General features: G+C 37.0%; 5 protein-coding genes and 3 pseudogenes across 7 annotated transcripts; 2 read left to right on the top strand and 6 right to left on the bottom strand.

The window, feature by feature from the left end:
* Positions 1-16,746: 16,746 nt before the first annotated feature.
* On the bottom strand, positions 16,747-21,385 carry LOC143608724 (NAC domain-containing protein 78-like). Its single transcript, XM_077083682.1, has 4 exons — positions 21,213-21,385; positions 20,327-20,535; positions 19,883-20,213; positions 16,747-17,291 (listed from the first exon to the last, which is right to left on the bottom strand). Exons 1-4 carry the CDS (start codon positions 21,379-21,381, stop codon positions 17,065-17,067), a joined length of 936 nt encoding a protein of 311 aa, XP_076939797.1. The 5' UTR covers positions 21,382-21,385; the 3' UTR covers positions 16,747-17,064.
* A 4,099-nt stretch (positions 21,386-25,484) lies between these two features.
* Positions 25,485-26,397, top strand: LOC143609276 (NEDD8-conjugating enzyme Ubc12-like; annotated as a pseudogene). The gene is made up of 4 exons (XR_013149391.1): positions 25,485-25,585; positions 25,699-25,777; positions 25,866-25,982; positions 26,066-26,397. The product of XR_013149391.1 is annotated as an NEDD8-conjugating enzyme Ubc12-like (transcript).
* A 4,690-nt stretch (positions 26,398-31,087) lies between these two features.
* On the bottom strand, positions 31,088-33,999 carry LOC143609267 (uncharacterized; annotated as a pseudogene).
* A 2,725-nt stretch (positions 34,000-36,724) lies between these two features.
* On the top strand, positions 36,725-37,420 carry LOC143608719 (peroxisomal membrane protein 11A-like). Its single transcript, XM_077083676.1, has one exon. The coding sequence runs from the start codon at positions 36,740-36,742 to the stop codon at positions 37,418-37,420; it is 681 nt and encodes a 226-aa protein (XP_076939791.1). The 5' UTR covers positions 36,725-36,739.
* Positions 37,421-41,427: 4,007 nt separating this feature from the next.
* On the bottom strand, positions 41,428-43,760 carry LOC143608713 (cytochrome P450 CYP82D47-like). The gene is made up of 2 exons (XM_077083673.1): positions 42,634-43,760; positions 41,428-42,090 (listed from the first exon to the last, which is right to left on the bottom strand). The coding sequence occupies exons 1-2, from the start codon at positions 43,588-43,590 to the stop codon at positions 41,458-41,460; spliced, it is 1,590 nt and encodes a 529-aa protein (XP_076939788.1). The 5' UTR covers positions 43,591-43,760; the 3' UTR covers positions 41,428-41,457.
* Positions 43,761-46,156: 2,396 nt separating this feature from the next.
* Positions 46,157-50,417, bottom strand: LOC143609596 (cytochrome P450 CYP82D47-like). The gene is made up of 2 exons (XM_077084309.1): positions 49,410-50,417; positions 46,157-46,873 (listed from the first exon to the last, which is right to left on the bottom strand). The coding sequence occupies exons 1-2, from the start codon at positions 50,355-50,357 to the stop codon at positions 46,241-46,243; spliced, it is 1,581 nt and encodes a 526-aa protein (XP_076940424.1). The 5' UTR covers positions 50,358-50,417; the 3' UTR covers positions 46,157-46,240.
* A 6,248-nt stretch (positions 50,418-56,665) lies between these two features.
* On the bottom strand, positions 56,666-61,276 carry LOC143609256 (cytochrome P450 CYP82D47 pseudogene; annotated as a pseudogene). The gene is made up of 3 exons (XR_013149389.1): positions 61,009-61,276; positions 58,759-59,532; positions 56,666-57,330 (listed from the first exon to the last, which is right to left on the bottom strand). The product of XR_013149389.1 is annotated as a cytochrome P450 CYP82D47 pseudogene (transcript).
* Positions 61,277-66,311: 5,035 nt separating this feature from the next.
* Positions 66,312-68,880, bottom strand: LOC143608704 (U-box domain-containing protein 5-like). Its single transcript, XM_077083670.1, has 5 exons — positions 68,791-68,880; positions 68,237-68,422; positions 68,057-68,164; positions 67,170-67,960; positions 66,312-67,093 (listed from the first exon to the last, which is right to left on the bottom strand). Exons 1-5 carry the CDS (start codon positions 68,839-68,841, stop codon positions 66,334-66,336), a joined length of 1,896 nt encoding a protein of 631 aa, XP_076939785.1. The 5' UTR covers positions 68,842-68,880; the 3' UTR covers positions 66,312-66,333.
* Between the last annotated feature and the right edge of the window lie 3,209 nt (positions 68,881-72,089).

The following is a 72,089-nucleotide window of genomic DNA, read 5'->3' as shown; positions in this document are numbered from 1 at the left end:
GATAGAAATATAACAATGTAAACTAAATAATACTTAATGTTAGCTCGTATGTTCAATAGCATCTCCAAAGCACTTACATCAAAGAAAAGATCAAAACTAGATCGCACAAATCAAACAAAAACATCCTAGTCAGTATCACGGATTTGGTGCAACAACAGGCATTCGATACTGAAGAAACACTAACCGGACCCCGGACAGGTTACTGGTAACCTGGGGGTTGGAGAGATGTTTCCCACGAGGGGTTAGACCCTTGGAAGATGGTTCTTCTGATAACCTGCAAAACAGACACCGTGAGCTCGTCACTGAGAAGGGGGGGGGGGGGGTTCCTCCTTGTGACCACCCTCCGGCGTGAGAATCAGACTAGATTGCTCTTTAAATATAAAAGTATATTAAGAGATTGCTAGAGCAGATATCAGGTATATTATGATGATAATGTAGTAAGGTATGATAAGATGAGATGGTCATACCATTTGTGGTATTTATAGCCGAAGGTAGGTTTCCAAAGAGGTATGGCCGGCTGCAACAGTGTTCCTGTTCCACCAACAGTAGCCTACGCACGTGCCCTGCTGGTAGTTGGTGGGTAGGTAGCGGCTGATAGTGACCAGGCCTGCTGTATACTATTCCTGTTCCACCAACTGACGGCTATGCACGTGGTATGGCAGTAGTTGGTGAGTAGGCAGCGGCTAATAGTGATACAGCACAGGAGCATGCTGCTCGCCATACTGTATCAGTGAGCTGTCGTATCTCTGATCAGATCTTTCGCCCATACCTCGTCAGGTACAGTAAAAGATCCTTCAGTATACGGACTGGCTTATTTGGGCGGGAGTATTCCCCCTCCCGCCTCTGTGCGGGATTGCTCCCGGCTTTGCTCATTCCTTCAGGTGACACTGAATGATCGAGAGCTAAGTACCTTGTGCGTGTAGCCATGCTGCGCGGGTGGCCTTCCCTCATGGCTTGTATCCGAGGCTGCGGGAACAGGCGGAGTCCTTCACCATGGGAGGCATTTCCTGCTGGAACAGCTTGCGTACTGCGCGTAAGGACGTCACGTCTCTGAGCATGGTTGGTCCTGCGGATCCAGTTGGTCTCTGCGCAGACGTCCCTGTTTAAGGTGAGTCTTGCGGGTCCAACTGGGCTCTGCTGGGACCTACCTCTTCAAGTCCCCCCAGTCCAATGTTCTTCTCATGAGTGTTTAATAAAGTGAGGTGAACTTTTGGACTTGAGCAAAGGGTTTTGAAAAGGGTTTTGTAAGGTTTTCCATGGGGATTCTTTCCGCGGAAGTCCTTGTCACTTGCAGAAATTCCCGAGTTTCCTGCTTGGTCTTTGGGTATGATGCGGGTAGGTCTGTAACCTCCTCGCAAGTCAGGAGCATTGAGTCCCAGTTGTATGTATTTTTCATGAGGTTTTGGTAGTTTTGAACATAGTGATCAATTATGTTAAGACCACCAATTCCATCCTGGAGCTTCAAACAACGTAGTTCTCGACGTTCCCGCTATGCGGGGATGTTATTTCCGTTTCCGCAAGCATTGCCGAGAAGATCCTTCTTGGTTTCAATTCCCAGCGGAGCGTTAGGTATGTGAAGGGTTTTGCCTTAACACTGTACCTGCGCTCGTCTTACGGTTACTTTACTTCCAAGGTATTCCTGGCGTCAATTCCCTGCGGGTGCTAGGTATGTGAAGGGTTTTGCCTTTACACTGTACCCGCACCCGTCTTATAGTTACTTGGTTGCCGAGGTACTTGGCTTCAATTCCCTGCGGGTGCTAGGTATGTGAAGGGTTTTGCCTTAACACTGTACCCGCATCCGTCTTACGGTTACTTGTTCACCAAGGTTTTCTTGGCTTCAATTCCCTGCGGGTGCTAGGTATGTGAAGGGTTTTGCCTTAACACTGTACCCGCAGCCGTCTTACGGTTACTTGTTTGCCAAGGTTTATTTGGCTTCAATTCCCTGCGGGTGCTAGGTATGTGAAGGGTTTTGCCTTAACACTGTACCCGCATCCGTCTTACGGTTACTTGCTTGCCAAGGGGTAAGGGGTATTTTCCCGCTTACTTTTTAATATTTTCGAATTTTGAATTTTGAAATTCGAAGAGTTGGTGAAAAGATAAGTCCAAACCTCTGAAACGTCGTGCGACGGTTTCTTCTGACTGTGTCAGGACGTGCAGGAAGTTATGTTGACGTGACAGAACATGGTCATTCCAGACGCCTTTTCAGGCGCGTGGGCGTGATTTTTCGGGCGCGTGGCCGCGAAATTACTGGCACACGTCCTTTCTACAGCTGTTGCCAGCTTGCTTTTTGCCACCTGTCATAGTTTCATTGCACCGTCGATTTCTCTCTCCTCCGCATTAAATTCACCGCATTAATTGCGATTAGTATATAAAGGGGGAGAGGCCTCTTTGTAATCCACACTTTCACCTCTCTTCTTCTTCTTCTTAGTGATTTCCGGCAAATACTCCCCTTTTTCAGGCAAGCATTTTCCCGAAATCACTCTTCTTTCTGCAAAAATGTCTTCTCATGATGCTGAAGCTGTAGCCGACGATAGGAGTACTGCTGGCGAATGCCAGTGTGCTCTACCTGTCGATCAGTACCAGTACGTCGTCAGGAAGTTCATGCTCGAGTCTCTCGAGCCTGAGTTTCCTGAACCCCATCAGACTGTGTACGATGCCCCCAGAGGCAAGATCGGGGTATATGCTGCATTCTTTGTTTATGGGAATCTTAGGTTCCCATTGACAAAGTTTGTGTACCGTGTCCTGGAGAGGCACGGGGTGCACCTGACCGAGGTGCATCCGATGGCGATTGCCAAGGTCCGGCACTTCGAGTGGGTGTGTCGGATTCTGGGTATTGAGCCCTACGTGGACCGCCTGATGACCTTCTATACTTGGAGGTGCGTCCAGGGGTGGTACACCCTGACAACCCGTATCAAGGGTTTGAAGATCTGCGTGACCGAGCGCAGTCTCCGATCGTGGAAGCGGGAGTTCTTCTACATCTCTGCCCGCGCCATCCCCATTGCTATGAAGTTCAAGAAGGGTCAAGCGCTTCCGAGCCTTCACGCTTCCAGCTACCAGGAGGCGGAATGGTTCGCGAAGATATCCCGGGTCCAATCTCCGGTTTACCGGTTTGCGGAGTCCGGGATGGTGCTGCTGGGGATGAGCCGGGTATGGAAGGATGCGTCCCGGTTTCCCATCCTTCTTGAATACGGTTTGAACTCTATTCCTTATGGTATGTCTTGTCTTTCTTGCTGATATTAGTTAATTTTCTAACTGTTTCTTTTTCTTTCAGAGGGGAATAATTTGGAGTCGCTCCTGTTCCCGCGGGAAGCTGACAGTCCCGTGCGGGTGGGCACTCGTGCTCTGGACGACAATGAGTTGCCCATCCTGGAGCAAACGTCGGATAGGTTTGTGGAGGTCTATCCGCCAGGCCAAGAGATCCTGAGCCACCGGCGGCCAGGTAAGGAGATATTCTATCCTGAACCCCTCAATGCTGTACCCGTTGCTGGAAATCCTTACATCCTGTCTTCTTCTGAGGAATCCGCAGATGGTCCTCCCCTTGTGCGGAAGAAGAAGGCTGCTGCCGGCGTGAAGGGGAAGGAGAAGGCCTCCACAGCTGATCCAGTGGTTCTCTCTGACTCGTAGTCAGATAGTGAAGAGGTGGCGGGGAAGCCCGGTGGTGAGGAGACCACTGCTCCGGAGGCTACGACCGTTACCTCCGGAGATCCAACGAAGACGACGGTGACCGGTACCAAGAGGCCGGCTCCATCGGGTTCCTCCCCGCCCGTCCGTACGTTTAGGGTCAAGAAAACCCGTAAGTACAATCATAATGTCTTTGCAGATTTATCACTATAAATTCATCTAACACTTTCTTCTTTGTGCAGGGGTGGGTGTTGACGCATTCCGGGGTGAAGCGCAGGGGAGTATCCCCCCGCCAATGACGGTAGGCTCGGTCAGCCTTCCTGAGGCGTCGACCCAGGCGCCTGCGCCTGCATCCGCTGGTCCAGTTGCTCATTCCTTTGAGCCAACTGTTCCGGCAGAGATGACGTCACCGCCGGCTGTGAGTGCGATTTTTACAGCATCCTTCACAGAGCCGGCGGTTACTGCTGCTGCCTACGAGGCGGCGACCGCGGCGGCGACCACAACGGCGGCCTCGGCGGCTGCCACCATGCCCGCGCCACCGGCACCGATGGCCGGACCATCAGGTACGCGCAGGGCTTCCCGCCGATCTTTGCCACCTTCCCGTCTGCCTGACCTGTTGGATGGATTTCCTTTAGGTTCAGGTGATGGGTTTGGCGGCTATCGGCCTGTCATTGACCCTACAGGTGCGTAGGGTTCCTTTCTTTTCTCTTGTTTTTTATCATCTTTTCCTTACTGCCTTTGTTTCTTTTGCAGTGTCGGATTCCAATGAAGTGTATGTTCCGCGATGGAACATACGCCGAGGAACAACCCTTCGCACACCTGTGGAGTGCGTGGACTGGGCTCGCCACGCTGCTCCTCCGGGTGCGTTGGGGGAAGCCATGGTTAGCTACCAGGAGGGTAGGCTAACTAATGAGCTTCGGGTTCTCCAGGCCCGGATGCAGCCGCGCGTCGAGCTGCTTTGTCGTGAAAACGACAAGTTGAAAGCAGCTCGCGCCAAGGACATATCTGAGGCGCGTGCTCTTCGGGAGGAGAACCAACAGCTGGCGGCAGCTGCCGCCGACAAGGAGAAGGCCTTCAAGGCCCTCGAGGTTGAAGTTCAGGCGCGACTCGAGGCCCACTCCAAGGCTGCCCAAGCTGTGAATGAACAGCTTCGGCTGGCCAGGGAGACTGCGCGAAACGCAACCGAGAGGGCTGCCAAGGCTGAAGCCGTTGCTGAGCCTTTGCGTGTGGAGAATGAGGAGCTCAAGGCCAAATTAGAGGCTCTCCAACGCGCTCATGATGCCTTGGCAATGGAAGATGCCAAGAAACTCCAGGAAATCCTGGACCAGAGGGGGGTGCTTGACCACACCGAGCGGAAACTTAAGGGCGTCGAAGAGGCTGCCGCAAAGGAAGTTTTACTTGCCAACCTTAACAAGAGCGAAGCCGAACGCGCCCATAACGAAGCTCAAGCTGCCCTCCAATGGCTTCTTCGAGAAGCGTTGCCTCAGGTATGTTTAGTTTTATCTTCACGCTTTTCTTTTGTAAGAAAAGGTTCTAATACTTGTATTTTTTCTTTGTAGGTTGTGCGTCGGGTCTTTTCAGAGACCTCTTACGATGATGCTATGACCGCAGCCCTCAACGCTTCTCATGAGGATGGGGAAAAGGCCGGCTTCTTGCTTGGTCTAGGGTTTGTTGAGAAAGGCGTCCCGCCTTCCAACTTCCCTTTGTTCAATGTGGATACCGAAGCCATTTATGACCAAGCATTGAACCAATACGCCGCCTTCCCGCATCCAGTGGTGGAGAAGGTGGACGAAGTGGCTGCTGCTGATGATGGGTTAACTGTCCTCAAAGCGTTCCTCGAACCACCCCGTTCTTCTGACGGAGCGGGTCCAAGTGGAAGCGGCCCTGAAGCTTGATCCTGAAGATCCCTTCCCATTGCTAAGATAGACTTGTATAGTTTTTTTTCTTTTAGGCGGGTAGTTACCCGGCCATTCTTGTAATATATTCTTGAAATATTAATCTTTTTGCGTATAAGATTGTTATTTCCTTCTTTGGGTTCCTTGCTTTATAAACTTATGACTTGCATACTTAGTTTAAATTAGCAATTTTCCAAGTGTTTAGAATAAGAACCTTTGAACGTGGTTGATAGTGGGTTAAAGTTTCGCTTCCTCCTTCGTGATTGTGCGGGTAGAACCGTCACTTGCACTTGGTAGGATGGCTAAACTTTAACTTATATCTGACCTGCTTGTAGGTTTTCCTTTTCGAAATTTCTAAGGCATTAAGATAAGTTGACCTTTGAACGTGGTTGATAACAGGAAGTCTTGCTTCCTCTTTCGTGATTGTGCGGGTAGAACCGTCACTTGCACTTAGTAGGATGGCAAAACTTTACCCTTATCTGACCTGCGTGTAGGTTTTTCTTACCTTTTGAGGATAAGTTAACCTTTGAACGTGGTTGATAATAGGTGTGAAGTTTTGCTTCCCCTTTCGTGATTGTGCGGGTAGAACCGTCACTTGCACTTAGTAGGATGGCAAAACTTTACCCTTATCTGACCTGCGTGTAGGTTTTTCTTATCCTTTTTAAGAATTTTGTTTTGAACCGTTCGACGCGCGGTTGTCGATAGGTTAGTGTTCATTTTCCTTTCATGATTCTTGCGGATAGACCGGCACTTTCATTTAATGGGATAATTGAACTCTTCTCCTTCAACTGACTCTGCGTGAAGGTTTGCCACGTTATTGGGTTCGTGCGGGTAAGACCGCCTTCCCACGCAACGACTTCACGTAGTGTGAATGCCGTCACCAGTGTTGGATAGTTTAACCGTTCGATGCGCGGTTGTTGATAGGTTATTATTCAGTTTCCTTAATGATTCATGCGGATAGACCGGCACTTTCATTTTTGGGTGCTGAACTTTTTCCCCTTCAACTGACCTGCGTGAAGGTTTGTCACGTTGCTGGGTTCGTGCGGGTAGGACCGCCTTCCCATGCAATGACGACGTAATTATGCGGTGAAAACCGGCATATTAGTTCAGAAAAGTATAAATGTAAAATCATCAGCTTCGGTGTTCTTAAAGAGAATCATTTCCATTAGAAGTGGCTCTTGGCCTTTTCTTTACAAATTGGAATTGATTTACATGCAGACTGTGTAAATGAGTTCCCTTCCATGTTGGGATGGGAGTGCCATCGAGCCGATACGCACCTGGTTCGGGATCTCGTTCTTTACGCAGCATGTAGTCTCGATTTTGAAGCTGGAATTGATTCGTGTTTTCCCCAGCTGGGGTTCTATACGCACTCGCCTGCTCAGCCTTTATTACGCCACGAGGTGCGCGAGCGTCCCATCTCTGACAAATGCTTCGACCATATCTTTTACATCTATGCATTCTTCAGTGTTGTGGCCCTTTGTCTTGTGAAAGTCACAGTATTTGCTCCGATCAGCATCGTGACGATGTCGGATTATTGGAGGCTTTGGCCATGGGAGCTCTTCAGTGGCGAATATCTCAGTGACGCTTTTGGTGAGTGGCGTCCATCTGGAGTTCCGGTGCGACTGTACATTATCCCTTCCGCCCAACCGATGTTGCAAGCCGGATGAGGTGTCAAAGTTTACCCTTGACTGCCAAATGCCTAGCTTTCGTTTTTTATTTAGTCGGGCGGTGAGGACGTTGTCTTCTCTCGTCCTCTGGGTGTAGAGGTTTGTGCTCTGTGGGAGATCTCTACCCAGTTGCTTCTCTGTTTCCGCATAGCGTTTTGCTGCTGTCATGATGCCATCCCATGTGGATGGCATGCCATCTTTACCCGTTAGGGTGCGGATGAGCTCTGGGTCATGCGCGCCCTGGATGAAGGCAGCGCGAACAAGATCTTCGCTGATATTGCCCAAACTTAGCTTCTTTGAGTTGAAGCGAGTGATGAAGTTTGGCAGAGATTCATCTTCCTCTCGTATGCATTTGAGGATTGTCCATTGCTCCTCGGTATACTTTCGTTGCTGGCTGAAGTGTTGGCTAAACTTCTGTTGGAAGTCTGCCCAGTCGTAGATGTGGTTGACCGGTAGACGATCGAACCATGCTCTAGCAGCCCCAACCAGCGTCATTTGGAACATGTAACACCACGTGGGTTCCGTCCAATTGCTGACGGTTGCCCCTGCTATGAACCTGTTCAAATGATCGTCTGGATCAGATATACCGTCATATGTGCCTATGTTGGGCATTTGTTTGGCACTCTTTGGGGCGATTGCCTCAGCAATGTCCCTTGCAAATTTGGACGTTCCTGCATTTGCAACGTTTGGTCTGAACGTTTTAGAGAAGTCTCGTGTGTCACACCCCGACCAAAGGCGGATTATACATCGGGGCGCCACATATTGTTTCATTACCCGTGACACTATTGGGTGTCAATATTTATTAATACACATTTATCGCGCGCGCGCAGCGCAACACAAGATAACATAAATCAACAAAAATCATTATATTATAAAGCAAAGTATTCGATCAACATATACTTGTCTTGATACATTTTAATCTAGGTCCAAAATAAAAGAAAACTTCCTACGTGTCCACAAGCTCCAAAACAGCTACTGCAAACCTGAACATGTGTTAAAATAAACGTCAAACACTTGCGTGTTGGTGAGAAATCAAGTTTAATGCAATACAGTAAATCTGCGCGCAACACGTGTATGTCTAGAGTTTAGCAAGGGTGTAATCAGATTGTGATCAAGCCTAAGATAGATCATAGCTCATAGTTCAATCCGTGCTCCCATTTGAGCACAAAAAAACGAGAAAACATCAGTGCAAGTGTAAACAAAGAAAACCGTAAACGATAGGTCTCCCGTGTTCATCCAATGGATCCATGAAAACTTCGGAATAGGCCGAACAAAGCGGTTAATGATACACACATACAAATAACAGCCAAGTAAACATCCTCAACACATGGGATACTGCGCGACTAAAGTTCATAAACAGTTTAAGACTCTAAGTTTGTATGAACACATGAACATCCCAAAACATTAAAAATAAAAAGGGATTAGGTACGAGATAACTCACATGATAAACGGTGCGATGAAGATAAATAAAGCAAGAACCAAACAAGCAAAGTTAACCTATAAATAAGATTATCGGTTTAACGATTGGTTTTAGTGTCTTGATTATAACTAACCATAGGTAATATGCATCGATTTACTTAAACAAATTATAAACATTTACTAACCGAGATCTGGGCAGAAAAGAAGAGAAAGAAAAACAGAGGCAAGGAGAGCTGGAGTTATGTTGACGGCTGCGCTGCGAGGATCTTCAGCAGGGAGAAGGAGAAGAGATTAAGTGTCTGTGTGTGAAATGTTAAAGAAAAATGGCTGGGTATAAATAGGCAAACCCTAGGGAACACAATCCCGGAAAAAGGGGAAAATATCTCACCAAATCTAAGCAAAAGATATGGCAGCAGGAAAAGGGGAAAAAGCTGTCAGGTTACTGTTCACAGCACATGGGATATGTCAGGCAAACACTGTTCAAGATAAGGAAAAGAAGATCTCAAAAGATATTGTCAGTCACCTTTTTCTGTCAACCAATAGGATTGACGCGCATGCTGCGCCGAAAGTAACTTTTCAGACACAAAGCAAGTTAGGTCAACAGCCCAAAAGATAAGATATCACCAAAGGTAAACGGCTGGATAAATCAAGATAAAAGACACAAGACTTAGCGCGAGAAAGCTGAGTGCGCGAGCGCGAAGGCACACACAGAAGGCTGACACAGACAAACCTTAGCGCGCTGCGGGAAGAACCACAAATCCTTAGCGCGTCGCGGAACGAACTGAAATCCTTAGCGCGTCGCGGGAAGAACATAAATCCTTAGCGCGTCGCGGGAAGAATTACAATTCTTAGCGCGCTGCGAGAACTACAAATTTACAGCGTGTCGCGGGAGGATCTACAATTCTTAGCGCGTCGCGCGGAGAAGTATCATTCTTAGCGCGCCGCGGGAAGAACTATAGTTCCTAGCGCGTAGCGCAGGAACAGTCAATCTTCACGCAGGCTTCCTTGTAAGGAGTTTAGCGCGTGGAGCTGCGCAGACATCCTTAGGCGGGAAGAGCCAAAGGACAAGCAAGGAGTTAAGAGAAAAAGGGGTTCAAGGCTCAAGGGTTAAACAAAGGGGGGGGGGGGGATGGCGACAAGAGAAAAGAAGGCGGGACGGCGGAAAGAAAAGAGAAGAAGAGGAAGGAGAGGCGGAAGAAACATTTTAAAAATATATATATACATAAAGATTTATTAAAGGTTAGATTTATAAATATTATAATTAATTTTTAAATCATAAAAAGAATCGGATCAGAAAACGGGTATCTGGGTCGGGTCGGATTCGGGCAGATGTTACATCGTGGACTTCCATCTGTGCTTTTTGGTTTGAAGGCTTGTCCAAAATGCCTTTTCGGTTGGGATTCCGTTTCTTTACGCTTCCCTTTTGCCCTATGGCGAGGGTTCGCGTCGGAGTCGGATTCCTCCGAGTCATCCTCCCAGTATTCGAATTCGTCGGCCTGTTGCACGGAACGCAAGCGTTCGTCCAAGTCAGCCTGGAATTCCTTTTGTCGTGCCTCCGCCCATGCCTTAACTTCATCGAGAGTCTGGCGGGGGAGTCTTCGTTTCTCAAACTGGGTATCGGTGGATCCCAGTAGGCGATCATTTACTGCACTTGCCCCAGCTTTGGTAAGTGGGGTAGTGTTCGTAAAATTTACTTCACTTGCCCCGGCTTCGGTCGCCGGGGTAGTGTTTGTAAAAACTGTGTTGCCGGTGTTCATCCCAGTAGCTGGGGTTGTGGTTACCGGAATTTCTCTAACCATCTTTGTAGAAGTTTGAAAAAACTGGAGAAAAATAAAGTTCTAGCTTTATGCACGGATGGCGCCAATGAAGAAACACTAACCGGACCCCGGACAGGTTACTGGTAACATGGGGGTTGGAGAGATGTTTCCCACGAGGGGTTAGACCCTTGGAAGATGGTTCTTCTGATAACCTGCAAAACAGACACCGTGAGCTCGTCACTGAGAAGGGGGGGGTTCCTCCTTGTGACCACCCTCCGGCGTGAGAATCAGACTAGATTGCTCTTTAAATATAAAAGTATATTAAGAGATTGCTAGAGCAGATATCAGGTATATTATGATGATAATGTAGTAAGGTATGATAAGATGAGATGGTCATACCATTTGTGGTATTTATAGCCGAAGGTAGGTTTCCAAAGAGGTATGGCCGGCTGCAACAGTGTTCCTGTTCCACCAACAGTAGCCTACGCACGTGCCCTGCTGGTAGTTGGTGGGTAGGTAGCGGCTGATAGTGACCAGGCCTGCTGTATACTATTCCTGTTCCACCAACTGACGGCTATGCACGTGGTATGGCAGTAGTTGGTGAGTAGGCAGCGGCTAATAGTGATACAGCATAGGAGCATGCTGCTCGCCATACTGTATCAGTGAGCTGTCGTATCTCTGATCAGATCTTTCGCCCATACCTCGTCAGGTACAGTAAAAGATCCTTCAGTATACGGACTGGCTTATTTGGGCGGGAGTATTCCCCCTCCCGCCTCTGTGCGGGATTGCTCCCGGCTTTGCTCATTCCTTCAGGTGACACTGAATGATCGAGAGCTAAGTACCTTGTGCGTGTAGCCATGCTGCGCGGGTGGCCTTCCCTCATGGCTTGTATCCGAGGCTGCGGGAACAGGCGGAGTCCTTCACCATGGGAGGCATTTCCTGCGGGAACAGCTTGCGTACTGCGCGTAAGGACGTCACGTCTCTGAGCATGGTTGGTCCTGCGGATCCAGTTGGTCTCTGCGCAGACGTCCCTGTTTAAGGTGAGTCTTGCGGGTCCAACTGGGCTCTGCTGGGACCTACCTCTTCAAAATTCGAATGGAATATTAAAACATCCCGTAGTAGGGATAATGTTAAGAGCAACATGCTCAATCAAATATGCATAATTCGATTAAGATAGAAATATAACAATGTAAACTAAATAATACTTAATGTTAGCTCGTATGTTCAATAGCATCTCCAAAGCACTTACATCAAAGAAAAGATCAAAACTAGATCGCACAAATCAAACAAAAACATCCTAGTCAGTATCACGGATTTGGTGCAACAACAGGCATTCGATACCCAACTTAAGTGTTAATATTCTTTTCTACCATCCATCGTACAAGATTCCGAGTGTTCAAGCTTAGATCTGACGTCATGAATGTCCATCAAGCAACACTTGTGATCGAGTGTGTTAGTAGATCATAGACGACATCACATTTAGAGTAATGTTTAGAGTTGGTTGGTAGTCAACTTTACCTTACATAGAAATAACTCAATAAGGGTAAGGATATTTACCATGTACATGATATGCCCTCAGATGTTCGTCATTGGTTGACTCTGGTCATTGTCTGATTGGTGTGTGACTGATGATGACATAAGTCGTTTGATATTTGTGCACAAAACTTTGGGTTTTAAATTATTATTTTGAAGCTATGACATTGTGACACGGCTAACGAAAGTTTCCACATACTAATCCACTAACAGTTCTATTATTGCACCATTCCTAATTTCCTACTTTATTATTACGTAACTGGAAACTTTAATGCTAACAGCATGTACTTTTTTTTAATGAGTTTCTTCTCCTCACTTAACAAAATACGATCGATTGGATATCAAGGAATATTTGTTTTGCTAGTTTACGCTAAATACATGATTATGTTAGTTTAATTTATTTTATTTGATCCGCTAAATACATGATTATGTTAGTTTAATTTATTTTATTTGATCCACAAAATCCTGTCTCTAATTACAAACTAAATTTCAACTAGTTCTAATTACAAAATATATTTTAACAATCGGGATTTCACTAGAACACCACTTTTGATATGGCAGCCATCAGCCACCACACTTCTCACCACTACCATGTAGGGATAACAATGAGTCAGGTTTAGGTATTTCTAAATCCATACCCGTTATAAAAGTCCACCCTAAACTCGTCCCAAACCCGTCAGGTTTTAATCGGTTAATTACCCGTCGGGTTTCGGTTTTCCCATCGGGTTTCGGGTTTCCTATCGAGTTTTGATAAAATACCCTTCGGGTATACCCGGCTCAAAACCCATCGTGTTTCTACCGGGTATTGACAAAATATGACTGATCGATTATAAATATGGTTACCAAAAAGGTAAAATATCTCAAATAATTGACATAAACATATTTCGACAAATAATTTATTTGGAATATAGTATATATAATATAATAAGCTATATCGGGTACATCGGGTATATAATCGGGTAAATGGGTCTATATTATCGGGTAATCGGGTATATCAGAAATCCCAAACACGTCCCAAACCCGCGAAAAATTTCAAAACTAATCTTAAACCCGTCCCAAACGCTAATGGGTCTGGTATTACCCGTCCCTTTTATGTCGGGTTTCGGGTTTTCTCATCAGGTTCGGATTTCACTGCATCCCTACCACCATATCACCACTCTCCAGCTCCGCCATCATTGTTTGTTCTTGGTATGTGCCAATGTACCATCGCGCCGTTGGCATCATTACCACCACACTCCACACAACCCATAACGATGTTGCCGCCACCGCGCAATCATCCAACCGTCAAATGATTATTTTGACATATTAAAGCAATAATTATTTTGTTAATAAAATGTATTTTAAATCTTATTTATTTAAAAAATTCCAATTCTTTCTTGTTTAACCACTTTGACAATTTAAAGTTAGGATCCAATAACTTCAAATTCCAATCCAGATTCTAATTTTCTTTTAAAATATATATGAATAAGAAGAACTCTGAAAATTCTTTTCTCACACTTACAAATGATAAAATACTCTTTTGTCACAAAAGATGCTATAAACGTTTATTCTGAAAATTTCATTAAAGATGCTATCAACGTTATCCATACATACAGGGAGATATATTCATTATGAAACATAAAATTGGTGAGATAAAAGAAAGCCTAAATTGTTTAATCTTTTAAACAATGGTTCATATATTTAAAATTTTTGTACTTCTTAAATTCAATATACTTATGTTTATCATGTTCATAAAAACATAAAACTAACTTCTTCATATGTAATTTGAATTTTAATTGTTTATCTATACGAATATACAATGCTTAAACTTCAATCATAAACTGTTGTTTTATCATTTATGATAGAAGTTTTGAGGTTTTAGTCTAAACTTGTTTTGAAATTGCACATGTGCATATTGCCGGAAAATGTAACATTTTCTTTAAAAAAAATGTAACGCCTTTATATGTCATTAATTTAAATAAAGTATACCAAAAACTTGTTCATTTTCTTTTTGTTTTGAACTGGTGAGTGGTGACAACAGTTTACTGGTGACCCCTAAAATACAAGGTTGGTAGTTTTACTAATGGCCATTAAGAGACAACATCTTGATGATTTACGATCTTTTAATGGTTAAAAGGTAGCCTTAAGTCTGAATAGTTAAGAGGTTATGCACCGTTAAGATGTAACCTCTTAATGATCATTAAAAGGCTACCAAACAACCCCTAAATCTATTAAGCTCGTACAAAATACACGTATAAGACCCTGATGACTTTTTATACAACACACTAGAAACCACTTTGTGTCAGGTGTACCTTAAGAATGAGTGACAAAGATTGGCATCAAAATACTAGGTGAAGGATGGTGATTCTACCGAACCTGCTAAGTTTATCATTTGTTTGATTCTGGTTGCTTCAAATGGGTGGACTTAATTAAATCTTGGACTCTAGGTTTGTAACAGTAAGGAGTGTCTAAATTATGACCACACATCAATCATCATTTTATATTTGAGTGAACTGGAAGGACCATAATTGACATAGACTCTTGACATTTTATAAGACAAAAAACTTTGATTTTAAGCGTTGGTAGGCATATGTCCCCTTTCTTTCTTTCTAATGCAACACATTTTTTAATTTTCCTGTCGTCTCCAATGATCGTCTAACTTCATTACGCAACTCCAATTCAATAACACGTTTGCACCACAAATATTTGTCTAAACCAAGTCGTACTTCATTTACTATAATCGGCTTGATTCCATCATTATAAGACTAAAATTGTCATTTTAGTAATAATGAGAATTCGTTATCAAATGATTGTCATTTTTAACAAATAACAACCTATATCAACTATAGGTTCGGCATTCCAAATCTTAGGACCATTTTATGTTAATCATGTGTTTCATGATTGAATCAATCAATGCATCTATCGTTTAAGTCCACAATTTTTTTCCAACTTATTTACTTTCGATTTTCTTGTCAAATACGTGCAGTTTTAAATCTGTACGACCCATGAATCTAGCGGACGTAGTTTTAGAAACAATGTCAATAGCATCAGCATACAAAGAAGAACCAGGCACGCTTTAAACGTGCCCTAGCTAGTTTAATTTGGGTGTGATTTGATTCGTTAGTCCATATCTTTTAACCAGGTAAAATAATGAATATTGTATGACATGTTTCCTTGTGATACAAAAAGACACTTTAGCCATGAAAAATTTACCAAACTAACTACTTTGCGAGTCTCCTGATTTCAAGATTTGTTGCTTCATAGTTCATACTTCCACTAATGTGAATTCAAAAGCCGAATTTCTGAAATTTGATTGTAAACTACAATGGCAGGCCAGTAAACTTTGATTGCTAATGCTCATTGTAAGTTACAAAACAAGATTCTAACTTGTCATATAATAATAGTTATTCATCATCATTCATCAACTCAATCCAGAAAAAAGAATACAAAAGAAATTACTAATTTTCTAGATTAAACATTCATATAATCTACAAAATCAACTTGGATCACATGCAACACACATGAAATGACATTAAAAGTTATGAACAGAATTATACATAGGAAATAATGTTAAAATTACTAGCCAAATGTTGTTGAGGGATTTGAATTTTCCTAGAGTGGGCCTTTGGATTGTTTACTAGGGGCTGATGGGCTGTTACGCTTTTTAACTTTTAGACCCTGTATGGCCCAAGCCCAAGGTAAGTTTGGGCCTTAGCTCTGATCAATGATCATAGAAAGCGTCCGCTCATGTAATTTTTGTTTTTATTTTTTAATCAAATTATCAAAGGACAATGAACCAGAGGCCACTTGGGCAAGAGAGACTAATCCTTGGCAACGGACCGTTATTGAAGAAGAGAGAATTTAGTTCACAACTTTGGAAATAGAGTGATGTACAGGTCTATGACTTTAGAAAGAGAAAGGGGATCATTGACCTTCATTGTGGATGTTCTAAGATCACGTGTAATAGTAAGTGACAATGACAGTGAAAATGTTAGTCACGCAAGCGCCATCTAGGCATGAGGAGTTTCACTATCAAGTGATAGTGAGTGATCTTCTAAAGTTCTTTTTACAAACAGTTTATTATCAACAATTACTTGTCATCCGAAATGTTAGTCCAAACACGTGTCCAAACCGTTTGCAAGATTAAAAGTATTTTCTTGAAAACAACCACATTATCATTAAACAAGTTATTTACTTGTTTTTGCTCCGACAAATAATAAAACAATACAAAATCAATTCTCATCCAAGTTGTTTCACGCCGCTTTTCACAGTGAGTCCAACAGAGAACCCAGTGGGTGTGTCCAACAGAGAACCCATCCACACCACGTCCACATCACAGATCATCGTTACTGCTTTAGATGGTAATGCTATTAGCTCCAACAATAGTACACTGTTTTTAGTGGTTTCTCTTCGGAGAGAGGAAAGTGTTCTTGATGCAGTGTTTTTTTACAAAAAAAAAAAAAAGTCTTTTAATGCAGGTTTCAAACCAAACATAAAATACAGCCAATGAATAATAAGGTTCTGTGGCAAAAAGGAATTTCGATGATATCAAATTAGGAATCGACAATCAAGTTAATTTGCATGTAGCCTCCCTGGTTAAAGATGCAGAAGTCAACCACGAGTTAAAGAACAACATCAACAGTAAGGATGTTAGTGTTCGCTCTTGAACCATTGTAAGCACTTTAGAGATTTGGTTGCTCTTGATACAAAATTCTTAAAAGCATCTTAAGTGCATGTAATTTCATTCATACAATTCTTGTCTAACTAAAGCAAAAGCAAACAAGTGCTTTATAGCAAGAAAACAAATGTTTAACTACATTCAAAGTAAACTTGATAAAAGCATCCATTTTTGTCATTTAAGGGAAAACCAATCATTGCACTAATACACATCATCAATTTCATTTTATATACATATGATAGATAATAACAACTCATCTAAATAGACCACCAGTCTTCAAATGTTATGGAGGGACACCTATTTACACATGACCATATACATATGAAAATTCATGCTCAGTTCATATGCAACTCTCTAAATATTACTTTATATACATACTACATAACTATATTCCGTCTAATAACCAGCTCATCTTAGTAACTGCTTTTACAGAGATTCCCTTTCAATGATTATCAAATCAATAATCTAAAGGTATTAAATTTCATGAAAACAACATCAACAGCTTACTTGTGGATTTAGGATCCCAAGAAACAGAGATACTTCATAATCTTGCGCTTCTTGGTTCGATGTTTCCTCCCCCCTTTAGACGAGCCTTCAGAACTACTAGATGATGGCGATGATGCTGACGTCTTAGGCTCATTTGCAGTCCTATTGTTGCAACGGTCTCGTGGTTCCCTTTTAGAAGCGGGATTCGTTTTGGAGGTTTGTCCTGTACAAGGTTTGGACTCCTTGACATGAGATCCTGCGGATAAAAATCACAGGAGCATATTAATTTTTACACACACACACACAATCTATGTTCATACTCTCTAGTTTATCAAATAATACTATAAGAGGGCTCGTGGGCCAAAAAACAAACCCAAAGAGAATAACATAAAGAAAATTCAATGATGCATACAAGAAACAATAAAACAACTAGCAATCCAACACGCTTTATGTTGGAGCAAAGATACAAATCATGCCGAACTTACTATATATGAAAGCTATCAGGGTTTCCAAAGAGATTTCATTCCACATTTCATCGTCTAAAAACCTATTAAACACTCCCATGAAATTATTGATGACATCATATAGATTCATGAAAGACAACGATGGCAATAAAGAATGAATCAGTTGAGCAATTGTGTGCCAATAACCAAAATGACACACAATGATCAGACCAAGAAAGAAATATGAACTTTACTAAACTAAAAGTAGCCTGCACTGGTGAACTCCTTGACAAACCAGGTTGCATGTTAAGATAAAAAGAAAATAGTTACTACAGTATTAAAACCTCAACTCTGCTTTGTATACCCAGATGTGACCTTCCTACATTATCTTAATTAGGACTGGCAAACTGGTCGAGTTAGGCGGGTTTGGGTCACGGGTCAGAACAGGTCCGTGTCAATATATGACCAAAATGAGTTTGGGTCAAAACGAGTCGCTTTAATATTGTATTGCTCTCCCACAACCGCTTCGGGTCAAAATGGGTTGTCCAAAATGGAGTCAGGTTGGTTGTTTAAGAAGAAAAGTATCAAAATAGGTTCACCCGCTATATTTTCTTATGGTGGGCAGTGGTGGTGTAGATGGCGGCAGTGTCGGTGTTGATGGCGATGGTGTCGGCGACAATGAGTAGATGGTGGAGACAAACAATCGTCATAGGCGTTGCTAACCAATTTGGATCCTTTTAAGTTAACAAGTTTATAATAGTTATCCGTTTTGACCCCTTGACCAAATTTGTTAGACCCAAATTGATTGATATGAGCTGAGATGACCCCAAATGAACCATATACAATTTAGACAAAATGGCAAAAGACGTCCTTTACGTTTGACCCGATTTCATTATACGTCCTTTAATGAAAGAAATAGCAAAAGGCATACATCATGTTTCAAATTCCTTTCACGTTACGTCCTTTGGCACTAACCCAGTTAATTTGTTTCGTTAAATATAGTCATGTGCAAGGCACACGAGGGTAAATTTGTCTTTCTACCCCTTAAGGGACTGTTTGTGTGGATTCCATAAAGTTTGAGCTATGATGAAAATACTTTAAAAAAATAAAGATAAATAATTATTTAATACACACACACATATATCTCCTCCCTCCCTCTCACACTCTCTCCTCCCTACCGCCGGCGGCCATATTTCTGCAAAAGAGGATCAGCTGTTGTTCCGTTGTTCGGGTCGATATAAGACCCAGATCCGAGAAGTGGGTCGGGTGTCTCTTTGTCTACCAAAATCAACTTGGTTTCTGTCTCCGACTAGGGTCAATGGCTCCATCTTCATCTTCTCCAAAACTAGCCATCATCTTCAAATCATTCGAGTTCTAGGTTGATTGGAGCAGAGAGAAAGGAAGATGAGAGATAGGAACCTCAAACCCCCGATAAATTAGTCCAAATCTAAGATTCTGGGTTCTCTTTAGAGAGAGAAATACCTGCAATTTGGGGGGTTTTTTAGAGTGAGAGGGAGAGAAGCATCTGTGATTTGTGGTGGTGGTTGCCGCTGGAGGGAAGGGTGGGGATATACTGGAACAATGGTGGTGTCGGGGAATACGAAAACGATGGCGCCGGCGGTACAGTTTCAAAATGGGGTGTAGGCGGTGGTTACGGTGATGTTTCTTTGCTGGCGGTAGGGTATGAAGGGTTTTGATGGATCAGAGATGTGAAGGTGTTAAGGATATGGATCATGGATCAGAGATGGAGAATTTTAGAGATAGAGGGAGAGAGAGTAGAAAGGGATAGAGATAGAAAGGGATGGAGGTGAAGGACGGTGGTGGAGGAGCGTGGCGGTGATGGAAGTGAAGGACGGTGGCGGTGATGGAGGTGGAGGACGGTGGCGGTGATGGAGGTGAAGGACGGCCGGCCAGTTGTTGGGGTGAGAGAGAGAGAGTATATATGAGATATATATATATATTAAATATTTATGTTTTTATTTTTTTTTTTGGCTCAAACTTTATGGAATCCACACAAACAGTCCCTTAAGGGGTAGAAAGACAAATTTACCCTCGTGTGCCTTGCACATGACTATATTTAACGAAAAAAATTAACTGGGTTAGTGCCAAAGGACGTAACATGAAAGGAATTTGAAACATGATGTATGCCTTTTGCTATTTCTTTCGTTAAAGGACGTATAATGAAAATCGGGTCAAACATAAAGGACGTCTTTTGTCATTTTGTCTACAATTTATTTTCGCTAAAATCAACCAATTCTTTAAGAATGGGTCTTGATTGCCACCTATAAGCACTTGCACTTGTCCAAACAAACATATCTCTATGTCATGTAAATTACAGAAGCTAAATAACATAAATTCTACAATATCTAAAGGCAGAAAGAATAGAAAAGATGAAATAACATACCTAACGTGGTTGGCTGTGGGACCACTTTTCTTGAACCATGATCGATATTATCATCTCCTAGTTCACGCAATAGGGCATCTGAATCAAAAAAATCTTCTGATGTTATACTCCTTGTCATACAGCTTGAATCAGCAGAAGTCGTGCGTGATAGGGGAATAGCAAGATCATCCAATTCCAAGTAATCGCCCCTCAAAACATAATCTTCAAGAAGACGATCCGGAGATTGATTTGCCACTGACGGCTGATCTTGAGAGTGATCAGCCATGGCTGGTGGTCCACTACCACCACTACTGTCATCCATCAAAAACACCCTGTATAGTGCCCTAGAATCCTGCATTTATCCAACCAAACTCGCAATTCACTAGCAGGTTGGATTAGAGATATAAAGAAAAAGGAAAATGTAACTACATTGCGAGCGTTTGATTTAAAAGATAATGTGCATACCGGCTTACTGTTACACTTATCATTTGTTGTGTATTCTTGCATCATCAAATTAGTCTTTTGTCCATCAGAAACTGGCCCTTCATAAAACTGAAGAGTCTTTCTCAAACAAATAACCAAAGAAGAGTGTATCTCACTAGTCTCCCCTGTTGACATCCAAAACCCGCTTTCAGTATCCGGTCTTGACCCGGACCAGATGTACCACATGCCAGCTGCAAGAAGTTTAGCGTCTTAAAAAAATGCAAATTCATGATTACATGAAGGCCTGTAAATAAGCTAAATGAACATGAATCGGGCATGCCAGTGTTCGTTTGTTTAGCTTTAACCAAACAAACGATTGAACATGAACAATTAGACAAACAGGGCTTTCTTGTTCGTGTTCATTAATAAAATTGAACTGTTCGTGTTCATTATGAACAAAAATAATCATAAAGTTAATAAAACTATAAAAGATAACCGGCATAGATGAATGAACATAAAAGATTAAAAGTAATCATAAAGTTAATAAAACTATAGTAAATTGTAATGAGCGATATTGATTAAACTGCCACGGGCCTAAAAGATTAAATGAACATTAAAACGAACAAAAACAAACTTAAACAAAAATAAACTAACAAGCATAAATGAAGGTAAACAAGCAAACATAAACGGATATAAACAAATGAACGTTCACGAACAAGACGTGCGTTCATGTTCGTCCGTCTTACTAAATGAACAAAAGGTCTTTTTTCATGTTCTTTCATTTAACTAAATAAAAAAAAAAAGTTTTGTTCAAGTTCATTTGTTTACAAACGAGCATAAAGCAACTTCCAGCCAACGATTCACTAAATGCTGGGTTCATTTACAGACCAAATTTCAATGATAAAAGTCATATAATATGAATGCTAACCAGGAAGATTTGAGGGTGTGAATTGGTAAGGATCCACACCAGAAAGTACATTCAAAGGCAGGGCGGATCCGCTTTTGAATCGCATCAACGATTCAAAGACAGCTTCATCTGTTGAATATTCATTAAGTTCAAGTTGAACTGCAGGATGAATGGATTCTGGAGGACACATTGCAAAGTTTTGACTTTTGACTAGATTATACTTTCTGCACAGATAGTAATCAAGTGTTAGATACACATTAAAGTAGACTGACTGACTGACTGGTAATAATAATACTAACTAAATTATCAATTCTCCTTATAAAGCCCTAAAACAACAATTATAACTATAAATAATCACACAGTAATTTAATTAACAATTGTATTGTATCAATACGAACGCGTTAACTTGTATAACAGTAGTAAAGAAACGGATATAAAGTGACGAAAAGTGTAAATTCGAGATGATCGGGCGTGTGAATGTAGACGGAAAGGCTTTATGTGAGTTTGGGTGTGATCATCGACGAATAAGCTTAGCTTGAGAGTAGACGACGACGACGACTCCGGCGTCTGCTGCTTTGACTCTGGCTGTGTGTGGCGTGTTCCTTAACGATGTAAGCAAACAAGTCAGAGTGATTAATGGTCGTGCTTCAACGGGGTTTATATACTCAACTTGAATCAATTTGTTAACTAGGGTTAGACTTTGGTTAATCCTTCTTTCGAAAAAAAAAATTGTTAAAATCGTCTCGATTTTAGTCATTTATATAAGACTTCGACCAAATGACTTTTTTTTTCAGTTAGACCATTCAGGTAAACATATTCAGGCGTCAATCACGTTTTTAGTGTCATTACATGTCTAGCATCGATAGCTGATTATGCGTCTGACATTAGCCATGCGTTCTGGGTTAGTTACCTGCCCCGCGCCAGTTACACGTTCGGTGCCGATTAATGCATCAGACATGCATCATTGATTGTGTCTGAGGCTGGTAAGGTCTCCGACACAAGTAATTCGTCAGGTACCAGTTAGCACGTTAGACGCCTAGGTCTGGTTAATCGTCCACATTGATAACGTGTCCCACAACATTAACGCATTTGATGTAGGTGAATCCTTGAAGTCGGTTGTAACTAATCATGCGTCAGGCACCTGTAACACCTCCCAAGTCAATTAATGTGTTCGACAGCGGGAACATGTCTGACGCTGATTAACGCAATGACATTGGTAAAAATATTCTAGTAAAAATAATTGTAAAGTAGTCATTTGGTAAGTAAAGCATCAGGGTGATAACGAGAGACTAGGCACTCGTGTTGCTTTCACTAGTTAGTTAGATTCTTGAACTGAATGAGTATTATCTTACCTCAGTATCATGCCTTCGGTCGAGTGTTCACGGACGTTGACCTTAGGTGAGGGTTTTCACGGCTCGAAAAACAAGTGTATATCGATATGATAAATTTAGCCATTTGAAGGATTCGTTTGCGCTTAGGAAAACAATCACTGTATATTTATTTATTTAGGATTAGGCAGAAGAGGCTAAGTATAAAATGAAAACGCACTTGAGTTGTGAAAACTCCAGAAACTCATTCTCAACTACATGTTTTTAATTAATGTTTAAATCTTGTGTTCCACAATTAAAGTGAATAAAAAATGTAAATATAAATATAATTTCTTCTCTCTCCTGAAAACATATATAAAAATTAGTAAAAAATAGCAAAACATTTTTTTTTGTTTCGATGTTTTGTATTAAATGTTACAACATATATTACATAATAAAAAAAAACGATACTACAAATGGTTTTTACGGACTTTCACAACTGAAGTGTTACCCACCCAAGAATATATACATACAAAGGGAGAGTGAAATCAGTGAAGCCGAGACTGACTAGTAATAATTGATTTCATTTCGAGTAGATTAGATTATCCTTCTCTCATCGATAATCTAATAATAATAATAATAATAATAATAATAATAATAATAATAATAATAATAATAATAATATGCTTTTCATCAATATCAGGTAATCTTCCTATCAATCACATCTAATTCTCTATTAAACATGCTTCAATCAGTTAGCTGATTTCGCTTACTTGTCCTGTGATCCTTTGATTTTTCATTTTTATTGCTTGCGCTTGCTGCTGTGTGACTCGATTGCTGCTTATCCTGCTCACTGATCCCGTGTCCTAACTGTTTATAGATTAATTCATGGTGTATAATAATTGATACTTAAAACTGATCAGTTAGTGTAGAAAATTTGATATTGGTGTATTCATGTTAGTTTCTTGGTTTACAGTTGATATAATTATTGAGTAAGAGGGGTAGTTGGAAGATGAAGAGCCTCTTGGCCCACCCATATCGAGCTGGGTATGTATCAATGCATCCCACTCGCACAATCGACTTGTGCTCAAGTCGAGAAACTGATAGTTGTTGTACCAAGCGATTAGCCATTCAATTGTAGCTTGACCAGCTTCTTGGGCCCCATAACGATCTCGAACTGATTGAAGGACCCAGAAATGGCCTCGGGTGGAACACGGTTGCAGATTGATATCCCATATTCATTAGTCGGAAGATGCATAAGGGTGGTGTGATTACTAGTCAAAGCACAAAGAACCATTGCTTCTGACTTAATTCCACTCATGGCTGCTGACATTAGTTTACAAAAAACGCCAACCTTTTGGTTCCGCATCTCTTCAAGTCTGGATTGTTCTTCACATACATCAGTTTTTTAACACACAAAGAATCAACATCATAGTGTTTCTGAACTTCCTCAGTGACCCCAACACGTATATCATGGCTACTTAGTGTTACTTCTTGTTCAACCTCCTGTGAGCGGTTTCGTTTATCCCAATTTTTGACCTTCAATTTAATACCCAAAGACTGATCTTCGATTGAACATCCGAAACATGCTCAGACAGATCTTCAGTCTTCGATTGAAGATCTAAAACATACTCAAATCGATCTTCGTCAATGCTAGGGCTGTTGTCGGGGATTTCTTTGTTGACCGGAACTTGAGTGTTGCAGGGGAGTTGTATTCCAGACATCACGGATTTGATTTCTGCAACATCACCTCTCACTTGTGAGACTATGGCGTCGAGCTTGGTGGCGATGGCTGCCAATGCCAATTGAGCGGTGATTTGATCAAACGTAATGCTGCTACCATCGTTACCTTCCTTCTGGTTATTCCGGATCTGCACCATCGTGGTTCCCGACAATGGAACCAAATGACAGAAACCAAAAAACGAAAGCTTGATTTTATTAGAAACGTAGAGATAGTTAGCCCAATTCGAGATGGGCTTTTCTCCGGTTAGCCGATTCGAGATAGCAATTCTCCAAGTACAAGGTTAATAAACCCTAATATTTTTAACACATAAACATGATATCCTACAAACCAGAACAAGGACATATATATAAACTTAATTGCCTAATAACTGATGCATTAATTTTCTAAACCTTAGTTCTTCAGTTTATCCTTCTTCCTCATTAACCGCATTGACCCATTTGATTTAGTCTCTTGACCCACCCATTTCAAGCTGGGTATGTATCAGTTGTAAACCATCAATTGTTCATATTAATATATCTAATGTTTAATTAAGTGGCATGCTAGGATAATCTATTTTGTTGTTACAGTTCTAAACAAAATTTGCAAGTTTAAAATGCTTTCCTTTTCTATATAATAATAACGTGTTAATCTTTGATTTGAATAATTCACTTGTTTAAATTACCTTCCTTTTCTATAAATACAAAATTTTATATATAATTTTCCAAAACAAGTATAATATTTCAAACACTTCAAAGAATTTGACCGATTTTCACCGATTTTGACTGGTACCGATTTTAGGGGGGCGATTAGTTGAAATCGAATCGGTAGCCCTCCAATTTCCGATTAATCGGTGGCTAATCGAGATTTTTATAACACTGGATTTCAGTAATTCACAGGTGACAGGTTTAAAAACTCAATTTCCCCAAATATGCACTCAGTTCTAGTTTTCCAAATTTGACTCTTAAGTATACCAAAAATAAGTTGTTATAAGTTAGCAAACAGTTATCATTTATTGATGCTATTAAGTTTTCATCGTTGGAAAATCAACATTTTTGAACTGTTTTAGTTGCAGAAGACAGTCAAATTAACATTTTATGCTTCTGCTGTTTAAAGTTGTAACGGACTTGATTATTTTGACTGTAGGCACAATAATTAGACAACCAATTCCATGTCATAAATCTAAATATGCGATTTTTTAATACTTTCTTTGTGATGTAGTGTTATATACTTATATAGTGAAATTTTTTTTTGCTTTGTCTCTTCATGTTTAACCTACCCAAGACTTGTAGCATATCTTTCCCAAATGGAAAAGATGACCTCATGAACTTTGAAGTAACTATTCGCCCTGATGATGGATACTATTTGTATGTATATCTTTTTAGTTTTCTTTGTTGCTAGAAATTAGAATTATAATGTCTTTTGTTTATAATTTGCGAATTATAGCTTTACTTTTATCCAACATATTATCTCTTTCCAGAGGTGGCACCTTTGCATTTACCTTCTAGATTTCATCCATCTATCCACACGAGGAACCAAAGGTCAAATGCAAAACAAAGGTACAAACTTTTTAATAACCATAGATATTCTTGATCTTTTTGGTACTTTATAGTTCAACTTATATGTAACAAATCATGCAATTCTTAGGTATACCATCCCAACGTTGATTTGGATGGAAACGTGTGCCTTAACATTCTCCGTGAAGACTGGAAACCTGTTCTAAATATAAATACTATCATTTACGGGTTGTATCATCTATTCATGGTAAACTCTTTATAATCAATATAAAGCTCTTTTTATATCTTTGTCGATTTGTGTTGAATTATTCTTATTTTGTTTGTTTGCAGGAGCCGAACCATGAGGATCCACTCAACCGAGAAGCAGCTGCGGTATTGAGAGACAACCCAAAAATGTTTGAATCGAATGTGAGGAGAGCAATGGCGGGTGGGTATGTGGGTCAGACATTCTTCACCAGGTGCATATAAAGACCGCAAGGTAGTAATTAGGTGGGATGGTGGTTTGTTTGTGATTGGCATAGGTGTGTGAAAAATGTCTTGATTCCCAAAGGTCTTTTTGCAAGTTGGGGACAAAGTGATGTGTTTGTATGATCTTTTGTTGGATCCCCATTATTTTGGGTGGCTTGTCCTGTAGTACTCTGTGTTTCTTGGAAGATAACGAATCTGCTACTGGTTCATACTCTCATCTGTTGAAATGTTGATTGAAAAAGGGAGAACAAAAATAGAGGGAGAAACTAGACAGTAATGTGTTTCATATGTATCACTGAGTAATTTATAAGGATATCTTTTATGAAAAAAGATTACAACTAGATTAGTCTAGTTTAGTGGATAAGGTGGTCTTAACAAAACCATGATTAGAACACAATCAGAATTTAATTATAATAATGCAAATCTCTCTCTAAAGAGTGAGCAGAGTGGTTACAGGAACACCACCCTGTGTGTATCGGGCCGATTCTCCCAAACTTCTAACAGTTTTATAACCGTTCAACGGTCTATTTTTGTTTTCTTTTTCTAAAAACTTGCTTTTCAACCTATAAATTTAACTAAACATTCAACACTCTTTTACACCAAAAAAAAAAAAAAAAAAAGTCTCCTATATCTCCATTCATCCAAAACATCTACATCTTAATCCCATGCTTTTTTTCTCTGAACAAATGGCGCCTAGAGTACAACTAAGATTGTGGACAGATGATGACGAAATGGCTTCGGGAACGGTTTGGATGAATATACTAGAAAACCCCCCCCCCCCTCCTTTTTGCAGCAGCGAACCAATGGATAATCATAAACATAATAGTAAGCCCAAAAAATTAGCATACTTTCTTTTAAATGGCTGACGTGATAACATCATATGGCACCCCTTGATCTAATTAAAGTGTTTGTGACGCCGACCATGATTTTTAATATGAAAAAAATTTAATGATATATATTAATATAAAGGGTGCAACAAAATTTGAAATTATTAAAATAATAACTCCAATTTAAGTAAGACTAAGATAAGAACTCTACTACATTAACTCAACTCAATATATAACTATAATAAAAAAAAACTCAATGCAAAGTATGTATAATCTGGTCCAACTCGCATATCTATCTGGCTGTGTATTATATACATCATACTTGAGTCTTTAAGACATGTACTCACCCAATTTTAAATGATTTATTCTTTTATCCCTTTCAACACATTTCTAGCATAAGTCACGGTTACGCAATTTTGTTGGTTCGTAGTATATTGACGGAGTGGTGTAACCTTTTCAATAACGGGTTTTCATAAAATAAAGATGCTAGGTAGTGGGGGATCTTGAACGAATAATTTAGGTGGGGTGTAGGACTTTGAACAAATAATCTAGATAGGCCAGACTCCATACATATAATATCTTTTTGATTTTTTCAAAAAAATTACACTACTGAGTGAAAAAACTGATGGGGTCGCGGCTCGGCCTGGCCCGTATGAAGATCCACCCATTGTGTTAGGAATATAGTCCATTTATACTTAGTGAGTTATAAAAATATAAAGCATTATCTTATTTAAAATATATCCAGTCAATAATTTACTTGAATCTTGCAATACTTATCTATTATCGATTACGTAAGGGGTGCTAAACGTTGCCACCTTAGCAATTTCATGGAGCACCACAAGTCCACATCACCCTTGGCACGGAGAGGTCATGGTGGAAATTTTTGCATTTCACCATTCATTTAAAAGTCACTTTAACCTATAGTCACAATTTATATCTCACAACACATATTATTCAGATATGAAATGTGAAAACCATCTATTGCAAATGTGACGCTTACATGACTTCAACTTCATTTTTTATTTTTTTTTAACATTTCACATTGTTATGGATTACCTAAAAGATGTGTTTCATGTTCAAAGCATATGTTATAAAAATACAGCATTATTGAAAGGAGCAAAAAAATAATTTATTTGGGATTGAACATTTGAACCACAACACAACACATAGTGTGGGTGTCAGAGGAAGCATTATTGCTTCATTACTTTTAACAATCTTGTGTCCCCACGTCACACCAAACAATTAATTCACGAATAATCAAATCAAATAATAACCCTTAAAGAATTCTACACGACAAATTAAATGGTTATATTGTGTTATTATTTTTGGAACGGCAAAATAAAAAATAATATAATAAATAAAAAATAACATCGAGTAAGACTATTTATAATCATTCTAATTTATTTTTTGTTTTTTCATTCATCATATCTAATTAATTATCCATGACCATTAATTCTAGATTTTATTAAAACTTTATGATATTAGATATAAATTTGTATAAATTTTTTTAACGGCTACTTAGATAACTGACGAGCCACTTTTAAAGATAAATATTTACACTTTTAAAAGGTATAAAAATTTCTTTTTGTGAGAACAAAGCCATAACTTTCTCTAGAATCATCTCTTTGATGGACAAAATAACATAAGTTCATAAAAACATTCTTTCTAGATGTATGCTTATGGTCTTGGTGTTTTTGTTTTTGAAGTTTAAGTTTAATTTGGTTTTCATAAATTGTGATAAATTTTGTTGCTACTTTCTGTTACTATATTTTTTAGGGTTGAGCCGATTAACATTTGTTTATGTGAAAAATTATGTAGCTACTTTATCTATTCTTTTCACATGGTGTTTGAAAATAAAATGAATATCACGTATCACTTTTTAATACCAATTTTGGCCTACACTTGAGCACGCAAATTTTTTTTTCTTATATCTTCTATGTAAACTAAAACTAAAACATAAATGATATTTTGGCATTTTCGCCTCCCTCTTTGATGATTATTATACCCGCGTGTTGCAGCGGAAACACGACTTTGTTTTGAATATAATTCATGTCATGTTGACATTAAATTTGTTAATGAACTTGAATCAAAGTAAACGCAACAACATGCTAAACCGTTTCAATGTCATGTATATTATGATGCACAATTTCATTTTAACTAAAAATTGACGTTGAAACGTAGATAAAGGTGAGCACATTATAATTGTGTTTTCACATGTTTATAAAAATCACATTTTAGAAGTTATAAGAGAACAACAACAATAATAATAATTTGGATATGATATTTTAAAAATGTATAGATACTTTTAGTTTAATTTTAAATATATGATATTTCATAAGTTTATAAAGATGTATCTGAAAGTCGTCGTATTTTTATCATTCAGCCCCTAAAATTGAATATATGTTTATGAAACACAAATCTTATAATACTACTTTCAATTTATGTTTACAAGCTACACTAAAATTCTATATAAATATATTAATATAATTATTGAGTTTACTCATACAAACACTACGTTTAACACAACACCAATTTTATTAAAGAATTATATTACTATTAGTATTTAAGGAAATGACAAAAGTGTCTACTTTAACCAATGAAAATCCGTAAAATATCCATACAAATCACACCGATTTCATTATGTCTAGCCTAAAATTAGCCAAACAACTTTTATATTACTACTAGTATTTAAGAAAAATGACAAAAGCATCTACTTTAACCATGATAATCTCCAAAATGTCCATACAAATCCCACCGATTTCATTATGTTCAGGCTCCAGCTCAAAATCAACCGGCCCACTTTTTTTATTTAAAATCCAGACGGCTACTAGATTAATCTAGCCACCATCTGGTTTTTTAATTTTTAATTTTTTTTTGTATTTATATTTTAAATTTTTATCTTTAAATGTCAAATGTATAGACTTATCCAAAGGCAGCTGGGCATAAAGTGACACGAAATTTATCAAAGTATTTGAAGTCATCTTATGTTCCGCTGGGTAGTTGTCTTATTGCGGGTTTCTCGAAGAATCTTAGTAAAGAGTTACCTCAATAAACAATTTTAATTAAAAGTGTCTATATTAATCTAGTAGCCGCCTAAAAAATTCACCCGCCACCTAGAAAAATTCACCCGACGCCTATATTTAAAAAATCAGGCAGCATCTGAAATATTTTTGTCGTGTGTTTCAGTAAACGAGGCACTAACATGAAACATTATTGTCAAGTGTCGCTCGATCATTGGGGTTAGAAAAACAAGATGGTCCGATTGGTTTTGAGCTGAACATGATTAAACCGATAGGATATGTGTGGACATTTTGGATATTACCATGTTTAAAATGGACAATTGTCATTTTCCTTAATGTTTACACATAGAGAATATTAAAAAAGAGATGTTTTGAAATAAGGCGCTTCACGTTAGATGAGTTTTTTCATCTATGGTGAGTTTCGTGTTTAGAGTGAAATATATGAATTTAGATGATCACATGGATCGGTAATCCAAATGACAGTTAGAAAATTTTATACATGAAAATATTTTTACAACTAGGTATTTCTACAAGTGAAATTATTATCAAACAAGCCTATTAAAGCATAATAATATCCCTCATGTATTTGAAAAACATGAAAAAAACACAAACCGGGAAATAAGTAAGTAAGTTCACATTGATGATCCAAGTCCAAAGGGCCACCCTATGATTGCAGACACATGGTAGTCGCCCTGTTCCCTACACACATGAGTCCTACCCTCCTCTTTCTCTTTCTCTTTCTCTTTCACCATTTCACTTCTACTTTTACCCACACCCACTCTCTCTCTCAAAAATTTATAACGGCTTGAGAGCCCAGGGGAATTATAATCTGCCTAAACATTGTGACAATAATGAGGTCTTGAAAGCCCTTTGTAAAGAAGCTGGCTGGGTTGTTCTCCCTGATGGCACCACTTTTCGCAAGGTACGTACGTAATAGATCATTCAATTTTAAGTTTTATTATTAGGGCTTGTTCTTTAATTAATTAATTGGGGATTTAGGGTTTTTTTTTAATCTGAATTGTGTTATGTATAATATATTAATAATAATTACAGGGTTCTAGACCACCATTGCCATCAATTGAAACTGGACCTGGAACTACAACACCTTCTTCTTCACAAAGGCCAAGTCCGATTCCGTCGTACCAATGCAGTCCGTCCTCATCGTCTTTCCCGAGCCCGTCGAACATGGACTTGAACACCAGCCCGTTTGCGTATCTGCATACCACGATTCCCTCGTCACTCCCTCCGTTGCGTATCTCGAACAGCGCCCCGGTGACCCTCCTCAGACCCTACCATAGCATTGCTATTGGTGGGATATACTGAGTACGATGAATAGATGATAGTGGGGCCCACACAACGAAAGCCTCGTTTCATCAAATCTTTGCTTATGAGTTCTGACTTTGGAGTTTTAGCTGGTACTTGACGTGCATAACGGAACCCGTTATTTATCGGCTTCTTGTTTACGAAGCGCCAGTAATAACTGCTGAAAGATCAAACTCTTGCTGAATCTGCAAATAATGACATCATTTAATCAAACTTCTTGCTATGTTGACTTGGTCAATAAACAGAAGAAATTGTGAGATTGTTTGATATCTAACATGGTCCAAATGTCCAATCCATTTGCATCCAAAGTCAATTGGGCCGATTTTGACCCAACCCAATCGGGCCCTAGACAAGTTCATACTAGTAGTACCTTAAGCCATACGATAGCATTCCCGATAATGGCTCGCATCTTTTGTTCAGATAGTAACAGGCTACCATTTTGCTTGGTTGATAATAACCAGTCTTCGGTCAACTTAGCAATGGAAGCTGGATCAAAGTTTTCAAGAAGTTTCCTGTAAGAAACAATAATTAATTAGGTGTTGGTACTTGCAGCAGTTTGAAATTTGGATCCAGTGAAAATGAGTTTGTGATATTTACCTGAATTTGTCTCTTTTATACAGGATTTCTGGCCAAGTGAATTCTGCAGATGCTTGTGACAAAACAAGCAGCTCAAATAATTTACTATCTTCATAAACTGGAACTCCCCATTCTTCATCATGAAAAGCAACATGCAGTGGATCTACAAACAATAATATAGAAGCAATTTAAATCCACAGCAATTTGCAACTTTCATAATATAACTAGTAGGATTATCCAGCTCGATACGGCGGAAATTCTGTTGGTATCGGTTCAGTTGGTTAAGCATTGGTACTTGCTAAGTCGCTATAGCAACTGAATGAGAAAACCAAAAATATAAAAATAAAATTGTGGCATGCTCAAAGGATATTGACACGTGCTTTACATCGATAGTAAACCATAAAAAAAACAATGGTACCGTGATAATGCCGATACTGGTACCGATGTTCAGTCGGATCCGGTTCAGTTTGTCACGTTATTGGCATTTGTATAGCTTAAGATAAACAAAAATGACTCTATTTTGAATATAACTCCGTTTTCAACAAATTTATATTAATAAAAGTAAATTTAACACACATTTAAAAAGAAGTTAATAGAAAAAATTGAAATTGAGTGAGAAAGAAACGAATTAAAAGAAAATATTGATACCTGAGAATTGAGTGATCCAATCACAGCGTTTAAACGGACTCGTTAACACCATCACGGGAGCTTCATCTACCAGTAATTTCTTCTTCCTGTTAACACCGCTGCGTTTACGCTTCTCTACACTTTCCAGACTTGCTATTTTCAGAGAACTGCCATTAGAGGAACATGATGAGCTGTCTTCATCCTTTCGAACAACAGTTTGCGGAGATCCTTTGTCCGAACTCTTGGGCTTCGTTTCCACGACACTCTTCTTCTTGAAACTCTCATCTCCTATAACCTTGTCTCTGTTTCCAGCAGGTCCGAGTATCCTCCGAGATGCTGAATTATCAACCGAAAGTGATAGAAGACATGACAATTTACACGAATAGATCTGAGGTGAATTAAGACCTAATTATGGAGTATTGAGCAATCATGTGATTTTGATTGTTTATGGAAGTGTATGGCACAATCAATGTCTTGGGTTTTAACTTTTAAGAAAGAATGAAACAGAAATTTGAAAATGACTTCAAATCCGAAACGAAAGGTGTGTCATATAGGGCAGGCTTTTATTTTCGTTTTTCTGTTTATATTTTTCTTTTCTTAATTTCATATATGCCTACTAAACCCCCAATGATTTTTCAATTTTTTTTTATTTTTATTTGTTATATAAATAAATAAAAAAACTTTCTAATTGATATATTTGCACCCCTTGTTTGTAGATAGATTGAGACCATTGGAACTGGTATCCAAGTCTTCTAGTAATCCAATCTAATATAGTTTGATCTATCTATTAGGTTTTATAGTAATGAACAAATGATACTAATTTTTGTAGCTTATACGAACATCTTTTTGACATCATTTAATTCAAAACTACATGTATAAGCTTTTAACATATGGGTGCAATCTAGAAAATGAAGATAATTTACATGAGATGTTATGTTCATCACATGTTTAGTTTCAAATATAGAAGAAACCTAAGAGTCACGAAATTCACTCATGCATAGTACTTGACAAAAATAAGAGAGTTAAAAGAGCATAAAATATATTGTAGTTATCTAATTATAATTTAAAAAAGGCACCAAGTAGGTTATTCAAACACCAGGAATGTCTATACGAGTCGTATAGGTGTAGTGTCAAGTCATTTTCAAGTCAGGCGTGTCAGTTTTCATTTATTTGTATCGTATAGCCCATATACGAGCCGTATAGGGCTATACGACTCGTATAGAGTCTATTAGACTCGTATAGGTTTTTTTTTTCTTTTTCTTTTTAGGTTTTTTTTATAAAATTACAAAATATTAAAAATAACATCCGAGTTGTTTACAAAACACGTAATTTAAAAGTAAATATTTTGCTATATACATAAAAACATACGAACAACATGAGTGTTTTTGGGTAACGACTTTTTATATGTGGTCATGCAATCCATTTTGGTTGACGCCCATGTGATTTATCTAAACTTTTGAAATATAACTGCTATAAAAATAATTACGTTTGTTAATGTAGATGCTTTGACTCGTATTAACTCGTCTTTTGAAATATAGCCTTTATAAAATTATAGTAGTTCAATGCCCTATAGTTACATGACGAATAAAATAGAAGTTGTGGGGTTGGAGCAAGAAAAACTGATACATGACCTATACGGGTCGTATACCATCTATACGGCTCGTATAGACCATAAATAATTATAAATATTTGGTCAAAGTTGACATGCAGTCTATATGACTCGTATAGACCCTATACGGCTCGTATAGATCTGTACGGCTCGTATAGAGTCTATACGAACAAGAATATCTATACGACTCGTATAGGGTCTATACCGGCTCATATAGACTGCAAAAAGCTGCCACATTGTCACTTCCGTACGCATGTTAATAAGTTTGTCGTATAGGCTCTATACGAGCCGTATAGCCTTATTCATATACTATGGGGATGGTGTTTGTATATACCAACCCTTTAAAAAAACGTGTATGAGTTTGAATTAAAAAGAACACTATGCAAAAAGTTATACATGTAAGTTTGGAAAGTAGGTGATGTGTAGCATTCGGAATTTGTGGCGAGTGGTAGTGGAGGGGTATCCTTTTACCGTTACGACAAAGTATCCAAAGCCCACCAAATAAAGTGCACACACAACGGCTAATGGCTATAGTATACGACTTTAATTCCAATCTAACGCTTACAGCCCAACTAACCATCTAACTTCACATCACATTGATTGGCCCATTAGCAAACTATTCTCCAATCTATGAAACTTAAGTTTGGTTTTTATCTTATTCATTAATCAAACCACAAAACTGTTTACATGACCAAATTAAAAACTAATAATAATAAAGAAAAAATCATGTTAATATTATCAATGTCATTTTCATGCACACACTTGACTAATTTCAGCTTCTTAGCTTTAATCATATTAAGTTGCTAATGTTTAAAGCAATCATGATAATGTTTCTGAGTGGATTCTAGGTATGGATTAGCGGTGCGCATGGATCGGTTTAGGGCGATTTTAGGCCAAACCCATAACCATAACCGATATGTTGGTTAATGAATAATAATAACCATAACTATCCATTATGGATGTTTCGGTTAATCGGTTTTGAAGGTTATAGCGAGTTGGTTACGGGCCGGTTAACCACAACAAAAACAATGTACTTATGTTAAAAAGTTTGGTACCAAATATTACCAAAAAAAATAAAAAAATGACACAACTTAATCCAAAAAAATATATAATCCATAATATTGATATCAAATATTCAAAAAAAGTGCATTATACAATCCAACAATGAAATTTAAGTTAACTTGATAACAAGCGTTGAACCAAAAACATCGAAATGATATAAACTGACAACATGTTTGGTGGAAGTTATTGTTGGTTAAATAAATGGGTCGGTTCGGTTATGGCGGGTTTGAAATTATCTTGAACCAAAATCAACCCACATTTGGCGGTTTTTGAAAATTTGTTACCGACCCACCGGGTATGTCAGTTATCGGTTAAAATCGGTTCGGTTATGTTGGTTAACGTTATGGTGGTTACATGAACCATTTTCGATTATGGTGTTACATGAACCATTTTCGATTTTCCCAAGACTGGTTTTCTCGAATTGACATTTTTAAAAGTAAATTCAAATTCAGAATAAGTTAGAATTAGATTTAAAAGACAGACCGCTTTGACATCAAAGTTCATGTTCAAGTTAAATCGAACAAACCGAAATAGAAAGAAAAAGACGAAATTGCAACAAAGAGACTCAAGGTTTAAGAGTTTTCCAAGTATGTTAAGACACATTGCAGAAAGAAAACTAGAAATGTTGTATTATTACGTATAAATAATAAATAAATGCCTAGTTCTAATTCATGCTGGTTTAATATGTAATACATAAACTCATAATTCAATTGAAACCAAAATCCAGATTCGAATTTGTTTATAGTTCGAACTGTAAATCAAAAACCGAATCTATAATCCTATTGAGGTTGATTTTAGATTTTAATCAGATTCATGGGTGATCTGTTGATATTTGATCATAACATAACACTTGCAAATTTGCAATGATAATAAGATATTAGATAACCACAATCAACTAGTTTCATTTTAATTACTTGCATAGTATAATATTTGAATAATAAAAACATTTTAATTAAAAAATAATTAATTAATTATCCAACATGGGTCGAGTGATAAGAAGGCTTGGGTTTTCCAGTGAAGACCTAAGGTTGATCCTCACTTATATCATTTTGGGTGGATATTGACAATAAAGAATTTGATCTAGAGCTTGCAAGCCTGTCATTTTAGATCCCGAGCGCACCAGAGTTTTCGTCCCACCGTATGTTACGTCAGAGAGTTATGCTTTTGTTGCTACACAACAAATGTCAAGTGACAGCCGGTGGTATGGTTTGCCAGGAGAATACCCAAACCAAACCCTTAAACTAGCGTAAACCTTGTTAAGACAACATAGTTTAGCTAGAATGGGAACATGACTCTTAAAATTAAAGAATGTGATGAAGTAAACATAAAAAAAAATGTGGTGGTATTATAAAAAAACACAAAACGTTAAGCAGGTCAAAGTCAACAAACAACCCCTGATTCTGAATCTAAATATAAGCCACCATCGCCGTCGTATCCCCCACTTCCACCGTCCACCACCATGGACTCACCCAAACCCACCCGAGACTTCCTCATGCACCTGGAATCCTACCTGGCCAAACGCGACGGCGTAGACAAGCTCCTCAAGATCTCCCGTTACGCCACCAAAATCATCCTCTCATCCAGCCTAATCCCACCCACCCACCCGTCCCACCACCGCCTCAAGTCCTTCGAATCCAGCGTCGGACTCAGCCGCAAGGCCTTCCGCCTCGGAAAATTCATCCAAGACATCAACTCATTCCGATCAGCCAAACTCGACTCTGCACACGATCTTATACTAGCAGTCATTGCCTACGGCGGTGAGGGTTTGTATTACTTCGTTGAGCAGTTTGTTTGGTTAGCGAAAACCGGGCTGATTGATGCCAAACAGTTGAGGACTTTGCAGAAGGTTAGTGCGTGGGCTGAGTTGGTTGGGTATGTTGGGAGTATTGGTTTGAAAGTTAGGGATTTGAAGGGGATTTTGGAGGATGAAGCGAGTTTGGTTTCGAGAATCGAAAAGAGGAAGGATTGCGTGGAAATGGAAGAGAAGTTGGAGAAGTTGCGGGAGAAGAAGTTGATGAAGAGGCTGTCGCTGGTGCAGGATTTGGCGGATGGGTTGATGGCCGTGGCGGATGTGAGAGACGGAAAGGGGAGGCTTACGGGGCCGATGCTGCTGGCGTCGGCTGGGATGGTGTCCGCGGTTATTAGTACGCATAAGAATTGGTTATCTTGCTAACGACATAAAAGGTACGGTTTTTGCAATTTGACTGCTCGTTTGCTCGTCTAGGATTTGTGTAAATTAGAGAAGACCAATGAAGGGATGCTATTTTGTTGTCTTTAAAGAACCTAATTTTTCTGTGATTCAAAGATCTTGCTGGCAAATTACGCACGAATTAAAGATAAAAACAACATGATGCTAGGTTAAGTATTTGACATAACAAACAGAGGAAGGAAATGAAATTAACAGTGGAATTTTAAAAACGAAAAATCTGCTACGGAAGAGAGAAGCCAGAAGCTGAACTAAAACATATTTTAAAAGTCTGTCCGACTCGCAGAGCATACAACCCGAGCACCGTAAGACCATCTATGCTAGTTGGTACAGATACACCTTAGGCTGCACAATATATATTTGTTCTCATTATATGAGGTTTTCTCTAGTCGCTCTACTCAAACCGGGGTGTCTTACATATTATAAAAGTGGGGGCAAATCCCGAGCACTAGACTCCCGCATGTGTGATGTCCAGAAAGAGTTAAGACTGCCTAGGGCCTGATGTACACATCCTTACTCTGCCTTTCTGCAAGAGACTGTTTTCACGTCTCAAATTTTTACATGGCACTCTACTCAATTATGGGTATCTTACGTATCGTGCAAACACCAAACGTTAAATCGACTTGATTACATGCCCATAAACATCAGTTTAAAATATCACAAAAGTATTTTGGTACAATCATGGCCATATTTGATAAGGATTAAGGATACAACACTGTTATAAAAAACATAAATTTATTTTTGCAAAAGAAAAGACATAAATGGATAATAAAATTTCCAATTTTGCCTGATGAAAAGTTGTTTAATTTACCCATGTAACATTATTACACAAGATACAACTTATAATTCTTATTGTTATAGGTATTTGTACAACTCAAGTTGTATACAACTAATAATTGTTCTTCTTCAAATCTTTAAGAAACCCTTGACCATACCTTTGACTCGGTTTTTAGGTGATCCAACACCATCATTATTTGCTTCATCTTTATCACTCGAAGTCTATCTCTTTTGCGTCAAGTTTTTTCTTACCACTCGCTGTTTCCTTGTTCTCTTTAGTTCCAGCGTCTTCGTAACCTAAATCCGCATAATAATAAATTATAATCACCTTTTAGACATCATAAACTCATTTCACTATATCCTCCATTGTAAAACCAGAAATTACCTTTTCTTTCAATCTCATCTTGTAGTAATGCATGCTCTTCATTTTGAAAGCCTGAATCTTGCATATTGTCTAATGATAGTGCACTAACTTTAATACTTCCTTTTGTTGCAGACATCAACAATGGTACCCCTAAATTGGCCCATTTGTATATGGAAAAGTGAAATTCAATGCTTGGGGATTCTGTTATACTCTTTGACTTCTGGTCAATTGCATTAGATTCACGGGATAACAATGTTTGACCGGCAGATTGACTTGAATTCTTTCTGAGAAGTTGTGTTGCAGGCAAGATGATGAATCCAAAACAACGTGTCAGTATTAATAACTAACAGTAGATTTTCATAAGCAAAAACCCTATAACTTAATAGTTGATTATAATATCAAATATTCAGTTAATTGCATGAAGGAATTTGAATAAAGTAGCAGCATGATCGTTTTTTAATAATAGCCTAATCAAGTAATCAAAAGTAACTTAAATACGTCTAACTTGTTTATGTAATAAGCTGTGGAACTGGCATAGCTAGAAACGAACCTGAGTCACAGCCCTAAATAAAGCTCTTTTAGTTATCAAGCCCGAGCTTGAGCCTTGTATGGGAAGCTCGTTTTGGCTTGTTGTGCCTTAACAACTGCATATTGGTCTACACGAGCTCAAGCCAAGCTTAGGCTCGCTTAAGATTTTTCTCAAAATATATAAATATATTTTAAAATTAATATAAGTTAATTAGTAATAATAAACGAGCCGAGCACGAGCTTTAAAAAACAACTCCTTTGCCGAACTCGAGTAAGTCACGGCTTCGCTTGTTTACACCCCTTACAGAAATGATCATAACCTGAATTCAGGAATTGAAGTCGCAAGGGGCTCGAATTTGGCAGGATTTAATATGGTAGAACCAGAGCGGACAGTCTCGTGGCTTCTCCTGAAATTATCACTGAAGAAATCGTCACTTGTTCTTGGCGAATCATAAGTCTCGCCGAAAACTGGCATATCAACAGATGCATTGGGAGAAATCGTGGATTCCTCCCACGGCTTTATTCTAGATCCACTATAACTGTATCTCGTCCACACTGGAGGTCCGCCAAATACATCTTCAAAGTCAATGTCGTTGTCCGACTTCCTCACAGTCACAGGTGGTGGCTGATTCATAGTAGAAGAGCTAGCTTCGTTATCGAACGATCTCCTTGAAAGACCATATCGCAGATTAAGACTCGTGGTCCGACCAACTTTCTCCATTCACTTTAATCAAAATAGGAAATTGGTGACTTGTTAATACTGCATTGAGATATTATGAGATTATAATTCGATGAACACTAAGTAGCAATGGAAGCCACAAGATTGGTGGTGAGATTTTGTCAACAATTAAATATGAATTGCCAACAGCATTACATTAAATATACTCAAACGTGGCACCAGAAAAATACACTAAACGGCTTTTCTTTTTTTTCCCCGATAATAATTATTATTTTTAAGCTGAGCTAGAGCTTGACTAGGCTCGGGCTTAGGCTCGTCTAGTTATAATTAAGTGTTGCATATATGCTCATGTAAAAGATCTGCTTATTTTCGTAAAATATGAAAAAAGAGAAAACATGCAAAACAAAACACAAAATTAGAGACCAAAGGGAGAAATACGAGAACAAACTCCTAAGGATGGAACCGAAAACCTGTTGCATTAGACGAGCCTTCATCTTGGGATTCATGCATACTTTGACAATCTTATAACCAACTTTATCGATCCTCTCTTGAACTTGCCCTTGTAAAGCATCGGTTAAGAGAATACTATATTTTACCTTCTCCACTGTTTTCAATATATCTAAATCCACATGGTCCATTTACGCTAAGATAAAGAAAAACTGAAACGTCCATACGGTGTGAGTCTATTGGTGGTGGGATTGGATGAATCCGGGGCTCATCTTTATTACAACTGTCCCAGTGGAAACTACTTCGAGTAACAAGCGTTTGTGACCGGGTCCCGCTCACAAGCGGCGAAAACATACCTGGAAATCATGTTTGAGCTTTTGTTTGAATGGTGGGAAACTTTTCGACTCTTGATTAACTTTTATATGGTGGTCTGGGAATCTTGCAGTCTGGACTTTGGGTGCAATCTATTGACTTTCAAATGAAGTTTTTAACTCTTTTTAAAGGTTGGATAACTGAAGAGACTGGTCGGATCAGGTAGCATGTCTTAACTACTCGTTTCAAGAGGAGGATAATTTGTTGAGAACATGTTTTGACTCGAACTAATTAAAATATTTACACAAAGTCTTGTTTTGATCCAAACACATTTTGACCACCAACCCGTTTCGACATGTTATCTGATCCGTTCATATTGCCAAGCTTAGATAGAAACCCAACAAATCAAACAAGTCTGGTTTCAAGGAGATCAAAGTTTTTTCCCTTTTTGTCAAATGTGATGAGTATAATTGTGTTCATTATTTAGACTTAAAAATCCGCGTTGTGTTTTAAATGGACGTGTTGTTGGGAGAGATGAAACCATAGATATATAAATGCTTTTGTTTTCTTTATTTTTAAGGTAAAATATATTCACAAACTATGAAATTGATATACTAATATATTATATACATTTATGGCTGTGAACGTATATGGGGTTTGAAACCAAGGAAACTAGCATAATATAAAGAGAGGAGCGAAGTGCAACATAACGTTTTTACATAGCTTTCTCGTACACAATAACTAAACCATGCGTCTCTATATTTATAGAGATGTTTACAACTGTAAACAAACATAACTAGTATAAATGCTCTAACAAAAGCCTATAGTAACGAGAGCTTGGCCATATTTGTTAACTACAGCGGGGTTTGCAAATGATTGATGCCTGGTATATATCAATCAAGCACTATCAAGATACATTTTAAGGGACAAACGAGGGGCAAGAAGGACCTCCAATGGTGTTGCTTTGCTCGCAGTTATTCCTGAACCTTCACTCATATCAATTGGTTCATTCGATGGTTTGTGCATCACAAATTGTTGAATCACATTGGCTAATGTAACACGCAAAACTTGTAAGGAAAAAGAAACACCAGGGCACATTCTTCTACCACTACCAAATGGAAGCAGTTCAAAATGTTTTCCTTTAAGATCAATATCCTTTTGACTAGTCAAGAATCTTTCTGGCTTAAACTCACAAGGATCTGACCATGTATTTTGATCGCGATGGATTTTCCAAAGATTTACTAACAAACGCGTGCCTTTCGGGATGTTGTAGCCACTCACGATGCAATCCTCCACTGACTCATGAGGAACGGAGAGAGGTCCGGCTGGGTACAAACGCAATGTTTCTTTGATAATAGCGTCGAGGTAAGCTAAGTTGTTTATGTCGGACTCCTCCACCAGTCTGTTTCTTCCAACATGTTCATTGATTTCATCTTGGGCGGTGCTCAATGCCTTTGGATTATTTAGTAGCAAAGATAAAGCCCATGTTAAAGTCACAGCTGTTGTGTCCGAACCGGCAATTATTATTGACTGCGCAATTGCAAATAGGTGTAAATAAGTTAAGACGTTTGTTAGTTCATGAGATACTCGATATGGACTCGCTAAAACCTCGAATTCAACCGAGGTTAAACGATTAAGCTTGTTTAAGGTACAAACTTGGGCTTCACTTAACCCTGCTAGCAATCCCAGAAGAGCATTTAACTTTTATAATGTTTATATAATAACTATTATTATATATAAACCTATGATAAAAGAACTAAATAACATATATTATTTTATAGATTGAAGTATAATATAGATATGAAAAAAATGCATATAAACTAATTAATAAATAATTAACAAGTTGGCTCGAGCTTGAAAACTACTCACGAGTCAAACTCAAGCTTGAAAAAGTACTCACGAGCTGAGTTTGAGATTTAAAATTAAAGCTCAAAACGAGACAAGCTCGAACATAAACTAGCACATGCTCGGCTCATCTTGTTTGCACACATAATTGAAAATGTTAGATTTGATTGCATGTCACGTGAAGCAGATAATGATGTAGTAATTGATTAAGGTTAATAGAGAGTTTACCAAACATGTGGCTTTGATAATTGTATCATGGTCATGACCAGGAAAATCCTCTTTAGATGAATCTTGTAAAACCGAAACGAGCACATCCATGAATACTTGGTCACCTTCTTGTTTCTCCTCCCCGCTCTTTCGCTTGTTTAACCATCCTTCAATGACGCTATCCATCTCTTTCGCCGCCATCTTCATTTCCTTCTCATATCCTCCCAGATCCAAACCATTTGTAAATAGAATGAAATCCGACACCACAAACGCGCCTAACAACTCCATGAATCTCCTCACCGCATTTTGAAACCGAGCTCCTTCTTCATCATTGTCCTGAAACCTCTCCCCTGAAACAATCCTAACCAGAACATTAAACACCAAGTTTCCAAACCATTGTTTCATATCTACCTTTACCATATTATCTAAACCTTCACTATCTTTGTTCATTAGCCACGTGCCATATATATCCTTCACGGATGCTCTGACTTCTGAAACATGAACATGCCCAAGCATCTCAACTCGTTTTTGAGAGAGAATCTCGAGCATAATAATCTTACGGACGTTTCTCCAGTAATCCCCATGAGGTCCAAGGCCGAACATGGCATAATTATATCCCATAATCTCTGCCGCCTTCGACTTGGGTCGACTTGCAAAGGCCTTGTCGTTTGTTGTAAAGCACTCTTTGGCAACTTCACCGCTACTCACAACCAGAACATGGTGAACACCGAGCTTGATGGTGAAGATTGGGCCATGTTTATCCGCCATGTCACCTAAAACATGTTGAGGTAGTCGAGATCCACCTAGAAGGTGCAGGTGCCCGATTATAGGCCATGCACCCTTTGCTTGAGGTGCAGCTCGGTTCTTTGTTGTCTTTATTATCTTTAATCTCTTCAAGGTCTGCAGCATAAAGGCTGTTACAAGAACAACAAGAATGGATGTTACGGTTGGAGAAAATGAGAGAATACTTAACTCCATTATTTTTTTTAGAATTATGAAAATGATTATTCATTTTCAGTTAGTTTTAGGAGTATAAAGTCAAATGTCTACCCAGTTGTTGCCAACTTTATGTGAGCAACCACTTACGTCCACAAAAACATTTGTCACACACCTCGTTGTCGTCTATTTTTGACCATGCTTATCTTATCACTAACGGATGGTTATTTTGTTGTACAGATATTTACTTTTTATTTAAGACTTTGTGTAATAGTCTCGTTAAAAATGGTGAAAAAAAAATAGTGCAATTCCAATGACACGTAGGCAGGAGTGGCTTCCCTAATCACACCCACTAATATGTGGAAAGGTTCCACTAGAATAAAAATATTGAATACAAAATTTTAGAAAAAGAGTACACTGCATGTGTGTGCATGCGATTTGGTTTGATTTTATTAGATTTCATTGTGATCCACTTAACCCCCTTACCCAAAAAGCCCATTAATCACGCATTCGTGCCCCGACTAAGTGATGAGACACTAGGAATGGGTCAATTACACATGGTCTAACAGCTTTTACCGGATACAACTTATCAAAAATCATCAAACTTAGAATTCTACAATGTCTTGGAAAGTGTGCACGCTTCAAAAATCTTTAACATAGATTTTAAACTTTAAATAATGGCCAAATCTTGAAAATCCAATTTTAATGGTAATAAATGGATTCTATGCATGGATTTTCTTTTACTTTTACAGGAATTGCTGTTTTTATTTTTAAGTTTTTATTTGAATGTCGAGAATCTTTGTGGACTCTTGATTAACTAATATATGGTGGTCTGGAATCTTGAAGTCTTAATGCAATCTGTTGGTTATTTTAGTGCTATTGGATTAACTTGTCGATCGAGAAAATAACGTTAGAGATTAAACGTGTTAGGTAACGCGGGAGTGCGGGCTTAATTTAATACTAACGTTATTTGGGCTTATGTAATTATCTACTTGGACTTAATCGTAAAGTTAAATGGGCTTGTAATGGATTATTACTTGGGCTCATGTAATTGGTTTTAATAAACCGATGGTTTTTCATAGCCATATTCTCGATCAATCAAATACAGGAGAACATACGGTTACTAGGGTTCTCTCTGGTTCTTCATCAAATGGAACAATCAAAATTCAATTCCATATGCAGAAATTCTCTGTCTTATCCGATAAATCATTGTGTGTAACCCACAAATAGGTTTATCTGATAGTGATTACACGATTCAAAGAATAATCCAGGTTGCAATTTCTTCATCTACAATCGCATACAAGATTACCAGGTTTGTTTGTGTGTTCAATTGATTGATTTGGGTTATAGACTACACAATATATACAACACAATCTATTTAGTTTCAAATCAAGTTTGTAACTCTTGAAAGCATGGAAAACGACCGACTTTCATGTTTAAGGTAAACTTATCAAAGGTTGCTTTTATTAAACATTTGAAATGTAATGTTTCTCAAATTTATTCATGAGACAATTAGTTTGTCAATAATTAGTCAATTACATAATTAGAGCCTTGGCTTTGTTGGCCTTCTTATGTATCACTTTTAAGAAGTCTGCTTGGTCAATTGGCGTGGCATTCTTGGTGGCATGAACTTGGGCTAGGCTCTTGTAATTTGCTGCTGACTCAGCAATGAAGGCTATCTCTTTGTCGATAAGCTTTGCTTTCTCAAAAGCTTAGCAAGATTGCCTCCCCAAATCTGTCACCAGCATCCCCAAATGTTAACGTGTTTTGGCCTGTTATGTTCAATATCTCTAATGCCTTTCATTCCTTAACACTTGGAATCTTGATGAAATGTATCTAGTTTCGGATGAAGTTTTGAACTTTTGAAAGCTTGGAAAATGATATGCTTTCATGTTCAAGGTAAGGTTATCAAAGGTTATTTTGATAACTAAACATTTGAAGTGTAGGATTTTCTCAAGTCTTTGGATTATAATTGCTATATACATGCTTCCGAAGAGATGAGTCGGATCAGGTACGAGGTCTTGACTAGTCATTTGAAGAGGAGTCTAATTTGTTGAGCATATGTTTTGACTCGAGCTAAATTAATATCTTAAAAAAACACCTGTTTTGACACGAACACAATTTGACCATGACCTCGTTTTGATCTGATCCCGTTCAACATGTTACCTAATCCATTCATTTTGCCAACCTTAGATAGAACCCAAGTCCTACAAGTTTGGTTTCCTGTAAATCAGTCTTTTCCCTCTTTATCAGATGTGATAAGTATTAAGTAATTGTGTTCATTATTAAGACTTGAAATGAGAATTGTGTTAAATGGGTGTGTTGTTGGGAGAGATAGAAACCAAAGAAATATAAATGCTTTTATTTTATTTATTTATTAGGCAAAAGAAATTATATATATATATATATATGATAATGATTATGTATTTATGGCCGTGAACATATATGGGACTTGAAACCAAGTAAACTAGCATAATATAAACAGATGAGCAAAGTGCAACGTAACGTTCTTACATAGCTTTCTCGTACACATGCAATAACTAAACCATCCATCTCTATTTATAGACATGTTTACAACTGTAAGCAAACATAACTAATATAACTGCTCTAATAAAAGCTTATTACTAAAGAGCTTGGGGATATTGTTATTTGGAGTGGGGTTTTTAAATGATTGACGCCTGATATATATCAATCAAGCACTATCATGATACATTTTAAGGGATAGACGAGGGGCAAGAAGGACCTCTAACGGTGTTGCTTTGATGGTAGTTATTCCCAAGCTTTCACTCATATCAATTGGTTCATTTGATGGTTTGTGTATCACAAACTGATGAATCACATTGGCTAATGTCAAAGGCAAAACCTGTAAGGCAAAGGAAACACCAGGACACATTCTTCTACCACTACCGAACGGAAGCAACTCATAATGTTTTCCTTTAAGATCGATATCCTTTTGACTAGTCAAGAATCTTTCCGGCTTAAATTCACAAGGATTTGACCATATATTTGGATCTCGATGGATTTTCCAAAGATTTGCCAACAAACGCGTGCCTTTCGGGATGTTGTAGCCATTCACGATGCAGTCCTCCATAGACTCGTGAGGAAGGGAGAGAGGTGCAGCTGGGTACAAACGCAATGTTTCTTTGATAATGGCATCGAGGTAAACTAAATTTCTCAAGTCTGACTCATCCACCAGCCTGCCTTTTCCAACATGTTCATCAATTTCCTCTTGGGCGGTTTTTAATGCCTTTGGATTATTAAGTAACAAAGATAAAGCCCATGTTAAAGTCACAGCTGTTGTGTCCGAGGCAGCAACTATTATTGTCTGCGGGATTGCAAATGTAATCGGATTTGATTATAAACAACACTGAGTTATCTTAAGCAAAAAGTTAAAGTGAGGTTCATTTCAAAACACTAATATATTATTCTGAGAATAAAAAGAAGGAAAAAACACCTAAATCATTTTATTTTATTTAATTTATAGTTCATCTCTTCTCAAGATTTTTACTATTTAGTTATTACTATAAGTGTGCATGACATCGAAAAAAATTACCTGTAACAGAAAAACCAAAACTGAAATAACCAAACCCAAACAAAAACGATTGTTTGGTTTTGTGTTTTATATACACCAAACTTTCTATTTGGTTTTTTGTTTTATATACACCAAACTTTTTATTTGGTTTCGGTTTTGCATGTAATTAAAACTGAAAAATACCCGAACCAAACTGCATGTATGGATTTTCATTTTCTATTTTTAATTTGAAGTAATTTGTAAGAAGAGTAGGTTGCGTTTTCCGTCTCTATGGTTTGCTCACTTTTGCTATTTCCATCCAAAAAGTTTTTTTTAGCATTTCCGTCCCCATGAATTCTAAAGTTGCCATTTACGTTCAATCACCTAACATCATCCATGTTGTTCCGTTAAATCACGGGTATATTTATATTTTTTCACAATTTAATATAATAATAAATACATTTTCTTAACGCTTTTTAACAAAATATAATATCCCAACCAACCTAGAGCATTCACATTTCATCCCACATTCCTAACTCTATAATTTAACTAAAATACTAAATCATATATTTTTTTTCTAAATTTGTTTTCACTTTTTAAAAAATTCCTACATCTCATTTCTCATATTTATCAATATTCAATTAAAACTACTTTTTTATTCTTCTTTTTACTATTTTTCTATTTCTTCCACTCACGTCTACCATTAAAAATTTATTAAAAAAAAGATATGAAATATGAATAGTAATTAACAAATTTGAGGAATAATTTGCCTCCTATAAGAAAATATTGAGGATACGGACGGAGACGAGGGATACGATTTTTTAGAGGTGCTTTCTTTTCTATGTTTTTAGTCATTTATTATTAAACTTAAGAATTAATCTATGGGGATGGGATGTGAATGCTATCATATAGTTTTTTGCAACCCTTTTTTGAAACATAACTTGCACATGCTCCTATCCTGGTCTCACTCATCTTCTAGCGAGGTCCAAGCGACAATGCTAAGGTTGAACCGTGTGCTCCGATGATGGCAACGCTTGTGGATTCCGGCACTAAGCAGTTGAAATGGTTCCTAGAATACTCGTGAGCACTTTTGATGAACTTGAAATGGAGTCCGTCATAGCAATTAAGATTTTGGGGGATTAATGAATCACGGGTTGGTTACTTATTATGGTAGTGTCTAAAGAAATATAATAACAAGGGGTTTAAAATAAGTTGCGCCTCCCTTCACATATTATCTAACGTAGTTGATGAATTGGACTAAAATGACAAAAATAAATGAATAAATAAAAGAATGAGAACGGAAATGTTAAAGAAAATCTTTTGGACGGAAGTGATAAAAGTGACCAAACCACGTAGACAAATGGCAGTGCCCTTTTAGGCTTTACGCTATGGGCGTTCAAGAGGCGGTTTTGGGGCGGTAAAGGAAGGAAACACCGCCGTGGGGAGGCGTAGAAGGGGCGGTATCCCCGGGGGGGGGGGGGGGGGGGGAGGCGTAGCTCCTGAAGATCGGCGCTAAAGGAGTGGATGGTGTGGACCCTCATGCTTTTCACTCTCTCTCTCTCTCATACACACACATACATATATATTGTGGCGGTAAGAGGGCTATAAACCACAACGGGACGTTATGAAGAAGAGTTTTGAAGCTCTGTTTGCTATGTGGCGATGACGTAGAGGGACTTGAAAGCACCATCATAGTAAACAACCTTATAAGAATTAAATAAAAAGTATAACCCAATTATTTTAGCGAAAATGTATAATCATCAATTCATTATTAATTAACAAGAAGATTTATGCCCAAATTCATTATTTTGGCCAATTTTTTTGTTGTTTCAAAAATTTCAAGCCCAATGACACAAAGAAAAAAAAATCAAAATCGAGCTGAAACCAAATCAAAAGCTGAATAATCTTCTAAAAAACTCAAAAAACCAAATTGTTAGTTTTTGGTTCAGTTTGAGCTTAATACCAACTTATTAGGTATGTCCTGGCAATCTAATTTGTTAATGTATTTTCTTTAACTTTTAAAAGTTTACTTAAACATAAGTAATTAGGTTATTTGTAGCTAATATAGTTTACACAGGACTTAGTACATATGTATACGCTATACGTTTTATAAAAAATGAAATTTAAATTTAGGCACATATCAACTTTGAATTTAAGAGGTGAATAAATATACATTTCAACTTTTCTCTTATATCTTATAAAATTTTAAATCGAAAAAGTAAATGATTTATTTTGTGATTTTTTTTAATTAGAAAAATAAATAATTTATTTTGTTCTTGACTAGACCCATCCCTTAAGATACGCCCTTATATTATATATGCAGTAATTGACAAAGGTTAACTAAGTTTACCAGACATGTAGCTTTGATAATTGTATCATGATCATAACCATCGAAATCCTCTTTAGATGCATCTTGGAGAACGGAAATCAACACATCCATGAAAACTTGATCTCTTTCTTGTGGTTGAGGCTCACTTTTTCGCTTCTTTAACCATCCTTCTATGATGTTGTCCATTTCCGTACTTACTACCTTCATTTCTTTCTCGTATCCTCCTAGGTCTAAACTACCTGTAAAAGGAATGAAATCGGACACCACGAACGCACCAAACAACTCCACGAATCTCCTCACCGCATTTTGAAACCGAACTCCTTCTTCATCGTTGATCTGGAATCTCTTCCCTGAAATAATCCTAACTATAACATTGAACACCAAATTCCCAAACCATTGTTTCATATCCACCTTTACCATATTATCTGAACCTTCATTATCTTTGTTCATTAGCCACGTGTCATAGATATCCATAACTGACGCTCTAACTTCTGAAACTCGAACATGTCCGAGCATCTCAACTCGTTTTTGAGAGAGAATCTCAAGCGTAATAATCTTGCGAACTTTTCGCCAGTAATCCCCGTATGGTGCTATCCCGAACAAGGCATAGTTATAGCCCATGATCTCTGCTGCCTTTGATTTGGGTCGACTTGCAAAGACCCTATCGTTTGTGGTAAAGCACTCTTTAGCCACCTCTCCACTACTCACAACCAAAACATTGCGAACACCGAGCTTGATGGTGAAGACAGGACCATGTTGATCAGCCATGTCACCTAAAACATGTTGAGGTAGTCGAGATCCACCTAGAAGGTGCAGGTGTCCGATTATTGGCCGTGCACCTTTTGCTTGTGGTGCGGCTAGGTTGTTTATCTTCTTTAAACTCCTCAAGATCTGAAGCAGGAAACCTATTACAAAAACAAAAAGAATGGATGTTAAGGTTGGTGAAAATGGGAGTATACATAACTCCATGATTTTTCTTTTCTTTTTTTTTTTCTTCTTTTAATACAAAAACAGAATTATGAGAGTTATTGTTATTGAGTTTCAGGGGCACCAAATGCCAACTTTATATAGCAACTATACATCACAGTCACACACCAAGAAGCACGTTAACCAATGACCATGTATTGCTATCTTATCATCAACGGATGGTTGTGTTGTTGTATACATATTTCCTTTCGGCAAAGGCGATCACACTCGGTTCCACTAAAAACAAAACTGAATAAAAACAAGGGTATATAGAACATGTGTGTTGAATTTTATTAATTTTCACACCCACCCCGCCCCACCCCACGCCCGTGACCTGCCTCGCCCCCTTCCCAAAACGCTCCCAATCACGCCCTGAGTGGAAACTCAATGGAAATAGAAAGTGATATGCTTTAACTAAAATTAGTTCATAAAAATTGAATAACACTATTATGAAGAATAACTTTTTTTGTTGTTGTTGAACTAGTTCATGTGATAATGCTATGAAGACTAATCAAGAATCAAACCTATGACATCCATGACAAGCGCAAACAACGCACGAGTCCAAAAAAACTCGTTATGATTAGCTTCATTTCCTTGTATTTTCTAGTTAGATATTGAATACTCTTAAATAACTATTTGATATTTATTTCCTTTATATACTTCCCTTTATGTTTAACTGTTTGTACTAAAGTGGAGGAATGCCCTACTAATTGAAGGGATTGCTTATGAATGCAGCACCCTTAGCAAGGAAAAAACATTACAATTAATGAATAGTACACTTTTGTGAGACAAAACAAATTTTCTAATAAATTAATAGGTTTTATAGGTCGTTTTAGGTGCATCCTTATAACAATAATACACTTTCTTTTAAAAAAAGTATAGCATACAAAACTTATTCGAGGTTTAAATTATTGCTTACAACTAGATTTAAATGATAAGATTAAAACGACATTTCATCTTTTGCTATCTCAACCATATTTAACTTTTCATTATTTATAATCTTGCTATCATTATCATATGGTTAAATTATTCTACAAAGACTAACAAAAATAGTCATAGTTGATTAACATGTGTTAAGTGGGGGCCAAATGTAAAAGGGTATAAAAATAATAGTTATATTTTCTCTCTTCATATGCAAGTCACATGTCAATTCCCTTATCATTTTAAAACGTACATAACTTTTTCATGCAACATTATTTTTTTAAAAATATTTCACCATAATAACAAGCGTTTTTTATCTTTAATATGAGTATTGACTTTGTTATATAAAAATTAAAGAAAAAATTTAGGTCATTGTGTCTTTGTGTCTTTTCGTCATTGTGTCTTTCTGTTTGTCATTGTGTTTATTTTCGTCATTGTGTCTTTCAAATCATCATTATGTTTTTTTAAATGCTAATAATACGATTGTGTAATAATAATACGCAAATATAATGATAAAATAATAACAAATTATCTAATACATAAAACACAATAATTAATACATATTACACAATTACATGAAACGTAATACATAATGGTGAATACATATAACACAATGACCTGAAACATAAAACACAATGGTGAATACATATAACACAATGACCTGAAACGTAAAACACAATGAAAACTACATATTACGCAATGACATGAACATAATACACAATGACTATAACACAATGATAAGTAGAAAGACAAATGATTAGCACAAAGACACAATGAAAAACAAAAAGACACAATGACGTAATCTTTGTTTTAATTGTTATCTTTAATATGAGTATCAATTGTTAACACAATGACCAAAATCTATAACACAATGCATAGAAAAACCCAATTAAAAATAATAATGAACAACCAATAACACAATATAAAAAACCTACTATTTTTTTATTTTATATAACAATATAATACTTATATTAAAGATAAAAAAACGCTTGTTATTATGGTGATTTTTTTTTTAAAAAATAATGTTGCATGAAAAATCTATAACACAATGACCAAAATCTATAACACAATGCATAGAAAAACCCAATTAAAAATCATAATGAACAACCAATAACACAATATAAAAAACCTACTATTTTTTTATTTTATATAACAATATGATACTTATATTAAAGATAAAAAAACGCTTTTATTATGGTGAATTTTTTTTAAAAAAATAATGTTGCATGAAAAAGTTATTAACGTTTTAAAATGATGGGGAAATTGACATGTGCATTGCATGTGGAAAGAGAAAGTTAACAAAAGTAGGCTATTACCTTTATGCCCTTTTCATCAATTTATTTTTTTAAATTAATCTCCATCATTCAAGTTTAAGATCAGTGGATTAGAATTTTTCCTCACCATTCTCATTTTTGTTGTCCTTTGTATTTTAATTTTACCCTAGTATCACATTCACATCATGATACCATTAAATTTATGTGATTATTGGTTAATTACGAGTATTTACTACTTCTTATGAAAAGTTATTATATATATATATATATATATATATATGTATGTGATTTTACCACATGTAAGTGTTCAGGCCAGTAGTCGAGATACCCAAATAACATCAAAAGTAGAAAAACAATCACCCAAACTCAATGTTTTAAAAACCGGTTTTTTACTCGTATCGGATTGTGTTAAAAAATAGTACAATCGGTTGAACTGAGTTATACCGGGAGATTCAACCGGTTGAATAGTTTACTTTATAATTTCCTATAAATGTAACTCCAAAATAACCTAAAAGTCAATGATTCCATAACAAAAAATAATCCAAAAGTTAATCCATATTAAAAAAAATAATTCAAAAGTACTTAATTTTAAAAAACTAATCCTAAAGTTTACACGTTTAATGTTAATTGTTGGGTTAAAAGTAATTTTGATAAAATATGGGCCGCAAATATAAAATATTTCTCGGAATTAAAACCGGTTTGCCGGTATAAACCGGTATTTTAGAAAAAAACCGCCGGTACAATGTTTTAGCAAACCGGTCAAAAATACCGGGCTCAAAATATCGGACTGTTGTGCGAATTCGGTTAAACCAGTTCAACCGGCCGGTTTAAACCAATTTTTTAAAACACTGCCCAAACTTACCCATCTCTAAAGCCACAAGTCAGGTCAAGTTTGAGATTAAAGGCTTGTTTAATACAGAACGGTAAGATTAATGATAAACGGATCAAAGACCTGCATGATTCAGCCCACATCAACAAAGGCTCAAAATATATTAGATCCATTTAATGTAAGAATGATAAAACAAACAATACAACAAACCAAAACCTTAACCATTCATCAACATCAATCTCACTTATGACAAACTTATTGATGAGGCAATTCGTTCATTTGTCATCAATTATTGAATTTGAGCCTTGGCTTTGTTGGCCCCTTTTTTGTACTCCCTCCATCCCATTAAAGGTGTTTATATTTTCTTTTTTATTATTCTTATTATAAATGTCTACTTTCAAAAGTTATTAGTTAATTTTCAAGTTTACCCTTAAACACACTTTCAATTTCCCAGGGTATTATTGTCATTTAGTGAACAAAAGAGTAATCATTCAATCTATCTTGAACATTGTATTTTCAAATCATGACATTTAAATAGGAACGAAGGGAGTATTACTTTTAAGAAGTCTGTTTGGTCAAGTGGCTTGGCATTCTTGGTGGCATGAACTTGTGCTAGGCTCTTGTAATTTGTTGTTGTCTCCGCAATAAACGCTAAGGCTTTGTCTGTAAGCTTTCTCGGAAACTTAGCAGGATTACCTCCCCATACCTGTCGCCACATCCCCAAATCTTAACGTGTTTTGGCCCATTTATGTTCAATCCCTAACAAGTTATGCCCATTATATATATAGATAAAGATCAAATGATGGTGCCATAGCTAAACCCATTGTTTTATATTTATGATTTAGTTTCATCACCTATACAAGTTTGTTAGTGATTGTGTGTTGGCTAAAGTGTGTCCTACTAACTTCTTTATGGTTAAGCTACCAGGGTTTGAATCCCCTTGGTTGCTCATTTGCATCATTATTTTTTTCAATCAAGATTTTTTTCAAGGTCTTTTTTTAAGTTTAATAATTTAAGGAAATTGAGTTTTAGATTTAATTCCGGTATAGTAACGAATTTAAGCGACACCAATTAAAAAAGCAACGCATCATCACCGCAACACCCATGTTATTGTTTATTTAGTTTCGGTTTGGTACCGTAACAAACTTAGCCAATAACGAAATTATTTTTTAGGTTTATTTCTTGTACGATAACGAACCTAATCGTTACCGACCGAATGCATGTCGACTTGCCGCTGCAATGCCCGTGTTTATTTTGTTTTTTGTTTTTGTTTTAAATATGTCAATTTTTCGAAATTATTTTTCGGGTTTAGTTCCAACGTTGTGGCGAACCTATAGATACCGACCGAATTTTTGTCACAACGCCTGTAATTTGCTAACCAAATAAATGTCGTTTTACTTATATTATTTTTTGTATCATAAGCTATACGTTACTAACTTATTTTTCTATCAGATACCGACCATATATATGCCGTTTTCATCATAAGTTGTACGTGTGCTGACACTATTTTGAGCGTTCACATATAATTTTTTGATCTAGTGCAGGTGTCGTGACGAACTTAACCGATACCAACAGAATTTGCTTCAAGCCGCCACCACACCGCGACGGGTTTAAACCTAGTTTATATTTAATCTCTAATGGCTTTGGCCCATTCATGTTCAATCTCTAATGCCTTCATTCCTTAACACCTTGGAATCTTGATGCAATGCATCTAGTTAATTTCCGATGAAGTTTTAAACTTTTGAAAGCTTGGAAAATGGCACGCTTTCATGTTCAAGGTGAGGTTATCAAAGGTTGCTTTTATTACACCATTGAATTGTAATATTTTCTCAAATTTTTTTATTATAATCATTATATTTCCGAAGAGATGAGTCGAATCAGGTACCAGATCTTGACACTTATTTGAAGAGGAATCTAATTTGTTGAGTACATGCTTTGACTAGACCTAAATTCACGTCTAAAAAAACACCTGTTTTGTCTTGATTACTACTTTTTTCACATGTGAAAAAGCTTGTTCGATTATTTTCTAGTTACAAGAATATAAATGTCTAAATATAACAATGAAACAATACATAAAAATCAGAACCTTGTTTGTCTATATGAAAAGCAAGAAAGATTAACCTCACAAAAGTTAATATCTTAAAAGAATCATAAGTTCATAACCACTTCACAAAATGGTATAACATTGATTGGATTTCTTTGCTTGCTGGTAGAACATCTGTTTCAAAACCAACAAGTAGTTTTCTATTATTATCTCCGGTTTTCGATAACCACGTGGCATTAATAATATGCAGTTTAACGCGAAAGCACGCACCTGTGAAGCTGCACTGAGATCTGAACTCTTCTTGATTAAACTGTCAAGCTTTTCGGCTCTTTCAAGAACGCTATCGATTGTTTTATGATGTAAACAACAATTAGATATCATTTATCACCCCGATAGGCCCGAATTTTTATTTTTTTTAATAAATTTATATATTTTTATTTTTTTTTTAAATATATGTATTCTTAATGGTTAAATTCAATTACTCAACTATATTAAGCCCATTTAAAAATTTAATTATTTGAACCCAATAAAAATCTCTTTTACTTAAGGCCTAAATTTTTTTCACCTTCGGCCCAAATAATTTTAACAATTCTCAGAGACAGCCCTGTTTGACATCAACACAATTTGACCACCATACTGTTTTGACTTGATCCCATTTCGACATGTTACCTGATCCATTCATTTTGCCAAGCTTAGACAGAACCTAAGTCCTACAAGTTTGGTTTCTGACAGATCAAAGTTTTTTTCCCCTCTTTATCAGATGTGATAAGTAATTGTGTTCATTATTAAGACGTACTTGAAACGAGAATTGCTTTTAAATGGTGTGTTGGGAGAAATCAAACCAAAGAAATATAAATGGTTTTATTTTTTATATTTACTAGGCAAAACAAATTAAAAAAAATAAATGATTATATATTTATGGTTGCGAACGTACATGGGGTTTGAAACCAAGGAAACTAGCATGATATGAAGAGAGGAGTGAAACACAACATAACATTCTTACATAGCTTTCTCGTGCACAGTAAGTTTATAGAGATGTTTACATCTGTAAACAAACATAACCTTTTTTTAAAGACCAGATATATTTAAAAGAAAATAACATAAGAGCAACTCACAAGGAGAAAGGAGCTCAACGTACAAACAAAAGGAACAAACATGACTAATATAATTGCTCTTATAAAACTGTGCTAATAAAAGCTTATTACTACAAGAGCTTGGTGATATTGTTGTTTGGAGTGGGGTTTTAAATGATTAACGCATGATATACATAAATCAAGCATTATCATGATACATTTTAAGGGATGAACGAGGGGCGAGAAGGACCTTCAATGGCGTTGCTTTGCTGGTACTTATTCCCGAGCTTTCACTCATATCAATTGGTTCATTCGATGGTTTGTGTATCACAAATTGTTCGAATCACACATGTGCTAATGTTAGAGGTAAAGTATTTAAGGCAAAGAAAACACCAGGGCATATTCTTCTACCACCACCAAACGGAAGGAGTTTAAAATGTTTTCCTTTTGGATCTAAATCCTTTTGATTAGTCAAGAATCTTTCTGGCTTAAATTCACAAGGATCTGACCATATATTTGGATCTCGATGGATTTTCCAAAGATTTGTTAATAAACGCGTGCCTTTCGAGATATCGTAACCACTAACGATGCAATCCTCCGTGGACTCATGAGGAACGGAGAGAGGTCCAGCTGGGTGCAAACACAATGTTTCTTTGATAATGGCGTCGAGGTAACCTAAGTTCCTTATGTCGGACTCCTCCACCGGTCCGTCTCTTCCAACTTGTTCATCAATTTCATCTTGGGCGATTTTTAATGCCTCTGGATTATTTAGTAGCAAAGATAAAGCCCACGTTAAAGTCGAAGATGTAGTGTCCGAGCCAGCAATTATTATATTCTGCACAATTGTGTATGTGGTCGGATTCGATTATAAGCAACACAGGATTATCTTAAGCAAATAGTTAGGGTGAGGTTTATTCCAAAATAATAATAATAATAATAATAATAATAATAATAATAATAATAATAAATGCCAAAATCGTTTAATTTTTTTTGAAGGAAAATTGGATTTTAATTATCCAAACTATTGACTATTGGCAAATAATAATCACAACTAACAATCTAACTAGTAGTCCCAACTTTCAACTTTATTACCAATAACAATTCCTATACCAACAAAACGTTAACTTCGTTAAATCAGATGATGTGGCGTGTAATGTGGCAATCACATGACAATGACTTAGATCTTTTTGTATATCAACTTTCAATTTTCCTTTTTTTAATTAATAGCTCTTACTTTTTTTTTTCTATAAATTTTTAGTATTTACTATGGGTGTGCATGAAACCTAAAAACCGATCCGGAACGGAAAAAACTGAAGTGAAATAACCAAATTCCAAACAAGAATGATCGTTTTGTTATATTATAAAAACCAAACTTTTTGTTAGGTTTTGATTTTGCATGCAACTAAAACTTAAAATACCAAACCAAACCTAGTGTATGGAGTTTTGTTTTTTAATTTTGAATATAGATAATTTATAACAATTTAATAAAGAGTATAAACTAAGTATTTAACCTCAAATGTATATCAATTGATTATTACAAGAAGATTTAGGTACAAATTCATTAAATTTGGGCGGCTTGTTTCTTGGTCCAAATATTTCAAACCCAAATAACAAAATTATATAATCAAAACCAAACTGAAACCAAATCAAAAAGTAGAAAAGAAAAAAACGAACCAAATAATTAAAAAAAGATCAGAAATTAAACTTTTGGTTTTTATTCAGAATTAGCCAAAACCCCAATCCATGTACACCCATACTCTTTACATATATCTTGTTTAAATAAAAACCATTAGTCTGATACGTACGCTAATATATCTTCTTTTAACTTTAAAAGTTTGTCCACGCATGTGTAGGTCACTTGCAACTAATATAATCTACACATGACTTTTACATATGTAATTGTGTATATTTTTATAAATAAACGAAATTTACTCTATATTGCTTTTGAATTCTATAGATGAATAAATATACATTTCTAACTGTTTATATGTTATACGGTTTTTAAATTGAAAAAGATAAATAATTCACTTTGTGTTTATATATAAAAAATTAATCTATTTTGTTCTCTGCTAAAGCCTTCCCTAAAGAGATGTAATTATATTTGTTCGTACGATCTTGGCTTAGTGGTAAAGGTGTATACCTTATAATCAAATTGTTGTGGATAATAGTTTCACTTAAGACAAAAGATGAAATAGGTAGAAAAATTAGCGGTTCAAAAAAAAAATTATATATGCAGTAACTGATGAAGGTTAAATGAGTTTACCAGACATGTGGCTTTGATAACTATATCATGATCATAACTTGCAAAATCCTCTTTAGATGCATCTTGGAGAACAGAAATTAACACATCCATGAAAACTTGATCCCTTTGTACCTCACTCTTTCGCTTCTTTAACCATCCTTCAAGGATGTTGTCCATTTCTTTACTTGTCATCTTCATTTCTTTCTCATATCCTCCCAAGTCTAAACCACCAGTAAATGGTATGAAATCCGACACCACAAACACGCCTAACAACTCCATGAATCTCCTTCTTCATCGTTGACCTGGAATCTCTTCCCTGAAATAATCCTAACTATAACATTGAACACCAAATTCCCAAACCATTGTTTCATATCCACCTTTACCATATTATCTGAACCTTCATTATCTTTGTTCATTAGCCACGTGCCATAGATATCCATAACAGACGCTCTAACTTCTGAAACTTGAACATGTCCTAGCATCTCAACTCGTTTTTGAGAGAGAATCTCGAGCATAATAATCTTGCGAACTTTTCGCCAGTAATCCCCATATGGTGCAAGGCCGAAGAAGGCATAGTTATAGCTACCTCTCCACTGCTCACAACCAAAACATTGTGAACACCGAGCTTGATGGTAAAGATAGGGCTGTATTCATCTGCCATGTCACCTAAAACATGTTGAGGTAGTCGAGATCCGCGTAGAAGGTGCAGGTGTCCGATTATAGGCCATGCACCCTTTGCTTGAGGTGCAACTCGGTTCTTCACCTTTAAACTCCTCAAGATCTGCAGTAGGGAACCTATTACAAAAACAACAAGAATGGATGTTATCATTGGTGAAAATGAAAGTATACAGAAAGTGAGTTATGAGAGTGACTGTTATATAAGCAACCATTTATCTGTTTTCTTATCAAGTTACTGTTATCTTAGATTTTTATCATCAGCGGACGGTACTTGTTTTGCTGTATAAATATTTCCTTTTATCTAACACTCTGTACTTTCGCTAGTAACAAAATTAATAATAAAAACATGAGTATAACATATTAACATAATCGCCCCACGCTCATGGCCTGCCTCACTGACTTGCCCAAAAAGCCCCAATGAGGAGGAAGAAGAGTTTTAAAAAGGACGGTGTAATAGAAGATAATATTCAATTTTGAAATATAGTCATTTGTGGAAGACCCAACTAATGGAAAAGCAAGAAAAAAAAAAGAATCATAAATGTTGGGAGTTAAAGGACCGCACCTTTTGCTTTGGAATTATTAAAACTTTAATTTATTTCCTTGAAACCGAACCTTCTCATTTACATTTATTAAAAACTAGTTTTTACCCGGTGCATTGCGCCGGACGGGTTGGTAAATCCAAGCGTTGGTAAAACACAAACATTATCGGTCTTAAGTGTTGAGGCGGTAAGTTGACGTGAATTCAGCCGGTTTCTGTTACGTTTGTTATTGTACGGAAACTAAAACAAAAAAGTAATAAAAATTGAGATGGACCAACTAGGTGGTGTCGGCCGGTAAAACTCGAATGTTGGTAAAACCTGAGCGTTGTTGGTCCCTGGCGGTAATTCTATGCAAATTAGGTTGGTTTTTTCACGTTCGTTACGAAACCGGACAAACAAAAAGGAATTGGCATCCGGTTGGTTTCGTTACGTTCGTTACGGTACTAGAACTAAAACAAAATACGGTAAGCCTATACAAATTAGGTCAGTTTTTGGCACGTTCGTTACGGTATGTCGGTGTCGGAACTAAAATAATACAAATAAAAAAACATAACAAAAATAATTAGAAATATATAATTATTAAACTTTAAAACCAAGGGGCAAAACCCAAAAAAGAAAATATATATTAAAAAACGTGGCCCCATGGCATCCTGTCAAGTGGACCAATGATCTTTTATCGTCACCAAAGTTTTCTTTTATATATATAGAAACTAGTTTTTTCTACCCGGCGTGTTGCGCCGGGTAGCCGGCAAAACCTAGTGTTGAAACACGCACGTTGGTACAACCCGAGCGTTACGACGATGAGTCGACACGAATTCAGTCCGTATCGGTTGTGTTCGTTATGATATAGATACCACTGGTTAAATTTGAGCGTTAAAACCCAAAAAATTACTTCGTCCAATTAACATAAAAAAACATTAACATATAAGAAAACAAAATATTTAACACAATGTTACTTCCTACAGAAGACATTACTTATTATAATTGCATATGACCAGCTTGTCAACATTGGTCCCTCAAGTTCGCCAACTTGTGACTTAGAGTCCAAAATTACTTCCAACAATCGCCCCATAATTTCCGACTCGAAATAGGTGGTTCTTCAACCCGAGCATGTCTCTTTTGCCCTGTCTTATTTGAACAACAATCTTTACCTTCTTGGCTTTCACAAACATCTCGATCTTCGTCTTGGTCTTGACTTCTTGGAACTTCTCTTGATCCACAACTATGTTCCTTCGGATCTCCCGAACTCGACTACCTCTGTGACCCTGTCCCCGGCCATTCACTCGGTCGTATGAACTCGCATAACCACTTGTTATGGTCATAATAGTGTAAGGACTAGAGTTGTCATTAGTAATAATATAGGGGTCAAATGTAAAGATTAGTTATTTGTACTTAATCAGTTGGGTCGTTAATGAAAGGTATCAATTAGTTGAATGAACATTCTTTTTTTAGTTTCTTCTCTCTAATTCTCTCAATCAATTCTGCACGTATTAATGGTATCAGAGTGTCAATTATCGGCTCTTGATTACCGGCGTAATTCTATCTTCAGAGTTTTCTGATTCCCTCAGAAACACTCTCAGGCAATAGTTACCACCGCAAGACGACCTTGATAACACCAATTCCCAGTAGCGTTTTGCAGCCACAACAATCTTTATTAGGCGGCAATAATTAGGGAACGATTAACAGTGACAAAAGATCAAATTCATACAGCAATTCACGACAACGATTGATGGCGACCACTAATTCAAGACGCAATGGACTTCTTCTACAATTAATGGCGACAGTGGAAAGGATGGAACACAACTTTGCAGAGATGGGATCGATGACGAAGGAAATGGTTAGTAACCTGAAGTCTTTGAGTTTGGAAAACAATTCATCACCAGAGTCTATATTAGAGGCATCCAACAAGACTGATGAAACTGAAGTAACAACAAATCAATCGAACCTAGAAGTCGAGATCAATCAATCAACACAAGATATCACCACCAAGAAGTCAGACCAACCGAACCAGGGGATCAAACAATTGTGCAAGATTGGTGAAATTGAAGTGACAATCAATCAAGAGAATAAGTTGGTTGTAAGTGATTTTATTTTTCAATATCCTAATAGTTCTGTTATCATTCTTGATAAAAAGAAAGGTTTTGGGTTACAATGTTATTCACAATCCATGCACGTTAGTTGTGCACCCAAGGTGTTTGATGAAATGCCTAAAAGGGTTGGAAGTGAGATTTTAAGTTTCAGGTATTGGTAATCATATAGTTGAACCTGTTTACAGTTTAAAAACCCAATTTCAAGAATCTATTAAAAGTGATGGAACTGGTATTGAGTTGATACTTATGAAAACACGTGAATGGAAACCGGGTTGGTGATGTCGGATTGATACGAATTGGGCAAACCGGATGATGAAAGGCATATATTTTGTCATCAATAATGTTGTAACTCTTGAGAGTGGTTATGGGCTACCACCATCATGTTCGTCATGTGCTCAATTGATAGGTTTTAGACAGGAAGGTACTGTTGTTAAGGTATTAGATAAAGATAAGGACACAAAAGTGGTCATATTTCTAAAGACAAATGACAAGAAGGCTGATAAGAGTGAAGTTATGGTGGGAAATTGTTGTCTTTCTTTTGGGAAAATTAATGACCTTGAGGTGACTACTTCGATCAAAGATAAGAAAACAAGGTAGTTAGGTGCTGAATTGGTAGTTTTTGAAACTTTTGATTGGAGACTGGGTTGGAAAAGTTTAGTGAAAAATTGGCGCGAAGCTCGATTTAATTCGAATGAATATATTACCAACAATAAGGTGGATGAATACAAGTTGAAGATTTGTGGAGATAGGGTGGAACTTGTAGCTAAAAGATCATTTTTGGGTGCTAATTCTAGTGATAAAAAGGAAACAAAAATGGAAAGTGAGAGGGTTTTAGTACCATTGTTACTTGAACACTTTATTGGGTTTGTTGTTGACCAGCTTGCCCAAGATTAAAGAAATTTGAATTAAGTTTTGAGAAAAGTGGAAGTGAAAATTGCAACTTAACAAAAATTTCTTGTTTTAGAATCCGAGTTAGTCAACTAAAGGTTGTTGGTTGTCATTTGGGAGGAAAACAGATCGTATTAAAAAAATAAAGAAATGGTGCATAAGTGGCACAAATGGAAATCTAAACAGTTGTTTCCCATTATGTGCAAGAAGGTTTGTTATGTGAAAATGAAGGCAACAGGGTATGTATGGCATAGATGGAAAGCTAGACCAATGTTCTCATTATGATCATAAAAGGTTGTTTACACTGAGAAGAACATTGAACTTCCTGCTCAATGATTAAAGGGTGACAAAGTATTTTATCCGGTAGCAAACATATTATGAGAAACGGAACATTTGCATCAGTTGAAGGTAGTTTGTGTGCTGGTCCACATGGGGGTAATAAATTATTAGTAGCATTGTTAGTGGAAGTACACATATGGCCATATCGGGCATTGTTATCAAGTTTTGATGGAAATGATATGCATGTATGGAGGATTTGTAACTTTGGAGGAGCTGCAAATGTCTGCAACAACTTTGTTCTCATAGTTTTTTCTTTTTTCTATCTTTTTTTGTTTTCTTTTTAATATTTTTTTTTTCTTCTAGCAGCTTGATTCTTGAGGTCAAGAATCTTTTATGGGGGGAGTATTGTTATGGTCATAATAGTGTAAGGACTAGAGCTGTCATTAGTAATAATATAGGGGTCAAATGTAAAGATTAGTTATGTACTTAATCAGTTGGGTCGTTAATGAAAGGTATCGATTAGTTGAATGAACATTCTTTCTTAGTTTCTTCTCTCTAATTCTCTCTATCAATTTTGCACGTATCACCACTCCTTTGGCTGCAATCTCGGTCATCTAATCGAGCGAAAAATAATCTTCTTTGATCTTCTTTAGTTCCCAAATCAAAACACGAGCACATCTTTCAAATCAAAATCTTGGTCAGAACATAACTCGTTCAACCCGTATAAAAATAAACTTTTAATCGACTCGTTTATCTAACCCAAGCTTCGGTGTCAACCTAAACTTGTTGAGCCAATAAAGAAAAAAAAAGAATTGCCTTGTTTTTCTTTGAAGTTCTCGTCACCAAAACAGGAATCAAACCAGCTTTTGACCATTCAACAAAACAACCAATCAAACTTAATCTATACTCCTTTTCACAACAAATATCGATGCAACCAAAATATATATAGAGAACGACCCTCTTCGATTAATCACAAAACCCAAGAACCACGTAAACAGAAACCAAGAACTCACGATCTAAGGTGGAAAAACAGCAACGCTGTCGTCTTACGAGTCACCCTTAGCCCGTCGTCGACCCCCCCTGTCTCGATCACCGACCTTGCCACGATTATTCTATCACACTGTGACCGAACCCTCCTAATCAATCACGATTTTGATTGATGTCTTGAGCCTTCGGTCTCCTCCTTATCAATCACGACTTTGATCGATAAACACCAAGAGCATAACCGCTCTGATACCAATTCATGTCCCAGATCGATAATCAAAAACAAAGTAAACGAATAACTCTGGTTTATATTAATCAGAAAATCTCACTCAAAAAACTGATTACAATACCTCAAACCCTAACTCGGTTTTACACTTGATGAACCCTTACTCGGTTACATTTAGATGAACCCTAACTTGGTTACATCCTATGTGCGTCTCTAGAAGAACCCTAACTCGGTTGCATCTCACACCACACATTCTATAATGTCTAGCATATTTTTATTTATATAGACTAACATAGCTTGCTACCTAAGACATTATCTATTATAATTACATATGACCAGCTTGTCAACATTGGTCCCTCAAGTTCACTAACTTGTGACTTAGAGTCCGAAATTACTTCCAACAAACTTGAGTTTTCACTGGAGAACCTAAGCCTCATACCACTAGGCCATAAGTGGGAGATAGTATTAGACCGTTTTAGATGCATCTTTGAAACGAGTTTAAAAACACCTTTACAGTCAACAGTAACTTTGAGAAAGAATTTAACTTTCTGCTTTATAGTACGCTTTCTTTAAAAAAAAGTGAAGTATACAAAACTTAATCGAGATTTAAAATTATATCTTAAACAATAAGATTAAACTTGACAACAACATTTCATCTTTTGGTAACCTCAACCGTATTTAACTTATCATTAATTATAATCTATCACGTCAAACTGAACTATTACTTTATGTGATTACTGGTTATGAATACGCTTCTTACTAACATTGCTTTTTATTAGATCTTACCCCATATATGTGACCCATTTAGACCTGTAGTCCAGGCATGCCCAACCCATCTCTAAAGCCACGAGTCGGGTCAAGATTATGGTCAAGTTTGAGATCAAAGGCTTGTTTAACAGAGATAGTAAGGTTAATGATAAACGGATCAAAGACCTGTATGATTCAAATATATATAATTCCAATTCAGCCCACATCAACAAAGGCTCAAAATATATAAGATCCATTCAACGTAAGAATGATAAAAACAAACAATTCATACAAATGTTATCGTGTTTCGGCCACAGGTTAGGTCCATTTATGTGCAATCTCTTAATGGGTTTGGTTGGCCCATTTATAATCGATCTCTAGCGGGTTTGGCCCATTTCTCTAGCAGGTTTGGCACATTTATGTTTCATCTCTAACGGGTTCGGCCCATTTATGTTTAATCTCTAGCGGTTTGTCCCATTTATGGTCAATATCTAACGGAATTGGCCCATTTATGATTAATCTCTTTGTTATCTTATTGGGTTTGGCACCAATTCTAGCGAATTTGCCCTCCATTTAGGTTTAATCTCTTAACGGGTTTGGCCCATTTGTGTTTAATCGCTCAATAATAAATTAAACATATTGGTCATTAATTAAATGGTTGAGGCCACCATTAGGTGGGCTTTGTCCGACACCATGACTTCCGTAAGATTGAACACAAACTATATGTTTGATAAACTTTAAAGACAAGAATTGCTTTAGTGCACAAGTTCCTTTAACACAAACTGTATGTTTGATAAACTTTAAGCATATCCTTGCAGAGACACTGATGTGAACAATATATGTGAGCAAACGATTCAGAAGAGAACTTGCGAGGGATCCGAAGCAGCTTGCTTGCAATTCAAACTTGTGCAGATGTGCGACACTAGCAACAGAACCGACAAATCAGTGAATGAATAGGACGGACACATTTTGTGAACGATATTTGATAAAGGTCACCAAATAGAACCTACTAGCTGAGCCTCGTGAAAAAAGCGTAAAACAGTTCACAAACATACCGCAAGTGCAATGTCAACCTAAGGTCAAAAATGAACGAATATAACAATAGCAATAAGTCAATAACCTTTATTACACTTGTGCCATGACCTTCTACAAAAAGAATAAGTAGCTACCATAAGGACTTTCTAAACTTGGACTTCATCACACCAAACAATCCAACCGACGGCTTGGAACACGTTTTAACGTTACTGCTTGTGCTTTTAAGGTTGCCACTTGTGCTTTGGGAGCTGTTGGAAAGGCTACATGCTAGAGAAGAATCACCAGAAACATTATTTAGTAACCCGAGCAACTCAACCGACAACAACTTACACTTACAACTTCCATTTCCTGATAAATGAACCAATGATGAAACAATAGCATCTTGCATCAAAATGTCACGCACTTCGTCACGTTGGTAATATAAGGAAAGTAGAATCTCAAGCGCGTGTTCTTGTTCTTCAACCTTTATACCTAATTCTAGAAGCTCTCCAATAGATGCTATACAGCTCTCATTTTCAACAAAATGAGCCGCAGCTTCTTCAATGGCACAAAGGTTTTCAAAGATTTTGACAATGTAACCAGACAGCAAAAGTTCATCCAAAAATGGAACTAAATGTTGAATGAATCCTAGGTAGATCATGTGGTGTCCTAGATCCTCGTGAGCCGAAAGATTGCAAAGTACTCGTAAGCCCACCTTGTGGTGTTCGCTCTTTTGGTTTTTCATCACTTCTAGAAGGAATAATAGAACGCCAGATGTCACAAATTCCCTGGTGTAATGCTGTTGACACGAGAGCACTTCTAGAACTAATAAGGCTTCTTCGGTTATATCTGAATCCAGATATAACGAGAGGTCGCTCATTACACCTTTTGGTAAACGTGGTATGTCGGTTCTGTATGATGTCATGGGAATCAAGTTAGTGAAATTTACTATAAACATATATAACAAAGTAACAGTTAAGCGATTACCTGCAATTTTTCAAGAACACTAAAAGCAACTCCACTCCATGTCTTTTAGCTCCCGAGTCACCTAACCGGTAAGCCTCTTTTAAAAACTTAAAAACTGGGCTAATGTAACTTGTAGACACAAAAAGATGAGATTCTTGATCATCTTTCACCTGATTCTTCACATCTTCTACCGCCTTACGCCTTGCAGCCCAAGGAAGCACGGAAAGATTCCCAAGTAAGAACACGTTTGACCCCACAGGATTACAATCATACCCCTTGAAATTTTCTTGAATCTCACCAAGCCCATCTTCGGTTCCAGCATCCGATGACACAAGTGAAACATGATCCACTTGGAGATTTAAATCACCTAAAGAACTATTGAAACTTGGTATCGAGCTAGAACAAGAATGCACACTCAAGTGACGGATTTTAAACTTCACGGGTGTTTCAAGTGGATCAAGCACATCGTCTTCATCGCCATCAATGTTTTCTAGTTCTTGTTGGTTGGTTGATTTTCCATATTTTAGCACGAGATATAACAAATAGTTCAAGATTTTCTTTTTTGCAGGGTCCGTGTCCAAGATTTTGCTTAATAGCTTTCTTATGGCTCGTTTTTCTATCACGATTGCTAAAGGGGATGTAATGTGTAACCGAGAAGCTGCAAATTCGAAAGCTTTGAGTTCTTCAAGTTGAGCAAATTTTGAGGCTTTTATGTCTTGGTGGAGTAAAGCTAGTAAAACTTGGCCTGCTTCATCTTCTGAGGCATCCAAAGTAAAAGCTACACTTTTGATGTAATCAACAACATGGGATATCTGCTAGAATTAACAAAAATTGATCAACTTTTCTTTTATCTAAATTCACACCCCTAGTTAAATTGAATGAAAGTGATGTCATGGTGAACAACAAACCTTAGCAGCCAATTTTGGTTCCACCATGTTTTGAAGTTGGCCCAAACATAACTCCAAAGAATAACAAATTCTTTCACACCTCAAAATGATTTTCTGTCCACTAATTGCCTGAAAATAAGCTTAATCAAATCAAGAATAAATACAATTACAATATTAAGCGAATGAAGTGAGAAAATATACCAAGTAAAGTTTGCTAGACTCGGAACAATGGCGAAAAAGCAATTCGCACTTTTCCATGCACTTGTGCACTGAGCACAACGCTTGTAACCCTGGCTTGCATCGTGGTCGAGCAGACTCGAGTGCTTTAAATATTTTTGTTATTTTTTCTATAATCTTTTTAACTTCCAAACATGCCAAACGGTGCACCTGTTCATATGAAATATGTCCTAAAGTTAATAATGATGATAAAAGGTAAAAACATTGATGTGGGAACGGAGCAATCAAATGGCTCAATAACTCGACGATTCAAATCAAAAGCTTTAAGAAGCAAATGGTCCAAAAAATAAAAACCTTAAACGGTGTTTGTTTTATAAGTTAAAACTCAAAAACTGAGAACTAAACAACCATCAGCCATAACTTATACTAAACATATAAGAGATAAAACATAAAAGCTATAATTTCAATATTTAGAAGATAATCCTGCATTTGAATCTTAATATCAAAGTTAATTGTAGAGGTCAAACACACCGTTAAAGATTAAACTAGATGGCCAGTGAATCAAATATAGTGCTTACTTTACATGTAGTTGTTGTATATGTATGCTCCAGAAGAGTAACACCTTGCATATTAATTTCAACACAGCCCAACTTCCATCAAATTAATAACAGTGATAATGAGTATATAAGGAAGGGGTACGTGGATCACAACAGCGTGAATTAAAAAACAACGACGGCAATGGTGACGTGAAAGTAGAGTATGTACTACTACTAGCACAATTAAAAATGGAGTGAATCGGTGACTGTGAGATGAATGGCCGACCGGGTCAACTTATCCGACATTTTGTCGAGTTCCATTTGACTTCTGCTTTTTGACTGTGAGATGAATGGCCGACCGGGTCAACTTATCCGACATTTTGTGGAAGTTTGACGAGTTCCATTTGACTTCTGCTTTTTGTTATCTTCTCGCTTGCATGTTTCTGGCTTTATATTGTAACCGGCTAATAAATATTGCACCATATATACGCGGGTTGATTATTTGGTTTAATAGCGTTCTAGATTAATTAGTACGTCGCTTTTATACAGGCTTAAGTAATTATTTGTTTCGGGTGACGCAACTTCTTTCAATCACCCTAACGAATTTAATTTTTAATTTTTTTAGCTACCGTTTGAATCACTGATGTGCTAGTGGCTCACCCAATTATTTCCATTCTGCTCTCAGGAAGAAATGGAAACTCATTGTATATGAGAAACAACCTCTTCACCTTAACCAGTTGGAGTAATGATCGTTGCTCTAATTTTTAATTAAAAAATACTACTAAAATAAATTTAGCACAAATAAATAAAAAGTTCATTAAAAATAAAAATAGAATTACCAATTTCAAACAGAAAAAAAAAAGAAAATAATACATAAATTAAAATACTACTCCTAGTTTGTGACACGTGCCTTTTTAAGATACTATCGTATCTTCTTCTTCGGCTTGTCTGGCAAGGTCATGAAGAAATCGAAGGCTACTATTGGTGATGAATATATTAGTGTAATCGTCGGGTGGAATGTACAAGTGAGTTTATATTTATCTTGTAAAACAAATAGGAAATATAGAGCAATCTTGTGAATAGTATTAATCCTATAAATACTATTACACACCTTGATGCGTGTGGGATGTAATGTAAGCACCTATATGTAGAGTGTGACAAATGAATTCGTATTTGCAATTGAATGATAGTTTGGTATTTTATAAAGTGGGATTTAATTGAGGTGAAAAACTTAGATACGAGTCGAGTTGAATAAAGAACACATTTAATGTTGAGGAAATTGTATCTTTTTTTTGCTCTGTCTCATTTCCGTCTTCATTATCATTATCTTTGCTAACCAAGTATGTACTAATTTGTCGTCGCCGCAACATCGCACAGGTTTCCTACTATTATGTTTAAGATTTCAACTCAACTTTGATATTGAGCCGACTCCATCTAGCTCGGCATGAAGCTCAAGTCGAGCTAGCCTTGGCTCGATTAAGCTTGTTAACAACTTTTAAGTGTTGTATGTTTCCCCATTTAGTTCATAATCATCATTGTGAGAGAATTCTAGTCAAAATTATATGTAAATAATTGACGATTATGCCATCAGAATTTCACTTATCGTCAGGATTTTGGACTCTGGGGAGTCTAATTGATAGTATGCATTATTATCGACAATGTTTAATAGTTTGGATTATCCGATTTTGAATACTTAACAGTAATAGCTATTAGATACAAGACTAATATCAGGGAATTTCCGTTATCGGGAAGACTTAAACCCAAAACCTCATAATTTGGTGTTTTAAATGTTTTGTTTTTACCAATAAGCTGCCAACTACGTTCACATCATTCTTTTTAATTCCCAACAAATGAATGGTTAGTTTAGCGTAGGGATGAGATTGGTACCGTATCTGTACTTGAACCTGTACCCATACCTGAAATCAGTAAATCTGAGTACCCGTACCTAATTTTATGGTGCGGGTACAGGTATGGTACGCGCTTTTGTACCATTTTGTTCTTTTTGTAAAGAAAAATCTCCACTAAACTTGGTATCGGTACCATACAGTACCGACAAACAATTATCTATAATACTACAACCAAAACCGTAATAACACAACTAAAGCATAATACTAAAACTAAAATGAAATAAGCCATAATATAAAATTCATTCATAATCAAGTGATGAATTAAAAAACATACAAAGTCTTCCAAAATTTTTTTATCAAAATGTTTGAAACAAAATTAACTTATTCAAAAAAGTTAGCATTCGTTTAATCTTCGTTAGTCATCCTTCCATTTTCCCTTTTCCCTTCTCTTTGATTATTGCTTCCTCAATTTCTATAGAAAAACATGAGAGAAAGTTAATGCATGTTATTTAATGATACACACAATTACACATGCATAAAATAAAAATATGTGAATATACACATATAGATCGACAAGGAACTTATTCAACTGAGGATTTGAAAATCTCGCTTGAAAGTTAAGCCACGAGTGTTGGAAACCTAATAAAAAACCCTACATATTCTAAACGGGTATCAGTACCCATAATACCCGTACCTATACCCGAAAGTACCCGTACCTAAAATCAGTAAATTTGGGTACCCGTACCCAATAGACACATATGAATATTAGTACGGGTATTCAGGAAAAAAATCTCATCCCCAGTTTAACGCGCTTGTATATTGAATCGGACTAATTTGTCTTGATTTTCAAACACCAAGAGCTAATATTCTTTCCCCAAAAAAGACACGTAAAACATCTAGAAAATAAAAGGAACTAAAATTTCTATAAATTAATAATGCTAGTATCAAATATTTTATTAATTTAATAAGATATTATTATATAAATAAATTAATAATTTATTAATTTAAAGATGTTTTATGTATGGCCTTTAAATTTCCACTTGCAATGTACATTCACAAATTAATTGAACTTGTCAAGTTCATTATTTTTGAATAAGTAAAAAAGTCAATTTGTGGTGCAAAAAAAATAACTTACAAAAACAAGTTTCAAGACACAATTCTTCTCCTATTAAACATGGTTATAAATTGAGGGGAAGGTTCATGTGCATTTTAGTCTTAACATGAGAACGTAAGAAATAATACCAATTTATAAAAAAATAAAAACGTAAGAAACAATACCAACTACAATACCAATCTACATAAACAATTATTTATAATAACAAAGGAAAAAACCTAAAAATTACAACAAAAGAATCAAAATCAAGAATAAAAATAATAACAGTAAATACCAACAAATACTTATATCAGCAAAAGAAAAAATCTAATAATAACAACAAAATATAAATAAGCAAATACTTAAACGTCTCATAATCGAAATTTAGCAAATACAAACAA

Source organism: Bidens hawaiensis, unplaced genomic scaffold (genome assembly GCF_021521415.1).
Source record: "Bidens hawaiensis isolate Kalapana, Puna unplaced genomic scaffold, B.hawaiensis_p1.1 tig00002181_1, whole genome shotgun sequence".
Lineage (NCBI taxonomy): Eukaryota > Viridiplantae > Streptophyta > Magnoliopsida > Asterales > Asteraceae > Bidens > Bidens hawaiensis.
This window is presented reverse-complemented; position numbering and strand designations above follow the sequence as displayed.

Bases quoted from the DNA above. Each gene is read 5' to 3' on its own strand.
- LOC143608719 (XM_077083676.1), top strand. From the start codon at position 36,740: ATGCACCTGGAATCCTACCTGGCCAAACGCGACGGCGTAGACAAGCTC.
- LOC143608704 (XM_077083670.1), bottom strand. From the start codon at position 68,841: ATGCAAGGTGTTACTCTTCTGGAGCATACATATACAACAACTACATGT. The intron at 67,961-68,056 runs GTTTGTTGTTCA...TAATTCTAGCAG, and splicing joins AACCAAAATTGGCTGCTAAG to ATATCCCATGTTGTTGATTA. The intron at 67,094-67,169 runs GTAATCGCTTAA...GACATCATACAG, and splicing joins GTGTTCTTGAAAAATTGCAG to AACCGACATACCACGTTTAC.
- LOC143608713 (XM_077083673.1), bottom strand. From the start codon at position 43,590: ATGGAGTTAAGTATTCTCTCATTTTCTCCAACCGTAACATCCATTCTT. The intron at 42,091-42,633 runs GTAAACTCTCTA...GCAATTGCGCAG, and splicing joins TTATCAAAGCCACATGTTTG to TCAATAATAATTGCCGGTTC.
- LOC143608724 (XM_077083682.1), bottom strand. From the start codon at position 21,381: ATGTGTCCTCCAGAATCCATTCATCCTGCAGTTCAACTTGAACTTAAT. The intron at 20,536-21,212 runs GTTAGCATTCAT...AACTTCTTGCAG, and splicing joins CACACCCTCAAATCTTCCTG to CTGGCATGTGGTACATCTGG. The intron at 20,214-20,326 runs GTATGCACATTA...GGATAAATGCAG, and splicing joins ATAAGTGTAACAGTAAGCCG to GATTCTAGGGCACTATACAG.
- LOC143609596 (XM_077084309.1), bottom strand. From the start codon at position 50,357: ATGGAGTTATGTATACTCCCATTTTCACCAACCTTAACATCCATTCTT. The intron at 46,874-49,409 runs GTAAACTTAGTT...GCAATCCCGCAG, and splicing joins TTATCAAAGCTACATGTCTG to ACAATAATAGTTGCTGCCTC.